The sequence below is a fragment of the Brachyhypopomus gauderio genome, chromosome 20, assembly GCF_052324685.1.
Source record: "Brachyhypopomus gauderio isolate BG-103 chromosome 20, BGAUD_0.2, whole genome shotgun sequence".
Taxonomy (NCBI): Eukaryota; Metazoa; Chordata; class Actinopteri; order Gymnotiformes; family Hypopomidae; genus Brachyhypopomus; species Brachyhypopomus gauderio.
The window spans coordinates 3,735,556-3,807,644 of NC_135230.1; the positions used below are offsets into that span (position 1 = coordinate 3,735,556).

At 44.0% G+C, this 72,089-nt stretch overlaps 2 protein-coding genes across 4 annotated transcripts; one reads left to right on the forward strand and one right to left on the reverse strand.

Moving 5' to 3' along the window:
* Positions 1-10,933: 10,933 nt before the first annotated feature.
* Positions 10,934-17,488, reverse strand: LOC143484176 (zinc finger BED domain-containing protein 4-like). Its single transcript, XM_076982792.1, has 2 exons — positions 12,334-17,488; positions 10,934-12,138 (listed from the first exon to the last, which is right to left on the reverse strand). Exons 1-2 carry the CDS (start codon positions 13,671-13,673, stop codon positions 11,607-11,609), a joined length of 1,872 nt encoding a protein of 623 aa, XP_076838907.1. The 5' UTR covers positions 13,674-17,488; the 3' UTR covers positions 10,934-11,606.
* Positions 17,489-33,044: 15,556 nt separating this feature from the next.
* Positions 33,045-53,309, forward strand: LOC143484161 (uncharacterized). 3 transcript variants are annotated; one of them, XM_076982756.1, is made up of 12 exons: positions 33,045-33,190; positions 33,654-33,753; positions 41,286-41,345; positions 42,312-42,356; positions 43,364-43,487; positions 44,475-44,677; positions 47,659-47,703; positions 48,712-48,835; positions 49,659-49,783; positions 50,018-50,085; positions 50,216-50,406; positions 50,753-53,308. In XM_076982756.1, exons 3-12 carry the CDS (start codon positions 41,328-41,330, stop codon positions 52,171-52,173), a joined length of 2,364 nt encoding a protein of 787 aa, XP_076838871.1. In that variant the 5' UTR covers positions 33,045-33,190; positions 33,654-33,753; positions 41,286-41,327; the 3' UTR covers positions 52,174-53,308. The 3 variants fall into 3 exon arrangements, with proteins under 3 accessions (XP_076838871.1, XP_076838872.1, XP_076838873.1); XM_076982757.1 differs by lacking the exons at positions 33,045-33,190; positions 33,654-33,753 and adding an exon at positions 39,877-39,984 and having other exon boundaries at positions 50,753-53,309; XM_076982758.1 differs by lacking the exons at positions 33,045-33,190; positions 33,654-33,753; positions 41,286-41,345 and adding an exon at positions 39,877-39,984 and having other exon boundaries at positions 50,753-53,309.
* The last annotated feature ends 18,780 nt before the right edge of the window (positions 53,310-72,089 follow it).

The window sequence follows — 72,089 nt, forward strand, 5'->3', positions numbered from 1 at the left end:
TGCAAAACATGAGGAGCACCATAACGACACACCCATTCTGCAGTGAGCACATCAGCCACCGTTACAGCCTGGTCATTCGGCAAAGCGTATGCTTCCACAGTTTTTGTGAAATAATCTTGCACAACCAAGATATAGCGGTTATATCTCTCTGTCTCATTCATCGGGCCCATCAAATCAATAGCAATTCTCTCCATGGGTGCCCCAACACGAACAGTACCCATAGGTGCTTTGGGTGCTTTTGGGGGACGAGCCTTAGCGGCACAATTAGTACAAGTGCGGCACCAGAGCATGACATCCTCCTTCATTTGATACCAGTAGTACCGGGTTTGCAGACGGGTCAGGGTCCTCTCTACTCCAAAATGGCCCCCAACAGGTCCATCGTGCATCTGCCTAATTACGTCGTGACGATAGGCCCGTGGTAGTAGGACTTGTAGATGATATGCAGGGCTCTCAGAGTTGTAAAACCGTCTGAATATGATGTTTCCTCTGAAGTTCAATCTGTCCCACTGACTCCAATATGCTTTTGTGGCTGGACTGCAAGATGATATTTCTTTCCAGAGGGGGCGCTGGTTCCCCTCCTCTAACCACCTCCACACTGGTGCGATGTCAGGATCAGTTTTCTGTGCATCGCACAGCTGCTCTGCAGTCCAACCTGGAAAAGGACTTATCTCACTTGTCCCTATGCAGTGGACTTTTTCCATCAGATGGACAGCCTCTTCCCCCCTTCTGCTGTGATTTCCCACCTCTTGGGATTGTGTTGTCTTGAGTGATTTGTCTACCCCCACTGGCATGAACTCAGCCGAAGAAACAAGACAGTCCCCTTTTTCACTGCTGCTTAAGTCGCACTGTACTGCTCGGTCACTGAAATGCTCGCTGCTCAAGGATGGATCTGGAACCATACAGGGGCAGGATCTCGGACATGGACGCCTGGACATTGCATCAGCATTACAGTGTTGAATGCCTGGCCGATGGATGACGTTGTATTCATATTCCCCAAGTTTTTCCAGCCATCTGGCCAGCTGGCCTTCAGGTTCCTTCATACGCATGAGCCAACGCAAGCTACTGTGGTCGGTTCGTACCGTGAAGGTTCTGCCCAGGAGGTACTGGCGAAAGTGAGAGGTGAATTCTACAACGGCCAAGAGTTCCCGCCTGGTAGTGCAATAATTTTGCTCAGTCTTAGACAGTCTGCGGCTCCCGTAGGCCAAGACACGTTCTTCGTTATTCTGCACTTGAGATAGGACGGCACCAATTCCGAAGTCACTGGCATCCGTGTCCAGAATAATGCTACCAGTGTCAAGGGGATAGCCTAGGACCGGGGCAGAGGTAAGCCTACTTTTTAATTCCTCAAATGCCTCTTGGCACTCTGCTGTCCACTGAAAACGGGCATACTTTCTGGTGAGTGCGTGAAGGGGTTGCGCCACTGCTGCAAAGTCTTTCACAAATCGTCGGTTATATGAAGCAAGCCCAACAAACTGACGAACTTCTGAGATATTGCAAGGCGGTGGCCACTCCAGCACTTTTGAAATCTTTTGCGGATCAGTGGAAATGCCGTGTTCAGACACAATATGTCCAAGGTATGCTACCTGTCGGCGGAAGAGACAACATTTGGCTGGCTTCAGCTTGAGGTTTGCTTGGCGGAGTCTCTCAAACACCTGTCCAAGGCGTTCTAGCATCTCTGAAGCATCTTTGCCCAGGATTATTATGTCATCCAAGTATACCAGACAGGTCTCCCACTGCATGCCGGCCAGAACACGATCCATCAAGCGTTGGAACGTCGCTGGTGCATTACATAAACCGAAGGGCATGACATTCCATGTGAATAGGCCCTTCCTACTGCAGAAAGCTGCGGCTTGGCGGGCCCTGGGGGTGAGTTCCACCTGCCAATACCCGGCAGCCAAGTCTAACGTACTAAACCACCGGGCATTAGATAAGGTGTCTAGCGTGTCCTGAATGCGGGGTAAGGGGTACGCATCTTTGACAGTGCGTTCATTCAAGGATCGGTAGTCAACACAAAGTCTATAGGATTGGTCTTTCTTGCGTACCATGACAATTGGCGATGCCCAGCTGCTATGACTCCGACATGCAAGTCCTGACTCAAGGCTTTGTTCTATCTGTTGATCAGCATTAAGTTGTTTTTCCCAGGCCATGCGACGTGGAGGTTGCTTTATTGGGGCACCAGGCAGGGTTTGGATGTCATGCTGCACCAGTGTGGTGCGGCCTAAGTCTCCAGGTCCGGTGGAAAAGACATCTCCATATTCCTGAAGTAGCCGGGCTAGCTTTGCTTTATCATCTGGGCTTAAAACAGATGCGCCTTCAGTATACAGATCTTGTAGATGGTTTGGAACAGCAGCCAAGCAAGAACAATCTGGTCTGGACCCTGTGGGCACAGTAGAATGGCCTTGGACTACTTCTGCAGTTTGGAGGACCCCTGCCACTGCACCCCTCTTTATGGTGACAGCTGAAGCTCCAGGGTTGTACATTCGGATGGGAATATGAATAGCTGACTGAGCATTCACAACAACTCTTGCCACAAGCACTCCGTGCTTCTCCATGAACCCCCTGGTTGGGCTCAACACCACCTCCCCCTTCTCAGGCCCGCGGAAGTGGGCATTACCAGGCACGATGTACTCACACCCAGACTCCAATGTGGCTGTACGTGCTACTCTGACAATGTGGGCCCTAGGTCTGTGGTTTGGGTCGAAGTAGGGAATCTGCTCCCCGAACAGCATGATTTTTTTGTTTCCAAAATCAAGACGTGCTCTAGACTGCTCTAGGAATGGGTGGCCCAAGATCATTTCAGTGTCCTTTGCTACATCACCCACCAAAAAGTTGACACTCACCACGTGGCCACCGATTTGGATGGGCAGATGAACTTCTCCCAGCACAGCAATGTTCATGGGCCCGATGCCCTGTAGGAATTGCACAGTAGACTGCTGCAGTGAGGGCTTAACATCTGGGTGGATCTCGTTAAAGTAGTGAAGAGGCAGGACATTTCTCCGAGCGCCACTATCTAGTAGTGCGCAGACCTCCCTGTCATGTATTAACACGTGGATGCACATTTCTGGGCCGTTTTTCACAGTGAGCACGGCTGGAGTATTGTGATGTGTATGCGGGTTATTTACTTCTGGAGCTGGAGTGGGCTTAACTAGTTTTCTGGGCGATGGACAGGCCTGTTTCATGTGCCCTATTCCAGAACAATTGTGACATCTGATTTCAGCCCAGTTGATATTTTTCCATTTCCCACCTTTAAATCCACCTCTGGCTGGTGAGAGGCTGCTGTCTTTGTGTCTCCATTCGGCAGGCATTCCTATCATGCTGTCTTTGTCATCCCTCTGTCTCAAAGCGTTGCCATCTTGCACTATAGCTGTCTTGCTTTTCCGCTCAAGGTTTTTATATGTGTTTGTGGCCATAAGTTGCGTGACACTTGTGGCTGCACGTCTTGTGGTCTCATACCTGTGTGCAATTTCATAAGCCTTAGCCAGTGTGCGTGGTCTGTTTTCCAGCAGCTTTTGTATAATGTCGGCATCCCCAAGCGCGTTAGTGAACACCTCCACAGCAATGCTATCTTGTTCAGTTTCTGATCGGTCTGAATATACAATGGACACTTTTTCATAAATGTCGTCCCTGAGAGTATGCAAGGCCTCACCTGACTTGCGAATGCGCTGTCTCAGTTCAATTGCCACTGCAGCTGCATGCTCTGATGCTGGCCCGTAAGCCGCCTCGACCTGCTGAACCATCTGTCTGTAGCCCCACTGTGCAGATCTCGGGTTTTTATGAACGACAGCTCCAGCAGCACCTACTAGACAAAACTTGAGCTGGATGGCCTTAGTATTCTCAGTCCAGTTGTTAGCCTCCGCACAGCTCTCAAAACGATACAGGAATTCTTTCCATGACGATGAACCATCAAACTGCCCTGGGCGTAGTACAGGAACCCTCTCTCTTTGGCTGCTATATTCATCACCGCTGTAGTTGGGGGAATAATCGTCTTGTGTGTAAATAGGTGGTTTGTTACATGAGGAGCGGCAAACGCAATTATGAGGGGTGCATTTATATCTGACCTGTGCGTTATTACATACTTGAGGTGGGTGACCTTGACATTTTGGACAATGTCCATCAGGTTGCAGTACACGCTGATTTTGCACACCACATACCTCGCATGTACACAGCAGACTTAGGGAATCTTGACCTGGCACATCAGGACAAACAATGCGTGTGCTTTCTGCATTGTATTTGTGCATCGGGGGAGTGAAGGGGTTAACACCGGTAGCGCACGGCATTTTCGGTAGCTCGGAGCGCTCATATATTGAATACACTACTCTGCCACCGGGACTTTGAGTACTCTGTAGTCCGGTTAAACAATCGTTTTCATTCGCGCCGTCTGTAGCGGTTCCCATATTAACAAGGAACGGATTAGTGCACAGCGAGCGCGCGGGAAAAACTCCGTCGGTCAGGAAAGGTTCAGGCCTCGCTCTGTGCGCGTGCATGCGCGCGGGAGAAAGTAGCTCTGTGCTTTTAATAAACGGATTGCTGTTGTGTTTTAATGAAGCGTTTCCATAGTCAAAATGACTCTGTCCCTCGTGATTCTCATTTATAGTTATCAGAGACATGAATGGGTTGCTATAGTTTGTGAAATTTGCGCTGAGGCTTTCTTCTGCGGTGGGACTTTCCCTCTGCTCCGCCATATTCCGCCTTGGTATCGTTAGCTAAGATATTTTCTCTAGCTTATTTCGCCACTTCGTTATGATCAGTTGCATGTGACTCACCACTGAAAGCCGGATTAATCCTCGGACGAGCCCCCAGTGTCACCTTTTTTCTCCCTGGTTGACGTTACTCCTGACCGTAGACAGAAGCCAGTGGAGCTTACAGTTCCTTGGGCTAGAGCTAACTGGCTAGAGCTAACTCTAGGGTGATACCCGCGTTTACTTCACTTATATTTTTCTTTCAGAGTGAGTCGCAGGAGTCCAAGTCGAGTTTCCAACGCATCTCTCCTTTATTGACAGCGATAAATCACATAGGGATAAATGGCCTAGCACTGAAACATGGGAGAGTGAGCCGTAGATGTTAACAGAGTTATGCGAGGCGAAAAACTGAACTAACATCAACTGCACTTTTACTAAAGTCTCTTAAAGGGACATGAACCTCAATATTGTAACACATCTCTCACGCATTGAGCGTGAGACACACGCATTTGACTGTCTTCACATGCTCTCACGCAACACATCCCATTTCTCACGCCGAAAAAAAATAGTTTATTTACCTCTGATCCATATGATTCAATGAGTTACTAGTCACTCTGGCGCCAACCACTGACAATCGATCGATCGCGATATAATACTTGTGTCCATTTTACACCCTGCCCGGTAACAATTTACGTTCGCCACACGTTCGTTTTTAAAGAACACTTCAACTTCTAGTCAAGTCAGTTTTTTGATAGAGTACTTGTACTTTTACTCAAGTATGGGTCTCTTAATATTTTATACAACACTGTTTACTTACATTGATGTGTTTCTTCAAGTTCGAAGGTGAATTTTTGAAGGCCAATATTTCACCCTCTTTAAGGAGGCAGAGATGGCTATGGAAGAAAATCTGTCTCACCAGACTTTGAATTTGTATTTGAAGCACTGAATTTGTTTGCCCTTGAATTTGAAGCTCTGAATTTTTTTTGCACCGAAATTATGCATCTGAATTTTGTTGCTTTTGAATTTAATGCTTGAACTTTTATTATTCATGGTTAATAAAATACAATGAAAAAAAATTCAAGCGTTAAAAAATTCAAAAGATATTTTTTCAAGTTGCTCGAATTCGATTGGACAAATTTGGCTCACAAAATACGCGTGCAAAATTTCGCGTGCTAAAATACGAGGTCAAAAATATTCAGAGTAAACATCCGGGACACAAAGGATGAGCAATCGATTCAAGTCTCCAATCGAACCAACATCCAACCAATCACATTACGCTCCACTGGTCACGGCGGTGTTTGAAGCCACAGGCGGACAGAGGGAGAGGTATGTCGGCGCACGGGATCGGTTCCTCTTCGGTGAGTGTATTTACTCATTTATTTGTCTTTTGTGGTGTTTTAAGATACAGTAAACGACGTGTTGCACATCAGAGGTTTGTGCTGGACTGATCTTTTTTTGAACTCGCTCTGAACTCGCTATGTAGTCAACGTAGCTGCGTATGTGTGTGTCTGTCCGTCAGTCTACACTGTGCTTTATGATATTATATTTATCATAAAATCATTACATTCATTTATTACTTCCTTACCAGTCAAGTAGTTTTCTTTTTGAGCTGTCTTCATTAAGCAGGGTAATCATGTTGTTTTAGAACTGTCTCCAGTTCTGTGTGGCTCCGCCCGTGCGCGAGGGCCTCGCGTGCTGTCGATTCGCGAGGTCGTGCACCTCTCGAATTTTGTAACTTCGCGCGCGCCGCGCTTCAGTGCGATCGACAAAGTTATGTTTGCAGGGTTCATACACCTAAACAAGGTGGAATTAAAGCACTTGTACGGCACTTTCAAGGTCCATTTCAATATTTTCCAGCACGATAAACATAATTAAGTTAAATATTAATACATATACTCGAAATAATTTGCTTTTTATCACATAATTTAATGGTTGTTTATTTTCAAAATGCCCAATCTTAACGTCTTCACGTTCTCTCATGTTTCGTCCTGGAATTACAAGAGGCTCGTATTTGTTAACGTAATTTCAACATTTTAATGTACTTTAGCCTAACTTCCAGCACTTTTCAAACCTGAAACACAAAGCAACATCAAAATGCATCAGGTAAATGTTCATTCCCCTTTTTTTGAGGGGTGTTTCTTTATACTACCACATATCGTTTCGGACAACATTGCAAAGCCATATTTATGTTTGATGCCTGGTGTATATATACGGTCTCTGGTCAGGTAAAAATGTTCTTTCCCCGGTTTTGCAGAGGTTTTTTATTCTCCACTGCCACCTATTGCCACCTATCGTTTCGGAGAACACTGCAGCGACGCTTGCGACGTTCGCGAAAGTATAAACGCCTACACCGCTCGCGCGAGGTGGGCGGAGTCGCGCGCTACGGTCGCTCGCGAAAGTATAAACCAGGCTTTACGGCGTAAGGCAGACCTGGGCAAACTACGGCCCGCGGGCCACATCCGGCCCGTTGTGCGTCCCTGTCCGGCCGCGAGAGGCCAATCATAAATTAAACAAATATCTACGTCGTGCATGCAATACAACTGTGACGCTTTTATTTTGAAATCGCTACATTTGTGTTAATTCCGTGTGGACACGTGCGCGTGTGTGAGCTGTGTGAGAAACGACAAATTAACTTTCGCGAATGAACGTAGCGCGTGAACCTCCGCGAACGGCGGAACATTTACGTGACGAATTTTAATGTTGCATTGTGTTCCAGGTTTGAAATGTGCTGGAATTTAGGCTAAAGTACTTGAAAATGCTTGACATTGTGACTGTATTTCGATTCACAACAAATAGCTGACTGAACAGGGGGGTAATTCCAGAAAACGGATGTAATGACGAAACCGGGTAAGTAAACTCAGAGTTAATGAAAACTCAGGGTTTTCTGTTCCAGAAACCGAGCTTAGAGAGAACCTGAGTCAGCTGGAAAATATTGAAATGGACCTTGAAAGTGCCGTAGAAGTGATTTAAAGGTAGGTTTAAGCCTGGTCCATTTCAAGGTCCAATTCAATATTTCCCAGCATGTTAAACTTAATTAAGTTAAATATTTATACATATACTCGAAATAATTCACTTTTAATCACATTATTTAATGGTGGATTATTTTCAAAATGCGCAATCTTAACGTCTTCACGTTCTCTCATGTTTCATCCTGGAATTACAAGAGGCTCGTATTTGTTAACGTACATACAAGAGAACTGTTCAGTCAGACAGATATTTGTTGTGAAACGAAGTAGTTACAATTTCAAGTATTTATCCTAAATTCCAGCACTTTTCAAATCTGAAACAAAAGCAACATTAAAATTGGTCAGGTAAATGTTCCTTCCCCTGTTTTTGAGGGGTGTTTCTTTACACTAACACATATCGTTTCAGACAACACTGCACAGAATGTGATGCGGCAAGTATAAACGCCTCCGCCGGTCACGGAAGTTCGCGCGAGGTGGGCGGAGCCACCGCGATGACGTCATTTTCGTTTGTGTGGCCCTCTGACACAATTCAGGTTTCTCATGTGGCCCCTTGTAAAAATTAATTGCCCACCCCTGGCGTAAGGTGTAATACATAAACAAAAGCACAAAATGTATGTCCTAATAAACCAACACAAAATATTTATTAAATTTATTAAATTTTATATATAAAAACTAACTATAATCATAATACTTGTAATTCTTTTAAACTTTATTTGCATAATTTCTTTGAGTTGTCTGGTATCCTATAATTTACTAACAGTAATGAATAAATTTATTCATAAATTATACATTTATTAAATTTATGTTTTTAACATATTGTGTCTAATCTAAATCTTTAGGTTACAGCATTTTCTCAGAATATTATTTATTATCTTATTTATTATTAATTAATTAATTTAAAGATTAATTATAAAATATTCTAAATATGGTACACTAACACTCCACCCCCCCCCCCCCCCCCCCCCCCGCTCAGAAAAAGTTCAGGCTCAGGAATTTTTCCCACCACTATCACCCCTGTAATTAAGGATTGTGATTTTTTTTAAAAGAAACAACACATATTCTGTGTAGCTAACTGCACCTTTTACATTGGGAAATTCATAGTTAGATAGCTATCTAGGTTAAATGTCTGAGCTAAAAGTTGGTGTCAGTTGTAGCTAGCTAGCTTAGCAGTATCAAATAACAGCAGGCAAGGGAAAAGCACAGGCATACAAACACTTATTTAGCGGAGTACTGTGTGTTTTATTGTTTAATTAAATTATTTATCCAACTTAAGTAATTCATCATTCTTCCACTTGATTCAATTAATTGATTTGAGTGTTCGTTTGATTCAGTTCATTCGACCCCAGGTGAAATAACGTGTAGTTCATATCTGAGGGAGAAGTGAGGTGTATAGTCACAGAAAAAAAAGTGCGCCATGCTCCGTTCCACCTTAAATAGTGCATCGTTTAGATGCCCGTAACCCTGCGTGCACACCGCAAGCGATAAAATCGCTCTGCGCCGCCAAACCAACCGACAGCAAGTCTCTTTTTCGGTGTATCCAACACCACGCCGGCAGGTAAGCACGCTTGACTTCAATTGAAAATGAATGACTTCTGGCCGCTGTGTCGCTCTCGTCGCTTGCCGTGTGCACACTGGGTTACTGCTTCGCACCGGGAATACATTACGTAGGCGGTAGGATGGAAAGTTTTAATTTATCGAAATCTTGTCTGCTATAAGTACACAACTGAATTGGAAATGTATTACTTCAAGTGCAAATGGTGTTAATACAGAGCCGATTTATGGAGAGCCTGGGGTGCTAACAAACATTCACTGATTCTATAGTCATTCATACCAGTTTGTTAATAGCATCTGTAGTTAAGGCCAGTAAAATACTGAATTAGATTTACCATCATTTAAATTCCTGTATTTTAGGTGTTTTAGTATTTACTAAAGTGGTGAGTTGTGTATTCACATGGTACCCGCGGGTCCTTAAAAAGTCTTAAAAAGTCTTAAATTTAGTTTTCCATATTCAAGGCCTAAAAATGTCTTAAAATGTCTGGAATTTTATGAGGGGAGGCATTAAATTATTATAAGTGTGTGTTCAGTTGTTCTGGTGCGATGTGAACTTTGCCGAATCTAGCGCTAGGACCATGCAGAAAATAACCGCTCGAGGGTCCTAGTGCTAGATTCCTATCGCTGGAGTAGGCCTCAACAACGTCAACAATTTTCGTTCGCCAACCCCCCCCCCCCCCCCCCCCCCGTCAACGATGTGGAACACACCTGCATCCCCAGTAATAGTATTATTTTTCCTTGTGAGAGGTATTAAAAAGGTCTTAAAAGTCATTGAATTTGAGATTTAAAAATGTGCAGATACCCTGATTCAAATTATTTTACCTGTTTAAATTAAATGTTAATTGCTTATTAACAGTTAATATATCCATTAAGAAGCAGACATTAACATAAAGTTTGAGCAAAACAACCTAGGGCATCGAATTTATACTTTAGAAAGTTAGGGAATAAACGTTTTCTTTTCCATTTAACAGGGGCTGTACGGAAGAACCAGCTGACTCAGAATGTAACCAGTAATGACATTGAGAAGCTGGCTATTCGATGCTTTGAATCAGCATCAGACCGAGGTGGTGGTCGCAAGGCACACGCAGTTGCTGCCAGTCAAGCCCAGTCAAATGAAGTAATCTAAGTAACTCAGCATACAGTGTTGTTATTAAAAGTAAATGTATCTGTAAAATGTTAGCTTTATGGGGATAAAGGGTAAAAATTGTTCAGATGATGTAATTTAATTGATTTAATTAATAATTGATCTTCATGATGCACATTTTTACTTTTTATATGTAGACATGGTCAGTTCAGAGCTTTTGATATGTTCTGATATACTGTGTTATATGTTCATTTGTCTCTGTTATGAAGTTATACACACCTGGTTAAAGTAGATGTTTATCGCTTTTGTACATTTATACAAACTATTAACTGAATTCTGAACTACCGAATTAACTGTCCTGAAAAAGTAAAACAAAATGTGGAGTTTAGTTATGCCACATTAAATGATATTTGTGTAATTTAACATATTGGGGGTGGGTGAATAAAGTTTAATAACATTTAAATGAAATCTTGTCTTTTTATATTCATTTGTTTAAGTCAGAATGTGTATGCTAAGTGTGTTTTGAGTGGTTGTTGGAAGGTAACAAAACCAATACATCTTAAAATGTAGCCTTTATTAGAAAATGTTTACAAGCAAGTATACAAACCTTGAACCAAATCTGTGATCATGTATGTTTTACAGAGTATGTGGGGTGGAGCTGGTCCAGTGTCGTTCTAATAACTAGAGATGCACCGATCCAGCTTTTTTAGTCCCGATACCAATACCGATATAATGGCTTTAAGTATCGGTCAATACCCGATATCAACCGATACCAAATTTTACATTACTTTCTTAAATGAATATGAACACATCAAACTAATATGAATATGATATATTATTTATTATTAAAGCCATGCAACAGCATAAACATTCTGTTCAAATATAAAAATCTTAATTAGTCAAAATTTTGTCAGAAAATACAAAAATATACCAGCTGCACCAAGTGCAGATAAACTATTGATAAACTATTAATCCACAGATAAAGTACTGTAAACAGATATTGCACTGTAATATAACACAGAGCAGCATTTGGTTGAGGATATATTGATAACTTAAATATTCCTATAAATACACACCAAACCTCCAAATAGTGTAAACAGGTAATAGTGCAATATAACACAGAGCAGCATTAGATGAGGTAACTTAAATATTCCTAAAAACACAATCAAATCTTCAGGTAGTAGTGCAATATAAGAAGAAGCAGATCCAAAAAATAAAGTAACATGGAGTGAGGATCTATTGGAAACTTAAATATTCATAGCAAACATACTTTCAAATACCGTAAACTATTTAACGCAGTAACATATACCAAATAGTTCTAGCCCCTCACTCAAGCCCTTGGAGCAGGTTCTTGCTCAAGAAAGCAAGCATCTCTACTCTGTCTGCAGTTAATCTATTTCTCTTCTCATCCATGATGTTTGAGACTGTGCTAAATAGTCTCTCGCTTTCAACACTGGTGCATGGGGCACACAAGTATTTTGTGGCAACAGCAGCAAGGGCAGGGAACCTCTGTCTGTTGACTCCCCAGTATTGGTATGGGTCATCTGATGCAGGAACGGTTTTCTCTGAGTAATAGGTCTGCACTTGGACAGCGATGCTAGAAGTGCTTGCTGCACCAGGTTCCTCACACTCCACAAGAATTTGCTCAAACTCTTGCATAAAGCTGCTTTTACTTGAAGGTGCTGCTGCTGCTGGTGGTGGTGCCAGTGTTGTTGCTGCTGCCTCCACATGAGGCACTTTTTCAGGTGGCTCTGCCTCATCTGTTGCATCAGATGTGGTGCTTCTCAGTTCTTCTTCCTCCAACTCTTTGATTAATGCATCTTTAGCTTTCTTTGCAAAATCAGCCCCTGTAAAATATCTGAAACAAAAAACTTAATAGGTTATTATGCATTTGCAATGCAATGCATTTTTATGCATTGTGGCAAAAATAATTAAAACAACTATCATTTTGTTTACTCTGGTAGTTTAGAGTAAGAATGTACCTTTATCTGTGCATTCCTTATATTAATACTAATTTAATTTTTAATTTACATCACATGAACAGTTATCATACCTGTCTTTGTATCGTGGGTCCAGCAAGGTGGCAAGGGCATAGAGGGGCTCATCTTCCACAGCACTGAAGCGGTTGTTCACAGCTTGTAGCAGGGTTGTTTTCATAGTTTTGATCCCAGAGTCACAATCACTTTCTTTACCCAAAATACGCTTGAGAACAGTGACAGCTGGAATTACATCAGCAGCAGAAGCTGTGGATGAACTCACTTTCCTTGTCAGTTCTTCAAATGGAGCCAGGACAATCATTGCTCTCTCCAGCAAGGCCCACTGAAGGGAAGTCAATGTTGCAGGCAGGTCATGATCTGCAACATAGGCACTCAGAGCTCTCTTTTGCTCCAGAAGGCTTTGCATCATATAGTAAGTGCTGTTCCATCTGGTTTTTATATCTTGCTGAAGACGTTTTGGCTGCATTTGCATTTCAATCTGGATGTCGTGTAGCCGTGAATATGACAACTGAGAATGTTTGAAATGCCCAATAATCTGCCTGCACTTTGTCAGCGCATCATTTAGGCTCCTTTGAGACAGCAAACCCTCGTTGACAATTAGCTGTAATGTGTGCGCAAAGCAGCCCAAGTTGCACACTTTCATACTGCCCATCGCCTTCTTCATGTTTGCAGCGTTGTCGCTCAACATTACATGCACTTTATCGAACGGGATTTCCCACTCATCGATCATGGTTGTCAGCGCTGTCGCAATAGCGTCACTTGTGTGTGAGCCGCGGAAGTTTTTTGCTCCGAGCATTGCACTGCGGTGCTCACAGGTGGGGTTGAGCCAGTGCACTGTGAGGCTTAGCAGAGACATGGGGCTCACATCAGATGTCCAAATATCTGTTGTAAAGCTGAGAACTTTTGCACATTTTAGCTCACCTGATATTTGCTTGCGGACTTTACTGTAGAGCTCGGGCAACGCTGTTTCCGAAACATATTTTCTTGACGGCACAATGTATCTTGGTTCCAAGTAGTCCATTAGACGACGAAATCCTACATTTTCCACTATATTCAGTGGTTGTAGTCCTAAAACAATAAACTCCATCACCCTCGCAGTAATTTTCTGGGCTCTTATGCTGTTTGTTGGGAGTTTTTCCTGTCTTAGAAGAGTGTCCGCCAAAGTTGCCTGTTTAGTTGTACTTTTTCCTTTCGAGTTGGTTAGTTGGACAAACTCTGCGTGCTCTTTAGCGTGGTGCTTTTGTAGGTGCCTGATAAGGTTAGTAGTATTGTACCTCGTAACGTTATCACCGCCCCTCGACACTTGTCTTTTGCATATGTTACACAAAGCTGTTGGACTTGTTGGTGAGGCGAGTGTGAAAAACCTCCACACGGCTGATTCTTTGGATCGCTCCATTGTTGCTACTCGTGTTTAACCATGCGGGAGCCGTGAAGCATTACGCACGAGACGTCATGACGCTCTGCGTCAGTGGCACTCAGTAAATGCATACAATGGCAGGAATAAATGGAGCAAAAGATCGGTCATTTGGATCGGCTTCTTTTCACGTTTTCCTATCCAGAAAATTTTTCTGGATCGGACCCGATATCCGATACCAATATCGGATCGGTGCATCCCTACTAATAACTATAATTGAGTCTGTGCCATATTTGGACCAGACATGAAAATGAGTCATAAATCTGAGCTAAATGTAAATTAAATTCACCAGTGCTGTGCCAGTTCTGGCCCAAATTCAGACCAGAGGTGCAAAACGTATCTGTGCCGGTTTGGGCCCGTTGTGCAAAAATAAGCCGGGCCAAATCAGTTTGCCAGATTCGTTACAGATGTTGTGATTGGTCTGGGCCAGGTTAGGACCTGCGTCTGTGTAATACGCTTGGTTCATTGTCTCCCGAAATCTCAGCTCCAAATGATGTTTTCAATGCAATTATACCCTTGAAGATTGACTCTTAGACACATACGTATAAGTGGTTGAAACCTGTGCAACAGTTCAGCAATTTTGACTCAACTTTAAAGGAACTCTGGCTTGCTTCGAGCAGATAGCGAAATATCAAAGCATCAAAATGGAGCGCTCTAAAGCTAGCAGTGTAAAGAGGAAGGATAAAGCACCGAACACGCCAAACCACAAGGCTCTCATAAAAGAGCGTGCGTATGCGGAGAACACCAATGAACCTTCCTGTGAAGGTATGGAAGAGGGTGAAGAGGTGGTCCTGCAAACTTTACCTTACTCTCCACTAGTGTTGTCACGATACTAAGAATTACAACTTCGATACGATACTTTAAAAAGTATTGAAATTCGATACCATTTTCGATACCAAAGTCAGATACTGTGCTAATTTCTGTTTTAAAGGCTTTTTATTAATTTTTTTTATAAACAAACAAATGAATATTGTATTTGTCACGGTGAGGCGGCCCCCTACCGGCCGCCTCTGTCCACAGCGGCTGTGTTGTTGTTGTTTTGTGACGTCGTGAACGCCCCTCAGGTGGGCGGAGCCCGTGATCCGTTCCCACCTGATGGTCGTTTGTCTGTCTATATATGTCTTGTCTTTGTACCAGTTGACCGCTGGTCATTGTATCCTTGATTTGGATCTATTGCACGGGTTTTAGGTTTGCACACTTTATATTAAACCACCCTTTTTCCCTGAGACTTGGCGTGATCGCTTCCTTTTTGTTGCTCACACCTGCCCGTCACAGAATGACCAGCCCCTCTTCGGAAGCCGCCGAGTCTCTTTTTCTTTCTCCTTCGTTCGTGGTCATGTCTCGTGGTAAGTGTTTGTCTGCGTGGTGTCTGATTGAAGAGATCCGCCGTGCTTTTGTGTTGTTTGTGGCACGGCGAGGGACAGGGCTCTCGCCCTGGAAATACTCTTCGTGTTTGTTGTTTGTTTGTTTGTGTGAAGAGATCCGCTGTGCCCATGTGTTGTGTTAGTGGCACGGCGAGGGACAGGACTGTCGTCCTGGAAATACTCTTCTTGTGTGGTGTTAGTGTGTCCAGGTGAACGGACGTGAGGATCTGTGTGCGTGCACGTTTGTTATATGTTAAGTGTTTTGTGTGTGTGACGCGGTCGCCGCTCGTCACTGTCGCCTCGCTCCCCGTGTGTCATGTGTTTTATGTGGGGAGCGACTGCGACTCTGAGCGGCGCGTCACCGTCGTTTATGTGTAGTGCACGCAAGTATCGGTCCCGTTCGTTCAGTGTCTGCGCACTAAGTTCTGTTTGTCGAGTCTTTGTGTGCATGCTTTGTCCTAGCGTGTTGTCTATTGTTAAGTGTAATTCCACGCTTGCTCCTCCCCTTAAATGTGTGTTTGGGAGGGGGGCGGTTGTGGTCCCGTGCCACTGGGTATGGCACGGAGGGCGTCTGAGGCGCGTTTGTGTTCTATGTCGGTGTTGGGGTGTGTGTGTGTGTGTGTGTGTGTGTGAGTACTGTTTCTGTGCAGGTGCTTCCCCCTGGCGGTGTCGTGGTGTTCCTGGACCTTGTGGGGGTCTCCACCTGGCAGGAGCCCCCTTGTGTTGTGGGGTGACCGGAGCCTGGTCATGAAGAGCCCCTCCCTAGAGGGCTGGGGCCCCCGGATGTTTGGGGACCATGGGGCTCCGGTCTGAAAAGCTCCTGCTGAGGGAGGAGATCCTCCCTCCTGCCCGGGGTGACCAGGAGGCCCTTGGGGCTGCTCCCTAGCCCGCGTCGGGGGTGCTCTGGGCCTCGGTCTCTGGCGCTCCTGGGTTGGGTGGAGGAGTCCACCTTGTGATGAGGGACCCCGGGAGGGGTTGGCTCCCCCAGGAGGCTGGGGTGACCCCTAGCAGAAGGCAGGGGTCAGCTCTGGGAGGAGGTAGGTCCAGGAGGTGAAGAGGCCACGCCTCGGGGAGGTAACCTGCACACACACATACGCTAAGGACGACACAGGAGCCATAGCTCCTCGTCCTCACACCTGTGGGGCTCACCGGCCAAGGGCCGGTTAGGGCGCGAAGGCCCTGTGACCGACCGGGGCGTGGTTATGTGTTGTTAACGGCCCAGTCGGTCCAGGGTCCCGCCCAGGGAGGTGAGCTGACTAACGTTATGTGTTTTGTGTTTCAGCTCGTGGACTGCAGGAGATGTGTCCCTGCCTGTCCTTGCCTTCCTGCCCCTTCGTGTTGTTGTGCAGCCGCTGTGTGCCACACACCCAGTGGAGGGGAGTGCGGCTTGGTGGGGGGGGTCTGTCACGGTGAGGCGGCCCCCTACCGGCCGCCTCTGTCCACAGCGGCTGTGTTGTTGTTGTTTTGTGACGTCGTGTACGCCCCTCAGGTGGGCGGAGCCCGTGATCCGTTCCCACCTGATGGTCGTTTGTCTGTCTATATATGTCTTGTCTTTGTACCAGTTGACCGCTGGTCATTGTATCCTTGATTTGGATCTATTGCACGGGTTTTAGGTTTGCACACTTTATATTAAACCACCCTTTTTCCCTGAGACTTGGCGTGATCGCTTCCTTTTTGTTGCTCACACCTGCCCGTCACAGTATTTTGTTTCACAAATGTCAAATAAATATAAGATGTAGTCCCTACCACATTAAAACAGAAAAATAAATAATTGCACATTAATATAAATTAACATAAATAATAGTAGTGCACTCTGGAATTCACATTTAGAAGCTAAAAAGGCTAGTGCAAAAAGTGTATTTTAAGTATACTTTAAACAACTTTAAGTAACTAAAACTTCAGAATTAGAGTAGAGTTCAGTATTCATAGATGATTGATCCGTTGCGGTACGATCACTCTTTTTTTTCTCCCTGTATGCTGTCGCACTTACGGCTCTTAAACCAACAATATGATAAACATTTGCTAGGATACCATAATCGGACACATAATTTTGTATGCCATAATACTAGAATTGGGAATAATCACCAACTTCTTGGAATGTTTTGTACAACCTTCAGGTGTTTGGCCAGATTCGTTGTGTTAAGCTAGGTTTATACTTTCGCGAGTGACCGTAGCGTGCGCGACCCTGCTCGAACGCTGGAGGTGTTTATCACATTCTGTGCAGTGTTGTCCGAAACGATATGTGGTAGTATACAGAAACACCCCTCAAAAACGGGAAGAAAAATTTACCTGACGAATTTTAATGTTGCTTTGTTTCAGGTTTGAAAAGTGCTGGAATTTAGATTAAAGCGCTTGAAATTGCTTGAAACAAATATCTATCTGACTGAACAGTTCTCTTGTATTACGTTAGCCTCTTGTAATTCCAGGAGGAAATATGAGAGAACGTGAAGACGTTAAGATCAGGCGTTTTGAAAATAAACAACCATTAAATAATGTAATAAAAAGCGAATAATTTCGAGTATATGTATAAATATTTAACTAAATTTAACGTGCTGGGAAATATTGAAATGGACCTTGAAAGTGACGTACAAGTGCTTTAATTCCACCTTGTTAAGGTGTATGAACCCAGCGTTAATTGCGCTGCGGCGCGCACTAAGTTATAAAATTTTAAAGGTGCACGACCTCGCGAGTTGACAGCGCGATTACATCATTTCCGCCGTGTGGACCCTCGCGCTGCTTGCGGCGCGTCAATAAACCAGGCTTTAGCCCCCTTCGTTGAAATGTTCCGAAAGCACCGCCTGCAAACTGGCTTGTTCATGTCCTTCGGTTTTCCATCTGTATCTGCTTCGAATCCAAAGTATTTCCACACAGCACTTCTGCTGCTTTCCTTGCTTATTAAGACGGGCTGCGAACACACTGCGTTTGCTTTAGCTGCCATTTTAGCATTACAAACTGTTCTGTGCATTATGGCAGCTTGGGTGGGTCAAACGAAAGCGCATTTTATGTAAAAATAATCGATTGGCTCCTTTGGTTGGTACAGCTTTAAAGCACCGTTTGCAGACCGGTTTTGATGTGTCCACGGGGTTGCCATGACTGTCTGAAATGTATGCAAAATAATTCCATATTTCGCTTTGTGCTTGTAGTTTTTCAACAAGCTGAACAGTCCGCAATATATTGCTTGGCTGTGTTCGAAATAGATTACTACATACTGGATACTGCATACTGGACTCAGTATATACTGGATACTGCCTACTGGTCCTCGTAGTAGTATGCAGTAGTTTCCAGTATGCGACAAAAGCAAAGCATACTACGGGGTCATGTGATCGTAGCGTTGCATGATGGGATGCAGTACACCACGAGGATAGCTCTGTTTGTGTACTGGAATATTTTGCGGAAATAGTAGGTCATCCGGGTATGTTTCACGTACTGGAAAATTTCATTTTGGTCACATACTGCATACGGCATACTGATTTGGTGCTCGATCAGTACGCCTGTAGTATGTAGTAGGCTATTTCGAACACAGCCCTTGTATTAGCAGCCATCCTACGCAGAGAGGAGGCAAGCGCTGCACTGCTGTACGCGCGCGCACACTGCCCCCGTGTGGCACTCTTTGGAAATACTGCTCTTTGAAAAAAAAAAACGCACTCAGTCCTATATAGGCTGTAAGGTGAACCCCGTTTTTGGTTCTGATCCGCTCCGCGCTCTCCGAACTACATGCCCGTTAGCTGATAAAAATGATCAGGTTATATTGCACTTACCAAAAAAGTTTCGCGTCACAGAATCCTGTACTTTGTTTGAACCGAGACGTTTTCTGAAGAACTATTTTCCTCACGCTGAATGACGATTTTGACGTCACATGACACCACGTGACAGCGCTAAACCAATCACTTAACCGATTTACGACAACAAACTGAAAAAAATGACAACCTGCCTAGTGCTGTCAAATATAACCTACAGAAAGAAATCTCCCAAAATATAAATTTATAGTGGGCATAAAATAATTATCAACAATATTGTTGAATATTATTTTATGCCCACTTTATATACCATAACGCACTATTTAGTATTTATTTGGCCCTCAGAAATACATGAATGAGCATTATCATAATCCTCATTCATGTATTTCTGAATTGGGCCAAATTAATACTAAATAGTGCTTTATTTACAGCACAAATTATGCAATTATGCAAGTGACCTTTCATGTTGTCAGTTGATCAATTAAAGTAAATAATTCCAATAATTATTGATAGCCATCCATGTGTTTGTAACAGGGGCTAAATGAATTCCAAGCAGTGCTTTATTTATAGAACAAACAACTATTGTGCAAGTGGATGATAAGGTTACCTTTTCATGTTGTCATTTTTATAAATAAATGGAAATAATTGTAATTATCAATAATGATCAACAAGGACCCTTCAGGTATTCATTTATTCACTAACAACACATAAAAAAAACTATCAAAACAATGAGGGCATATACATCAACTGGCATAAACTTATATACGTATATACATAACCATAATAAAAGGAATGACAATGACACAAATAGAATAGACACACACACACACACACTCAGGGGCTGGATTTCTTGTAATCATGTCACTTGAAGGTTTCCATCTTCCAGTCTCTGTCCTTGATGTGAATGAGGATGCTCTGGTCATCCTTCACTTCAGCAGCTTGCTGCAACTTGCCTTGCCTTGTACAAAAGAAAAGAACAAAGGATGAATAAATAGGCAGGCAAAAAAATGAAGACTTCATTTTTCCTGGTGGTGTGGTGTTGTAAAATGGTGCTAGGTGTTGCACCCAAAAAAAGGATTTCTTGTGCACACAGATGTACAGCACAGCCAGGACACACCTCTAGAGACAAGTCTGGTTGCTGGGGCCGCCCAGCAACACACAGGGACAGTCCCAAGTGTACAAGTGTGAGAGAGGGGCAGTGGGGGGGTTGGGGGAATGGACCGGGGGAGGGGCTTGCTGCTGTAAAGCAGTGTGTTGACCAGACAGGGCATCAGGCTGAGGAGCCACAATTCTAAACAGGTATTCAGTGGCATATTAACATCAGGCATGCTATGACATTTATACAAACATACTCAGTACCCCATTAAAGTCAAAGTGTGCTTCATTCTATATCAAAGATCTAAAACATTGGAGGGGGGGAGAGGGCATATTATAGGCATGGGGATGTTATGTATTGGAAAGTAATTTCACACCCACACACATCACATTATGGCAATTCAGACATACATTGATATTAGAATTAGACAAATACAAGGATTGGGTAGCGGTGTAGGCTACATGGTCATTCAACTTCTCCCAACATCTGTGTGTGTGTGTGTGTGTGTGTGTGTGTGTGTGTGTGTGTGTGTGTGTGTGTGTGTGTGTGTGTGTTCGGCGATGGGATGCATTTGCATAGACTACCTACTGTGTTGAGGGGGAGAGGGTGATACACAGTCTTACCTGCAGTTAAAGTCTGTGTTTTTGTCAAAGCTTCTTTATGGCGTCTGCCACCCGCGACGACAAATTTGCAGCCTTTCTTGCAAATGATGCAGATGGCAGGAAGAACGGGGCCAAAGCTCGAGATGGGCAGGTGTTGCACACTTAAATGAAAAAGGTCCTCAAGTGTGTTTAATTTCAAAGGGTTCGTCGTTTTATTTTCATTTCTCACTCAGCAAAATCCAGCTACATCGTTACCACCGCTACCTCTCCCTCGTCACGTCTCTCTTCGTTCGTTCTTCTTCTTTTTACCTGTAACCCGCTACTAGCTACTCGGATCTTAATCTGGTCTTTTACTGCCATCTTCTGGCGATAAAGTGCAACAGCACGATTAAGCTAGATACACATCAACTCATGACATAACGACTGTCAAAACAAAGAACAAGAATGAGGGGATAACAAAAAGACCACCGTGGGGGGGGGGGGGGGGGTCCACTACACTCTCCCCTGCTAAAATTAAATGGCGTCCCGACATTTCCCACTTCAGTTCATACTGTTTTCAACAGTTTGATTGCTTGCAGGTTCGAGTCCCATAGCTAAGACACGTATCTCACAACAGATATCACATAACATTTATCTCAAATTCAATCTCATGTGTCAAATGGAGGAAGTCATTGTGCATTACGACCACCATCCATTTCTCCGCAGTGTCCACGGGTAATCTGCCTTAGCTGGGAAAAGGATGACCTTTGACCTAGAGCAAATCAGATCTTAGAATCTCACACTTCACACATCCAAAGTACTGAACATCTTATCCCCTCTACTTGCTTATGTAAGAGTCTGTTCACAGTGACAGTAATTATACTTATTTGTTACTTTCTCCTACCAGGGCTAATCCTTCTTCAATAAAGCCGCAGTGTGATTCTAAGTGAACTGTCTCATCCCTTATTGAATTATTCTCTCTATGTTAAATTTTACTTAATATCTTTGTATAAACATCAACTAACAAATAACTACACTCCTCTTAAAACTAGAGTGCATGAACATAACTTGAAGGCCAATAGTTCTAAGGATTTCTCACTGATGTGAACTAAGTGTAGGCAGTCCTAGTGTGTCATATGTAAGCGTTCTAGGTGCATATCTTATTCTGGAGGGGTACTGTCTTGCAGGCGGGGAGGATGGTGGCGACACCGCTTCCTCTCTCTCTGGATCGGTCATCACCGTCTCTACCTCCTCTCGCTCACCCACGGCTTGTTCTTCCACCTCACCCGCTGGTTCTGCCATGCCACCCTCTTCCACAGGTCCTGGTTCCTCGATTGACTGATGTGGGTGGAACTCCATGGCCTCCGCTCGCAAGTTGCTCGGTTGTTCTGCAGGCTCCTCTTCTGGCCAGCCAGTGATGCCTCTCCAGTCCTCCTCCTCATAGTCTGATGAAGACTCTGGTTCTGTGTGGTGTGTGGTCCTTGTTCTTGTCTTATTGGTGTGTCCTTTCTCAACTCGTCTCTTGTCAGGTTTCTGTGTCTCGACCGGCAAGAAGTCGCAGGGAAGCAGTAGGTTCAGATGAAGCAATCGAGTGCGACCCTGGCCCTCTTCTGGTTTCACTTCATAAACTGGACTTTCTGGATGTTTTCTCTTCACAACTACATGAACTCTCTCTTCCCAGAACGATCTCAGTTTTCCCGGCCCACCTCTTTCTGTGAGGTTTCGGATCAGGACTCGGTTGCCAGGATGTAGTTCTGCTCCCTGAATCTTTCTATCGTAGAGTTCTTTTCCTCTTTTCCCACTAGCCTGTGCTGCCTTGTTGGCCAGCTGGTATGCCTCCTCCATTCTAATTTTCCAGTTCCCTGCATACTCCTCATGAGACACACTACCATCACTGTGTGGAATGCCGAACATACTGTCGATGGGCAATCTCGGATTACGACCAAAGAGCAGGAAGTAGGGGGCATATCCAGTGGACTCGTTTCGGGTGACATTGTATGCGTGAACTACTTTGTCAAGAGAACTTTTCCAGTCGGCTTTGGCTTCATCATCCAGGTTACGCAGCATGGCCAATAGGGTGCGATTAAAGCGTTCTACTTGACCATTCCCCTGGGGGTGGTAGGGGGTTGTGTGTGAGCCTGAGATTCCACAGTACTTTTGGAGTTCAGCAAACAGTTTGTTTTCGAATTCTCTCCCCTGATCATGGTGTAATCTAGTGGGAAAGCCGAATTTAAGGACAAAGTCTCCAAAGATTTTTTCAGCTGCTGTTCGAGCGCTATTGTTTTTGCAGGCATACGCTTGTGCAAAGCGCGTAAAATGGTCCATGACCACTAAGATGTAATCGTATCCTCCTTTGCACTTTTCTAGATGGAGGAAGTCAATTGAGACCAACTCAAAGGGGTACGTTGTCGTGATACTAGTGAGTGGTGCCCGGATTGCTCTCTGGGGTCTTTTACGCTTCACACAACTGCACACGTTGTTAATGTGGTGCTCTACGTCTCTCTGCATGTGTGGCCAGAAAAAGCGCTCACGGACTAGATGGAGTGTCCGTTCAACACCTAAGTGACCCATCTCCTCATGTAACTGGTTTAGGATTAGCGGCCGAAACTTCGATGGCATCACTAGTTGTGTCCGTGTAGATGTTTGGCGCCGGAGAACGCCGTCCGTGTCACACAACAGTTTCGTCTTCTCTCTCGCAAACACTGACAGCTCACCGTGTGTGTCTCTGAACTTGGGCCACCGCTGCTGGATGATACACTGCTTCACCTGCTGCAGCAGGGGATCCTCCTCTTGTGCTGCCCTCAACTCCTCGGGGGAGATCTGCTCGGCTGGGTCATTCTGCGCTTCACTGCTCGCCACCGCGATTGCTGTTGTGATGGCCAGTGGACACAGGAGCGGTTCTCTTTCTTCCTGCTGGACGGACAGACCTTTGGAGAAACTGGACAAAATTTCAGGCTGGATCTGCTGGGAACAGGTAAGCAGGTAGTTCTCAATGTCAAGAGGCATTCTGGATAGTCCATCTGCATCAGCATTAGATTTCCCCGGGCGGTACTTAATTGTAAATCTGAAATCTGCTAACTCTGCCACTGTTACGCCCCTCCCTGGTTTTAGGCTCTCGTCTAGGCTACAGGGGAGGAACAGCAACCATGGCCGGATCTAGGTGGCGAAATATTAGGCATGATACTGGAGAGAACCTCTTAAACCTGGTTTATTTACAACACTACAATGCACAACCACACTTCCACCAGACACAACCCACAACAAAACTCTATGTACAACTCATAAATTATATACACACACACCAACCTCTCACTGGTGCCACACAGGTATGGGAACGGAGGAGGCCGCCCAAGAAAAGAAATAAAAACAAAAACTCTAACTAAATCCCTAACTACTCCCACACATATATACACATACCGCTTTCTTAGTCCTACTAAAAGTACAGGGGTGGCGACCTCCGCTTACCTGATGTTTCTATACAGAGGTAACCTACGTGTTGCACGATGTAAATGCGCGCACGTACTTCCCTGTTCCCCAAACCTAGCGGCACCGCTCTCCCTCTCAAGTGTGGGAAAGGTGTTTAAATACGCCCGTGTCAGGCGTAACACATGGGACTGAACGTCAACAACGTACGTAGCATAACCGCCACACGTAATACACAAACACAGAGTCCTGCTCTTCCTCCTTGGTGAGCGCTCTCTCTCTCTCTCCCTCTCGGTTCTCTCTCATCCGCGCTCTCGCGAGCAGCGCGCAACCCGCATATATATTCGTAGCTCCGCCCCATGCTCCCGCGGTGCAGAAGACAGCATCCAATAGGAACCTGGAGAAACACATGAAAACACCCCCACACGCAGACACACACAGAACTCGAAGAAAACCAAGTTGGGCACGTAACACGCCCACCCCTAAAGAGCAAACCTGTTTTGCGAACTCACAACACACACACGCCCCCCAACTCACGTATATACTCGAGAGAGTGCGTCCGCAATGACATTCTCAGAACCTTTTTTATGGCGGATCTCCAGGTTATAGTCCTGTAACAAGAGAGACCATCTCATCAGCCTCTGGTTGTGATTGTACATTCGATGTAAAAACACCAAAGGGTTATGATCCGTATATACCACCACGGGCAGGGAACTCGATCCAACATAAACATCGAAATGGGTCAAGGCCAACAACAAAGCCAAAGCTTCCTGTTCAATTGTTGAATAGTTCACCTGTTGTTTATTGAATTTTTTTGAATAATAACAGACAGGATGATCAATACCTGCGCTATCCACCTGTAGTAAAACAGCACCCGCGCCTACCTTACTTGCGTCTACCTCCAGCTTAAAGGGTTTCGTGAAATCTGGCGCAACCAGCACCGGCGAAGCACACAACAAACCCTTAGCGTTCTCAAAAGACGCCTGGCACTCAGGAGACCAAACAAACTCTCTTGAGGGGCTCAACAAAGAAGTCAACAGTGCTACCACAGCCGAAAAGTTCTTACAGAACCCGCGGTAATAGCCTGCCATACCCAGGAATCTGTGTAACTCGCGGCGAGTGGTGGGCACGGGGAAAGCCTGTATTGCAGTGACTTTCTCTTTTACTGGGTGCACCTGACCTTGGCCCACTTTCTTTCCTAAATATGTCACTGTGCCTTGTGCAAATTCACACTTAGCGAGATTAAGCGTTAAAGACGCTCCCTGCAGCTTGCTAAACACGGTGCGTAAAGTCTCCATATGTGATGTCCAATCGGTGGAATAAATCACTAGATCATCCAAGTACGCCGAACAATCAGGGACCCCAGCGAGCACCTTATTGACGAGCCTCTAAAATGTTGCAGGAGCATTTCTGAACCCAAAAGGCATTACCGTATATTGAAACAACGCGTCGGGGGTAATAAAAGCAGAAATCTCTGATGCTCATGAAGTAAGCGGCACTTGCCAGTAACCCTTGAGGAGATCTAATTTGGAAACGAACTTGGCCGGGCCAAGTTGATCTATGCAATCTTCCATTCTAGGAAGGGGGTATGAGTCTGGTACTGTTACCGCGTTAACCTTTCTGAAATCCGTACACAGTCTAAAACTGCCATCCGGTTTCGGTACAAGTAAACAGGGAGAACTCCATGCACTATGGCTATGTCTCGCGAGGCCGTGCTTAAGAAGGTAATCCACCTCACGACGCAAAGCAGCCCTTTTCTCAGCGTTCACCCTATAAGCATGTTGCCGAATAGGCCGAGACGTGGTGACCTCTACGTCATGCTCCAAAACCGTGGTTTGCGTTGGTACGTCACCAAAGATTAAAGGGAACTCAGCAATGAGGCGGACTAAGTTGGCTTTCTTAGTCTCGGATAAGTGAGACAGGGCATCGGGCAACTGGCGGATCATTTCCGAGTTTGACAATCTGCATGTTACAGCTGGTGTGAAGTCCCTTAGAGACGTTTCGCTCTCTGTTGATGGTACCTGACCGGGACAGGAAACCAGGACAGGTGTCTGTACTGCCTGCGGCTCCTCAGAAACGACTGAGGAGTCCAAACGCGGATGATACGCCTTCAGCATATTAATGTGGCAGACCCTACTTTTACGCCTCCTCTTAGGGGTGTCAATAACGTAATCCGTTTCACTCAGCTTCCTTTTTACGTTGTATGGGCCGGAAAACCGAGCTGTTAACGACGAACCAGGCATGGGCAAAAGTACTAACACCTTGTCCCCTGCCTTCAACTCTCTATACACAGCTTTCTTGTCGAACGTCTGTTTCATTCGACTCTGGGACCGATCGAACGTCGTTCGGGCCGTGTCATAAGCCTTATGTATCCTTTCCCGAAATGCGCTGACATATTCCAACACGTTTTTCTGAGTGCTTTCCGACAATAACATATCTTTTAGTAATTTCAGTGGGCCACGGACTGAATGGGCAAATACTAACTGTGCAGGGCTAAAACCGAGCGATTCCTGCACAGCCTCCCGTACAGCGAATAACACAAAGGGAACACCATCGTCCCAATCACACTCAGTTTCAAAACAATACTTACGCAGCATTGATTTCAGCGTTTGATGAAACCGCTCCAGGGCTCCCTGTGATTCCGGATGATACGGACTAGCGGTTTGGGGACGTATGCCCAGTGTGTGCATTACCTGTTTAAACAACGTGGATGTGAAATTCGTCCCTTGGTCTGACTGTACTACCTTCGGCAAACCAAACGTGGTAAAGAACTTTATCATCGCTTTCACCACGGCGGAGGCAGTTATTCTCCGCAGGGGAATGGCCTCAGGGAATCTAGTGGCAGCACACATCAAGGTGAGCAGGTACTGGTTACCTGTTCTCGTTTTTGGTAGTGGTCCGACACAATCGATGATAACGTGCTCAAAAGGTTCCCCAATAACAGGAATCTGCCTCAGCGGAGCAGGAGGGATGACCTGGTTCGGCTTACCCGCACACTGACACGTATGACACGATCTACAATAACGCGTGACATCTGCTCTGAGCGCGGGCCAAAAGAAGTGCCTTAAAACACGCGTATAGGTTTTAGACACACCCAAATGGCCAGACCATGGACTATCGTGTGCGGCCTCAAGAATCAGCGGTCGGTAACGTGTAGGAACAACTATCTGGGACACTCCAGCATGGTCGTCCGTGCTGTGTGAGGGAAACCAAGTACGCATTAACACACCGTTTTGTAGCCCATAACGCACCTGTTTTCTCCTCCTAGCGTCGTCTGGCAACGCAGCCTCAGCCTCAGAGCCTGTTACGCCCCTCCCTGGTTTTAGGCTCTCGTCTAGGCTACAGGGGAGGAACAGCAACCATGGCCGGATCTAGGTGGCGAAATATTAGGCATGATACTGGAGAGAACCTCTTAAACCTGGTTTATTTACAACACTACAATGCACAACCACACTTCCACCAGACACAACCCACAACAAAACTCTATGTACAACTCATAAATTATATACACACACACCAACCTCTCACTGGTGCCACACAGGTATGGGAACGGAGGAGGCCGCCCAAGAAAAGAAATAAAAACAAAAACTCTAACTAAATCCCTAACTACTCCCACACATATATACACATACCGCTTTCTTAGTCCTACTAAAAGTACAGGGGTGGCGACCTCCGCTTACCTGATGTTTCTATACAGAGGTAACCTACGTGTTGCACGATGTAAATGCGCGCACGTACTTCCCTGTTCCCCAAACCTAGCGGCACCGCTCTCCCTCTCAAGTGTGGGAAAGGTGATTAAATACGCCCGTGTCAGGCGTAACAGCATCCAATAGGAACCTGGAGAAACACAAGAAAACACCCCCACACGCAGACACACACAGAACTCGAAGAAAACCAAGTTGGGCACGTAACACGTAACAGCCACCCATCTCAGCAGTGTTGCACTCAGTTTGGCAGTGGTAAGCACATACGTTAGAGGATTATTATCAGTATATACTACAAAATTTGGAGCATAATACAGATAATCTCTAAATCGCTCACAGATGGCCCATTTCATTGCTAAAAATTCTAGTTTACCAGAGTGTAGATGGTAATTCTTCTCTGGAGTAGAGAGAGTGCTGGAGCCATAAGCAATGACCCTCAGCTTCCCTTCTTGTCTTTGATACAGCACTGCCCCGAGTCCGTCGCAGTGGAGTACGAACGGCTCTTCGAAGTTGGGGTAGCCCAGTACAGGGGGGCTAGACAGGTGATCTATCAGCTGACCAAGAACAATACTATGCTCCTCTGTCCACTTGATACGCTGATGTGAGGGCACCTGGGTTCGCTTGTTCTTTTGTGACACTGCTGTTCGCTTCTTGTGGTCAGCCCTGGCGTCCTGGCTTGACGTGTCAGAGCACAACAGGGCATACAGAGGCTTAGCAATGCGAGAGAAATTTGGGACGTATGCTCTGTAGTATGAGATGAAGCCAAGTAGTTTCCTCAACTCGCCCACGGTAGCTGGTTTTTGTTCCTTCATATCTTGCACTGGGGCCACCTCTGCTGGATCCATGGTGTAGCCGTCTTTTGTCACTATCTTTCCCAGGAATCTGACCTTGTCCTTGAACAGCTCACACTTCTTGGCAGTCAGTTTCACTCCACGTTGCTGATAACGTTGAAGCACTTTCCTCACATCATTCAGGTGGTTTTCAAAGGTTCGACTGTGACACAAGTTGTCATCTAAGTAGGGCTCACATACCTCATCTCGAAGGCCAACCAGGCATTCCTCCATGCTGCGTTGGAATTCAGACGGGGCTGACGACAAGCCGTATGGGATTCTTACCCACTCGTAGAGTCCCCAGGGTGTTATAAAGGCGGTGTGGGGCCTGCTACTCTCCTCCATGAAGCCCTGATGATAGGCCTTGCCTTGGTCCAACACTGAGAACCAGGAACTACCATGCAAGCTGTCCAGCATGTCTTGGATGCGCGGAATGGGATGGCGATCAGGCAGCGACTTTTGGTTGAGCTCCCTATTATCGCAGCACAGACGGAGAGTCCCATCTTTCTTCCGCACACAGACAATAGGTGACGAGTAGTGTGATCGTGATTTCTGAATCCAGCCCCTGTTCAGTAGGTCCTCCAAGTACTGCTTGACGTCTCTGTGTAGGGGTTTAGGGACAGACACATAAGTACGCCGTACTGGTGTTTGGTCAGTGAGTCTGATTTTGAGTTGCAGAGAAGGGATGCAACCCACATCATTTTCATCTTTCGCGAAGGCTTGACACTCTTCCCTCAACATCTGTTTCACCTTGTGCCGCTGAACGAAGGGGAGGTGAGTGAGATCAATTGGTGGATCATACCTGTCTCTGTCATCCAGCTCCATTTTAGCAGGCTGGAGTTCCTCACTGCTGACTTTTGGGGGCGCCACAAGAGAGACTGGGGAGACCACAACTGGCTGGCTTCTGCAGGATAAACAGCTTTGACAAACTGGACTTGCCCCAGTACTGAGCGTGGGCTCAGGGCGATGTCGTGGCATATTTTATTGGCGATAGGCAGGGCTAGGCGGGAGTATGTCCCTTTACTAAGTGATATCACATTCTCGGCCATACTGAGACCATCTGGCCAGGGGGCATGTTCGTAAGGCATGAAAATCGCTTCCTTACTGGCTATCAGGGGCCCTGTCCTCACAGAGCACCTCACCCTTTTCACTTGGCCAGCCAGTATCACCTCCCTCTGCCTTCCCATTCTCACCACACCATCGCTGCACTCAGGGTCACTGGCTTTTATTATTTTTACAAACATTTCAGTCTTTTTGCAGTCAAAAGAGAAAGCTGTGCTTACAGCCTGTGTTATTACCTCCTGTTATTACCACCCCACTCTTCAACAGCTGTTCGATGACGTTGTAGCCAAAGATTGGCTCCTCAGCTGCACCCTTCTCACTGGTCACCAGCATAGGCACTTGAAGCATGAACTGCGGGGCTTGCGCTGGCTCAAGTTGGAACTCCACTTCCACCCAGCCCCGAAACGGGATGTCTGTCTGGTTGACGGCTTTTCCTACTAAAGTGCCAGGGCCAAGTAGCTCTTCAGTGTCGCGAACTCTAACCTTTGGGATGTACTTCTTCCTCCAGGCTTCACTGATGAGGCACACTTGCGACCCCGTGTCCCATAATGCTTGAGTCCTGACGCCATTGAAGCAGCAGTTCACCATGCACTTCTTCCCAATGAGACGTAGCAGCTGAGATTGATATCGTGGAGAGATATGGCTGACGTACACTGATCCCGCAAAACGCTCACCTGGTCCATCTGCTGCTTGCAGTCTCTCTTCTAACTGTGGAATGCTGTCCCTCAGGGTCACCTGCGTGTCACGTGACTCATTGAGCGGTTCCTGAATGGCAGGGGCTACGTTTCCTATGCTTTGGCCAGAAATGTTCACAGTGTCACCGTTACCTCTATAACTCCGCTGACCCCTACAGCCTCGAGAGAGGTGTCCAGCTAGGCCACATTTGAAACAGTGGTCACATTGTTCCTCACTACCTCTCTCCTGACATCCCCTGCATGCCCGTCTGGTTCTGGGTTGGAGATGGTTCGGTGGCCGTGGTGACTGGTGAACATTCTTCCTCAGCTCCGCTACTTCCTCCCTCAGTTGCTTAACAGCCTCCATCAGTTCCATTTCCATTTTACTTTTTGCAGCAGTGACCTTTTGACTTTTGACATTGGCCCTGGCTGAGGCGTTCTGTCCGAATAACTCAACGGTGTCTGCTTGTGACTGATCCAGGGCTGTCTCTGCCAATAACTCGTTTACTCTGGCGGGTTTGACTGGGAGACTCCTTTTCATTTTCTGTTCTCTTTCCAAATCAACAGCGGCCGCATCATTCATTTTTTCTATCAGAGTCTCATCAGTCACGCTCTGGTCATCCATGTAACATTTTAGTTGTAGCTTGATATTGTCACTTAATAGCCCGGTGCTAAGTGACCTGAGAAATTTCTTCTGGATTAGGTTGGGGCTATACTGTACATCAGCACTAGAATCAGAAGCAGCTACCATCAATCTTTCTTTGAGTTCAATTGCACGAAATAGAAAGTTCTGAGGTGATTCTTTTGTATCTTGAGTGATATTCACAAGTCTGTGAAACATATCTGTCGTGCTATTTTCTTTGAAGTGAGCTTTCAGAATTATCTTTAAATGTGCCAGTGTCAAATGACTCTTGCTTTCCAGCATATCTCTTAAACTCAGTCCTGGGGAAGCAGCTTTCACTACCGCTTCCACAATTTCTGCATCACTGTGGCCTTTACGTTTTCCCGTATCAATTTGATGCATGAGACTGGTGTATGATAGCTTATCCTTCTGTCCCAGCTCACCTATTTGGCCGCTAATTCTGAATTCACGTCTGATGACCACTTCGGGAGCTCGGGGAGGGGGAGATTGAGGGTCAGTGGGCGAGCTAGTTGGCTTACTTATTTCCTCTCTTAGCTGATTCAATTCTTCCCCGATCATTTTTGTTGACTCTTGGAAGCGTATCTGTATTTTGGCATACCGTTTCTGTAACTCCTGTAGCTCACGCACGCTGGCACCTTTTTCCCCATCCCCTTCCGGTCCACTCTGCCTCAACATTTTAGTGGTATTTATCAATTCTCGGATAAATCGTTCTGCCGCATTTTCATCTTCATTTTCAATTGCTCTCTCCACCGTTTCATTTATTGTACGGATCAACGCATGCCTCTTTGTTGTGTCTGACGAAACTTTAGCTTGGCTACACACCTGATTTAACTGCTCCAATGTCAGCGGGCACAGTAGCTCCGTTAGCTGATCTTGCAGCTGCTCCAGCTCCATCTCGTGTGTTCAAACTTTGTTCCCTCAGACGGCTTTCGTCACGTTGATCCGCCCCACGTTGGGCGCCAAATTTTGTTGCACACTTAAATGAAAAAGGTCCTCAAGTGTGTTTAATTTCAAAGGGTTCGTCGTTTTATTTTCATTTCTCACTCAGCAAAATCCAGTTACATCGTTACCACCGCTACCTCTCCCTCGTCACGTCTCTCTTCGTTCGTTCTTCTTCTTTTTACCCGTAACCCGCTACTAGCTACTCGGATCTTAATCTGGTCTTTTACTGCCATCTTCTGGCGATAAAGTGCAACAGCACGATTAAGCTAGATACACATCAACTCATGACATAGCGACTGTCAAAACAAAGAACAAGAATGAGGGGATAACAAAAAGACCACCGTGGGGGGGTTGGGGTCCCACTACACTGGCTTGATCTGGACCGACGTTTCCTGGTCGGAGTAGTCCCAGTAGTTGAAGCTGGGATAGCCTGTTGGTCATCTCCCCTCTCTGTTTCTCGCACGAGACGCCGTTTAGTTCTGTCGATCTCTCGCTGGTCAATAATCCTCCGGTACCGTGTTGGATGGAAAGCCGCATCATCGGGAATTTCATCAAATCCAGTTCAAGAGTGTTTGAAACTTTCTGCTACATCTCTGCACTCACCCCTCAACTCTAGCCACTGCCGAAGACTATTTCGATAAGTATTCCACCTTGTGGTGGTGAAATTCTGTATTTCCTCATGCTTAACAGACGATATATGCATGTAACAAATCTTACGTTTCGAAGATTTCTTTTTTTGAACACTTTCGGACGAGATTTCCTCTTCTTCGGTACTGCTGGATGAACGCGCTGCTACTACGTCTGCTTGTGTTTACTAGCTCAGCTGACATACCAGCGATCCGATTGGTCCATTCTGATGACGTCTCAACCGTGGCACCTCTCAAGAGCCAAAGTGTTATTACGCCTACCAGGCACTAGTCCTTCCATTAAATGCTGCGAACAAAAAAAGTACTGTATTTTGAGCGGCGAAACCTCAACATAACTCGTTCTTTTTTATGAGCTGAAGCGTGTTTGGTTCGGATAGCGCGGAGCGGAATTTCTTTTCTGAAGGACTTTTCGATGTTCACCTTACGGCCTAATAGCACCGATACTAAGCAAATTGGGTATAGTACCGTTTTTAATGATGAGGTATTGTGATACTACTCTAGTATTGGTATACCGTGCAACACTATTTCCTATGTCTGCTGCCAGTAAGTATAAAATTGATTTAATAAGGATGGCAGTTAGGTTTAAGTTTGAATGGTCTTATGACAAATATTCTAATTTACGTTCCAGAGTTTCAGAAGTGCGTGCTGACAAAACTTGTTGACTTGCTGGAAGAAATCAGACGGCTTGGACGAGCAGAACCTCATGACACTATCACATCAGCAGAATGGAAAAGGAGGAGGACTTCAACCAGTTAGAGGCTCAGCTTCAAAATTCTGACAAAACCGCAATCTTATGGTAAAACACCTTTGGCCATTTAAATTGGCACTTTACATTTCAATTCAAAACATAATACATCAATTATTTTATTTAGGTTTGAAAATTAAGTAATTATTTACTTCACAAAAAGTGGGGATCGAGTAGGCATCGATACCCATACTGGTATCAGGTATAATGATAGTTGTTGATCATTTTAAATATTCTTCCTTGATATATTCCCATTGCCTAGTTTCAGTGCACAAGTTAGCGAAGCTGTTGTAGCCCAGTTTCTTGTGTGCAGTGTGTTTTGAATTAAACAGCTTTTCTGATAAGACAGAGCTAATTATACAATAATACTGCGTCTCACTGACATGTAACAAGTCTCTACATTGTAAGTATATAAATTGTAGACTTTGTACATGATGATCTTTACAGACTTAGATGGAGTCACCATGTAAGATTTCAGCTGTTATTTTGATCATCTGCTGTGCTTGATTTTCAGGCTCTTCACAGACTAATGGCAACATTTAACTTAAAGGGCCGCTCCAGAGGGTGTTCAAAAAGGTCATTTGAAGAAACTGCTTTGTACAACATTGTGATTGGTATGTATCACCATGACATGTATCATCTTGGTTAGAATGAACAAACTATTTAAAGGTATACATAGGCATGTGCGATATTCACAAAAATTATATCTTGAAATTTTCTGTAATAAAAAATATTTTGCTTTATTTAAAAATGTGTTTGTAAAAGTATTATATTTTACAAACTTGTACTTCTTAAAGGACATTAATATCCATCCATCCATCATATTCCTTTTATCCTGCTAGTCGGGGAGGAACGTGAAGGGGGGAACCACCCGTTCAATCACTAACACTCATAAATCTCATAAACCACAAAGCCCAAAATATACTCCCCAAAAAATGTCTCTAATTCCTGTTTTCCATTCTTCCTGTAGCCTTGAAACTAAATTTATTGTTCAACTACGTAAGTGTTACAGCACAACTGATCCGTATCTTTTTATGGTTCAGCTGCTGTCAAGAAATGGGATGGCAAGGCCACAGATTTTGAAATCCGCAGAGCTGTGGGAGACCACCTAAAACAGGGGTCACCAACGTGGTGCCCTGGCTTGTTTTAGAGCTGCATCGTTTATGTTTTTGCTACTATTATAGATTGTCCGCGGTTGCTAGCAGTCTTCCTGCTTAGCAATTGACACTCGCACCCCCCCCCGCTGAACAACTTTTCGTTAGATTGATGTGAATTCATCTGGTAGCACTCCGCAATAATTGGTCTCCAAGAAATAGCTCCCAGTTTCAAAAAGGTTGGTGACCCCTGACCTAAAACATGCTCCTGGCAGGGCGGGAAGTGAGGGCTACCAGACCACAACACCCTAATTTTACCCTAATTTATTTCTCTTAAGTGTGTTTGGTTGTGCTTTCATGTTAGTTTGTTTCAGTGTTAGTGTTATCGCGTGTTATCTCCTGTTGTTCAGTGTCATATGGTATTGTTGTGTTTTCGCCAATAAATATTATTATGTTGGCTTGCGAAGCAGCCAACATACTGTTCTCTCTATTCTTCTTATTATTATTATTCTATTCGAGTTTTCGGTAACTTTCACAGGTCGCAGTTTTTGAGCTAGAGCCTTGAAAATTGGCAGGATCACAGATCCCATATGGAAGAAGTGTGCTTGTGCTTTTGGGACATGTCGGACATACGGTGTCCTCAGGACAAGTCCTCAAAGTTGACTTTTTCCCATAGAGAATGAATGGCGGAATGTTCAGAACTGAACATTCCGTAAGGGAGATCCCCACAGGCTCACACAACACACGCACGGAACCTCTTCTCTCCCTCAGTCCCTGCAGCAGTATTAACTGTATAACTGAACAACAACTCAATTTTAACTAACCCACAACCAATTACCCCTCAACAGTAATTGCCCCATAACAGTAATTGCCCCACCACAAATAAATACCCCCTCAAAAAAAAACAAAAAAAAAACACAACATCTAAACAAGCTTTTACCAGGAACTACACAATAATCTTAATACCCATCAACAACAATAACCCCAACAGGTCAATAACCCCTCAATATCAACTACCCCACAGCCAATTACCCCTCAGTAATAATTACCCCAAACAGCTAAATCACCTCTTAACATTAACAACACCATTAAACTAATAGCCTTTAACAATAACAAATACATCTGCATTAACTACACCAATGGCAATAGCCCCTCAACAGTAATTGCCCCACCACAGGTAATTGCCCCTCAACAACAAATACAACATCTAAACAAGCTTTTAACAGGAACTACACAGAAATCTTTAAAGCTATCAACAGCAATAACCCCAACAGGTCAATAACCCCTCAATGTCAACTACCCCACAGCCAATTGCCCCTCAACAATAATTGCCCCACCACAGGTAAATACCCCCTCAACAAAACATTCCACATCTAAACAAGCTCTTCACAGGAACCACACAGTAATCTTAATACCCATCAACAACAATAACCCCAACAGGTCAATAATCCCTCAATATCAACTACCCCACAGCCAATTACCCCTCAGCAGTAATTGCCCCAAACAGCTATATTACCTATTAACCGAAACAACACCATTAAACTAATAGCCTTCAACAATAACAAATACATCTGCATTAACTACCCCAATGGCAATAGCCCCTCAACAGTAATTGCCCCACCACAGGTAAATACCCCCTCAACAAAACATTCCACATCTAAACAAGCTTTTAACAGGAACTACACAGTAATCTTAATAGCCATCAACAACAATAACCCCAACAGGTCAATAACCCCTCAATATCAACTACCCCACAGCCAATTACCCCTCAGCAGTAATTGCCACAAACAGCTATATTACCTATTAACCACAACAACACCATTAAACTAATAGCCTTCAACAATATCAAATACATCTGCATTAACTACCCCAATGGCAATAGCCCCTCAACAGTAATTGCCCCACCACAGGTAATTGCCCCTCAACAACAAATACAACATCTAAACAAGCTTTTAACAGGAACTACACAGTAATCTTAATAGCCATCAACAACAATAACCCCAACAGGTCAATAACCCCTCAATGTAAAATACCCCACAGCCAATTACCCCTCAACAGTAATTGCCCCACCACAGGTAAATACCCCCTCAACAAAACATTCCACATCTAAACAAGCTTTTAACAGGAACTACACAGTAATCTTAATAGCCATCAACAACAATAACCCCAACAGGTGAATAACCCCTCAATATCAACTACCCCACAGCCAATTACCCCTCAGCAATAATTACCCCAACAGCTAAACTACCCCTCAACTGCAACTACCCCTTTAGCCAAATACATCAGCATCAACCACACCAGTCAATTTAGTAGCTGATGCCTAGTGCTACACTGATCATATTGATGCCATTTGTCTATCCTCCCGTTCTTTCATTTCATTCATCCCTCCATCCTCCCATAGGAATGCATTGATTTCATCAATCTCTTAATTTTCAGGATATAGTAATCAAACTTGGTAAAATGACTCAGGAGCTGATGCGTAGCACTGCACTGAATATCATATTGATGCCATTTGTCTATCCTCCCCTTCTATCATTTCATTCATCCCTCCATCTTCCCATAGGAATGCATTGATTTCATCAATCCCTTAATTTGCAAGATATATTGATCAAACTTGGTAAAATCACTTAGGAGCTGATCCCTAACACTACACTGAATAACATATTGATGCCATTTGTCTATCCTCCCGTTCTATCATTTCATTCATCTCTCCATCCTCCCATATGGACCCATTGATTTCATAACTCCGTTAATTTTCAAGACTTAATGATCAGACTTGGTGAACTGACTCAATAGCTGATCCCTAGCACTGCACTGAATATCATATTGACGCCATTTGTCTATCCTCCCCTTCTATCATTTCATTCATCCTTCCATCCTCCCATAAGAATGCATTGACTTAATCACTCCCTTAATTTTCAAGATATAGTGATCAAACTTGGTAAAATGACTCAGAAGCTGATCCCTAACACTACACTGAATATCATATTGATGTCATTTATCTATGCTCCCCTTCTATCATTTCATTCATCCCTCCATCTTCCTATAGTAATGCATTGATTTCATAACTCCCTTAATTTTCAAGATATAGTGATCAAACTTTGTAAAATGACTCAGGAGCTGATGCCTTGCACTGCACTGAATATCATATTGATGCCATTTGTCTATCCTCCCGTTCTATCATTTCATTCATCCCCCCATCTCATAGAAATGCATTGATTTAATCAATCCCTTAATTTTCAAGATATAGTGATCAAACTTTGTAAAATGACTCAGGAGCTGATCCCTAACACTATACTGAATATCATATTGATGCCATTTGTCTATCCTCCCATTCTATCATTTTATTCATCCCTCCATCCTCCCCTACACTGAATATCATTTAACAGTGATAACATTGAAACAACCTTTAACATCATTTAGCAGGTTGTCAACATTTAAACAGCCTTCAACATCATTTAGCAGGATATCAACATTAAAACAACCTTTAACATTAGGAGGTCAACAACATTCAAAACAACGTTTCAGCTGCTTTGCAAGCCAACATAAAGTTTGTTCACAAACTTTGCCTATCTAGTTTAAACTTGCAGTTGTCATGCCCTCCCTTTTCCGAAGTGTTACAGCCTTGATTCTATGCCCTTGTTGTATTTCTTAGTATTGAAAAAGACGCCTTTTCACCTGTTGCTTTCAACCAAAAATGTACGTAGAATATACGTTCTCACGTCAACGTCTTTTCAACCACTTGAAAAAGACGTCTTTTCACCTTTCACTTTCTACCAAAAATGTACATAGAATATACATTCTCACATCAAAGTCTTTTCAACCACTTGAAAAAGACGTCTTTTCACCTTTCATTTTCTACCAAAATAGAATGTAGTTTCAACGTATAGCATTGACGTTTTTTCAACGTCTTTTCAATGACATGTTGCTGGGTGGGTACTGTGTAAATTTGAAGAATGGAATTTCTATATGGCAGAGTGGGGTACAAGATGATATCAAATGTGTGCCGGATTACCATATTAGAAAGTTTAGAGTCCTTAAAATAACAGTTTGCAATCAATAACTGTGGTAAACTGGGGACAATGGGTGAATAAGTGAGAGCACCAACAATTAGACATAAAACAGATTTAGGAATGGAATTAACGATGGACTTAAATATTTTTTGGTTCGATTTTAAATTATATTGCTGACATAGAGCATTGTAGGATAACAGACAGCCATTACTATCTACTAAGTGCAGCACTGACCAGATACCTTTTTCCATCCAGTCCTCATTAAACAACAATTTGTTCTTAACTGTGATGTAGTGATTATTCCAAATTGGTGAGTTATGTGGAGTAAAGTTATGACTGTATATAAGTTTCCAATATAACAACACCTGCTGGTGAAAATTTGAAAGTTTGACAGGAAGACGTTGAACACTGAAGTCACAGCTTAGGAGAAAGTTAATCCCTCCCAGTTTTTTGAACAGACTTTGGGGAATGTGAAACCACAAGTTGATAGAATTAAGGCATAATTTTAACCAATTCAATTTAAGAGTTCCGTTCATAAAATCAAAGTCAATAGTTTGTAGACCCCCATCCTCATAATATTTAGTCATATCTGTTTTTTCAGGCATCCCAAATTGCAAAAGTTGAATTCAGGGAGGTAACCTCCCCGGAGGTTAAGTTGTTGAGCGGGGGTGGGGGGGGGGGGGGGGTGGCGGCGAATATAAGTAATTAGTTTGCGTGGAGAACAGGCCAATCAGAACCCCTCTCTCTCCTTCCCACTCGCGATTAGAGAAGAAAAGTCTGTCACCTGTGTGGGTCACTCGTTCTGAATTCCGGGAGATTATATGTGACTCGCGGGTATCAGGGAGACACTACCGAAATGCGGGAGACTACCGCAGCTTCCGGGAGACTTGGGATGTCTGGTTTTTTTTATGTAATGTACCTTTTTCTTCCATATAAAGTCATAATTAATCTGATTGATTTTTTAACAGCTTTGTTTGGAATGGCTAAGGAGTATGATGGACAAATACGTCTAGATATTGATTCCAATTTAACTAGAAAAACTCTGCCAAACACACTATTGTCCCTCAACAACCACAGTATCTACTTACACTTGTAAATTGCTGGCTCGCTGCTTTCCGCCATTTAGTTTTTCCTAACTTCGAACGTCTCAACTCCTCCGCTGCTCCAGTTGAATCATGGGATAGGACAGTGTGTTGCAATCACATACTTAAAAATGGCTGCCGATGCAATACGTCATCCGGGTACGTTTCGAGTACTGGTTTAATGCATGCTGTGTATTCGGACGTACTAGGTTGCTCGCGTACTGCTTCTCGCGCACTATATAGTAGTGTAGTAGATTTCGGACGGGACTTCTGACTGTGACGCGGCGAGATTAGTCAACTTTGAGTTCCGGTTCCGCTTCGTGGAATACCCCCCGGGTTTATTTGTTCCTCTCGCGAGATCTGGAGCAACGTCCCGAATCTCCCGCATGCGCATTTAGCCCAACGGATCTAGAGCTGTTTTATCTGTGTTGGTTTTGGGAAGCAGCATCAACGCTGATCAGTCAGAGTTGAACATTTGGTTCACTGTTGGGTTCATACGCGAGTGTGAACGCTAAACCAACCCGGACTAAAACGCAAACGGTGTTTAATGTGCTGCTTTGGTCCGGAGGGAACCGAACTGCGAATATAAACGCACCTTAAATCTCGCCGCCAGCACCAGTCACCTCAGTTTTCCTGACCAAGATTTAGCGGACCTGGTAGGTAGCTAGTTAGATAATTCAGCTCATCTACCTGGCTAGCCGTCTTTACACAACACTGTTCTGAAAGGATGTTCAAACAGACATGAGCGGAGTATCAGGAACTAGTCGTGTTTTGTTGGAGATGGGTTCTGCTTAAAGCACCAAGAACATTAATCTGAAGTTAGCGAGCTGGCTCTCCTAGCGCGGTTAGCCGAGTCACAGCTGTTGTGTCAGTAGCTGCAGTTTCCTCAGAACAATAATGGAAGTTGAGTTTCTAATTTGATTCAGCAGATACTGGACTGTCGAGTTCATTCACTAACAGTTGACTACATAACTAAACTATCTTTTCTTTTACCTTAGATGTTAAACGTTTTCTTTAGGATTCTGCCTTATTTGTACGGTATACGTTAATGGTGAACGAACTAGCGAGATACTGAATAAATGTCACTAGTTACGCTAACTGAACTGCTGATTGACAACATGTATTGGTTATACAGTTATACGTTATGATTATAACGAAATCATTTAACATGAAATCATTTAACATGGTTATCATACATCGTTTACATCGTTATCATACATCGTTTATCTGTACAGTAATAATAACATTACATAACAGTAATAATAATGCACAGCTGCTCCAGAGTCTACCACATCCATTTTCTTGATGGATATTTTCAGTAAAAAGTACATGATTGGTCTTTCTATAGATCCTACGAGCAGATCTCTTTGAACATTTATTGGTCATCCAGACCTCAACATTTCCTCTGTTGTTCCATATTTACTGACATTTCTTAATCATATTAGGATCTGAGTGATCTCCTGCTGTGTGGCCATCAGTTATTTTAAAGTTAAAAGCTCTGTGCAGCTGTCTAAAGGACTACTCATTTTTGGGAAAGGGTGTGTGGAGTCAAAGTTTTTATAAAGCTATGAAATTTAAATCTTTTGACCTTTCTTAACAATTACCGACCAAGCCATAGTCTTAACAAGCTATTTAACCTATTGGTGAAATTATTTATTTTAAATCTCTTGGCCTGTCCTAACTTGAAAATGTTTCACTTTGAAATTATACAGAACAATAATACAGTAATATTGTTGAAATGCGTTTTAGAGATCTACTCCTCTTATGATCACTTAACCATGGAAAATAACAGGAATTGTGACCAGTGGAGTCCAGATCTTTGCATGCCGCTATGTTTGTTCATTGTATGAAGTACTATGTTAATGAAATATGAGCTTGAAATAGAATGTATGTGTTGGTTCTGCATGATGTATTTTGAAATTATTTGTATATTTGATTTATCTATAATAATTTTCAGTTCCAAATAACCTTGGATAAAGAAGGTGGCTTACTTGTGAAGATGAGCTCTTGTGAAGAGGTGAGTTAGTAGATAAAGGAGTCAGTGTGTGTTGATGGGTTTATCAGTATAAAATATCACCCAACCTCCATTCTGCTATCATATATGCCTGTTTGTACGCCTTGGGGTCCAGATATTACTCTTTATAGAAGGCGTTTGGATATTAGATAGTAAACACATGTAAACATGGCATGTGGATTTTTAAGTTTTCAGGTTGGTCCATTTTTCCATTACATCATTGTGGCCATATATGACCTATATTACTATAACTCATAAACCATGTAGCCTAAGTGATCAACTCCTAATCTGAAACACTTTTAGAGATTGAGGTTCTTGTGAGGTATGGCGGGGGGCGCTACAGTATACAAAAACCTCTAAAATCATCAAAACTCGTGCTGCAATCCTGTTATGCACAATTCAAACAAGTATTGGATTTTGTAGGATGCCTAACGTAAGTTGTTGGGGGGGGGGGGGGGGGGGTGGCGAACGTAAGTTGTTGAGCGGGGGTGGCAAACGTAACACTCATGACGGAGTGTTTTTTCAATAGCCCTGAAATAAATGCTCCGGTTTTTTTTTTTTGGTCCGTATCCAGTTAATCAGGAATGAGATTGGGTCCGGACAGGACTGCGTTCGGATCCGCCAGTTGAGTACCCCTGATCTAGATCAATGATATGAATCATTTTGCCAATACAATTTCTTTTGGTCTTTTGGGCCTTTCGTGCCTCATAAGTAAGCTTGACATTAAAAAGAACAGTTCATGCATTCATATCAAAGGTCAATCATTTGCTCAAAACTACTTATTGGTCTTCTTGGGCTGCTTAGGCCTGTAGGGACTATTCCTGCGCGAACTCGCAATCACCGCTTGCGTCTATATTTTTGAGTGTTGTTTTTAATAAGTAGAGATGGCATTCATTTTATGGGACTTTACCAACTGGAATCACTGAAACAATTAATTATTTATTAATTTATTTATTTTATCTTCTGCAGGTTCATGTTGACTTCTGCCAACAGTTTCCACAACAGTTAACTGAGGTAAAGGAACAGTCTTTGTCAGTTTTTGTACACATTTGTAGCGACAAACCATTGCTGTCTGGAAGTATAGCCTTCTTTATCAACTCTATTGTAATGAACAATAGTTTGGGCTTTTTAGGTCAGAATGATGCCAATTATGTATTACGTATCACTAGATCATTAAATGGAGTGGAAATGCAAGTTATGTTCTGTGTCTTTAGATGCCAGGGCAAAATTGTCTATTCAATATTATTTGCAGCATAATCATTATTCAAGAGTTAATCCTCTTCCATGTATGTATGATTGTAATTTTCAGTCACTTAATTAATTGAAAACTATTAACACACGTTTTCAACATTCACTGTGCATTATGTCAGTTTTGTTTACCACGTAGGGGCACTTTGTAGTTGCACAATTACACACTGTCCCCCTTTCAGCCATTCAGTACCTCAACAGGACCAGCACAGAGCAGCTGGTGAACATGTTGGTCACCTTGTAGTTATAGTCAGAGAGGATGGCTCGTCTGTTGCTGTACAGTATGTGTTGGTCACTCTGGACTGCATGTTTTTGGGTGGTGAACTTCTCTCAGTCCATCTGTAACACAGCTGCACTGCTATCTGATCCACTCACACCAGCATCACATACACTAATACATCACCACCATGTTAATGTCGCTGAAGTGATGAGAATGATCCGCCACCCAAATAATACCTGTCTGTGGTGGTCCTTAGGGTGTCCTGACTATTGAAGAAATGAGGTGAAATGAGGATGAAGTATGTAGAGAAACAAATGGCTACAGTGTTTAATCATAGAACTACAAAGAGCTCTTACATGGTAAACAAACAATAAAATGAACAGTATGTGTAGATTAAAAAGGTGGTCATGAAATGTTATTTAATGTATTTGTTTTATTGATTTATTTTACAAGTTTTCAGAGCTTATTGGGTTTTACAGCGTGCAAACAGCATAATTCAACTCCCTCTGAGTTTGTTTCATGAGTTTTGTTCCTTGATCATTACGTTTATAAGGATGTGAAGACAGAGGCCTGTACCACTGCAGATGAGGGAGGGACATCAGTCTCTGTGCACCTCAGCACCCCTATGGACCACCAGAATGGAACTGTCCAGAAGATGCCCAGATCCCATACGTCAGGTTAGCATATAAATGTGGCGGGTGTGAGTATTGAATCTTTGTGTGTATAGTGTTAATCCAATCTTGGGCTCTGTTGTACTCTCACTGATGAGTGTATATTGCAAGAGGTATCTTATGGAACTGTCTTCTCTCTGTCTCTCTCTCTCACACACACACACACACACACACACACACACACACACACATCCAGTTATACATGCTGAAGTTCAGTGGACTGATCAATCTTCCACTAGTTCTGAGCGATAAGTTGTACATTCATCGTGATCTGAACAAGCATGATAAACACGTTGCAAGACTCGAGGAATAAGAAAATATCACGTGTCCATTTTCTTTCTTATTTGACCTATGAAATGAAATGTTCACCCTATTTATCCAATCATATTAAGTCCCGATTGGTCGTTCGCTGCCCTCTGATTGGTCTACTCTTCATAGGCCATTTTAGAATTATTATCATCACTGAATGTTACGTGGCCATCTTACACTCTTTTGTTTTTCTTCATTTCTTGTACAGTAGTTTCATAATTTCAGTTTGACTATGAAAATAAAATATCTGCTTCAGTTTGTGCATTTTAAATCTGATGCATCAAATATCAAAAAGTGTTTGAGGGTGTAACTCTTCCTCACTAAAGGAGTGGTGCACCAAAGCAGACATTTCCATCTCATTCTCCTGTATGATGACTTGCACTGAAAACTGTTTGACAAATGCATTTTTTTGTCCAAATTCATCAGACTTTTGTTCTCTTGAGTCATGTACGATTTTCCAATTATTGTTAGCACATCATATTTTCAGTTTAACTGTACTGTTATTGTGTATTGTAGTGCCCTAATGTTGAAGCTTTAGCGGTCTATCTGTTATAGTTGTAAATGAGGTCTCTTTTGGTTATCAGTTCTTTTCTTTCTTGTCTCCTGCTATTCCAGACTCTCAGGAGCCGAGATCTTTTTTCAATGATACATGTGAAGTTCACGGTTCACCTGTCATCTTCCCAGGTACAACTGTTCCTGTGGGGGTCACAGATCCAGCCAGAGAGACACTTCCCTCTGGTCTGGAGGTTCGGAAGTCCAGTTTTCCTGATGCCGGATTGGGAGTGTTTAACAAGGGTCAGACGATTGCGGTCGGTACACACTTTGGGCCCTACCAGAGAGAACTGACGGACAAAGAGGAGGCCATGAACAGTGGATTCTCCAGCATGGTGAGTCTCTTTCATAATATTATGTATTAATTATGTAGTTAATAATTAATACTAATTATTATTAGTAATAATTAATTAATCAGCAATGTATTTGAAATATGTCAGTTAGCATATAACATAGAAACAGCTATGTCATCAGAGCTCCTTTTTAAATGCCTAATATCTGCTGAGTTTCATGTAAATGCTGCAAGCTTGTTATGTTGTAACCAACACATTTTAGTGCTGTTGTCATGGCAAGAGACAGGCAGTTGACTTTGTCATACTGTAGTAGTATAATATTCACACTGAATAAAGTGTGTGTTCTTATACAGTACAATATTCACACTGAAAAGGTGTGTGTTCTTATACAATACAAAATTCACACTGAATAAAGTGTGTTCTTATACAGTACAATATTCACACTGAATAAAGTGTGTTCTTATACAGTACAATATTCACACTGAATAAAGTGTGTGTTCTTAAGCCTGGTTTATACTTTCGCGAGTGACTGTAGCGCGCGGCTCCGCCCGCCTCGCGCGACCCTGCGCGAGCGGTGTAGGCGTTTATACTTTCGCGAACGTCGCGAGCGTCGCTGCAGTGTTCTCCGAAACGATAGGTGGCGATAGGTGGCAGTGGAGAATAAAAAACCTCTGCAAAACCGGCGAAAGAACATTTTACCTGACCAGAGACCGTATATATACACCAGGCATCAAACATAAATATGACTTTGCAATGTTGTCCGAAACTATATGTTGTAGTATAAAGAAACATCCCTCAAAAAAAAAGGGAATGAACATTTACCTGACGCATTTTAATGTTGCTTTGTGTTTCAGGTTTGAAAAGTGCTGGAATTTAGGCTAAAGTACATTAAAATGTTGAAATTACGTTAACAAATACGAGCCTCTTGTAATTCCAGGACGAAACATGAGAGAACGTGAAGACGTTAAGATTGGGCGTTTTGAAAATAAACAACCATTAAATAATGTGATAAAAAAGCGAATTATTTCGATTGATTTCGAGTATATGTATAAATATTTAACTTAATTAAGTTTAACGTGCTGGGAAATATTGAAATGGACCTTTAAAGTGACGTACAAGTGCTTTAATTCCACCTTGTATAGGTGTATGAACCCGGCAAACATGACTTTGTCCATCGCGCTGAAGCGCGGCGCGCGCGCGAAGTTACAAAATTCGAGAGGTGCACGACCTCGCGCCGCGACAGCGCGCGAGGCCCTCGCGCACGGGCGGAGCCACAGCGATTACGTCATTTTCGCCGCGCGGACCCTCGCGCCGCTCGCGGCGCGTCAAGTATAAACCAGGCTTTATACAGTACAATATTCACACTGAAAAAGTGTGTGTTCTTATACAATACAAAATTCACACTGAGTAAAGTGTGTTCTTATACAGTACAATATTCACACTGAGTAAAGTGTGTTCTCTTATACAGTACAATTTTCACACTGAATAAAGTGTGTTCTCTTATACAGTACAATTTTCACACTGAATAAAGTGTGTTCTTATACAGTACAATATTCACACTGAATAAAGTGTGTTCTTATACAGTACAATATTCACACTGAGTAAAGTGTGTTCTTATACAGTACAATATTCACACTGAATAAAGTGTGTTCTTATACAGTACAATATTCACACTGAATAAAGTGTGTTCTTATACAGTACAATATTCACACTGAATAAAGTGTGTGTTCTTATACAGTACAATATTCACACTGAATAAAGTGTGTGTTCTTATACAGTACAGTATTCACACTGAATAAAGTGTGTTCTTATACAGTACAATATTCACACTGAATAAAGTGTGTTCTTATACAGTACAATATTCACACTGAATAAAGTGTGTTTTCTTATACAGTACAATATTCACACTGAATAAAGTGTGTTCTTATGTAGCTCCTTTAATTCCCAGACCTATTTCATGCTGTTTTCCTATAGCTTCTGCTCTTCTTTGTTCCTGTAGGACTTCTTGGACTCTGCATGTCTAACCTTGAGTTCCCCCTGTATATGCCTGAACTCTGTACTAGCTCTGTCTCTGAACACCCTCTTCTTTTGGTTGAGGATCTTCTTGACATCGCTAGTAATCCACGGCTTGTTGTTCGAAGAGCAATATACAGTTTTTGTAGGAACAGTATCCTCCATGCAGAAGTTTTAGTAGTCTGTTATGTAGTTTGTCATATGTATTTTGAGATATATAGTTTGTCATGCCATATATGACCTATATTACTATAACTCATAAACCATGTAAGTGATCAAATCTTAATCTGAAACACTTTTAGAGATTGAGGATTTTGTGAGGTATGCCAAGTTTGGTCCAAATCGACCTGGCAGGGGCGCTAAAGTACACAAAAACCTCTAAAATCATCAAAACACGCGCTTCAGTCCTGTTATGAAGAATTGACAAGTAATGGGTCTTGTTTGATTCAGAACAATGAGCTAAATAACTTTGTAATTGCATCTTATATCAAAACATAGACTGCCTGACCAGAAATTAACCTTTTAATTCTCTAAGATGTCTTATTTTATTCATGTAATATCGGTATGATGGTACTTGGACTCAATCTACTGACCAAAGACTGGAAATGACTGAAAAGTATTGCTTACATAAAGCACTACACAAACCCAAAAATACACACAAAGCTAATCTCAGCATGTGATCTAGTTCAATGATCTGAATCATTTTGCCAATACAATTTCTTTTGGTCTTTTGGGCCTTTAGTGCCTCATAAGTAAGCTTGACATTAAAAAGAATAGTTCATGCATTCATATCAAAGGTCAATCATTTGCTCAAAAAAACTTATTGGTCCTCTTGGGCTGCTTAGGCCTGTAGGGCCTATTCCTGCATGAACTCGCAATCACCGCTTGCGTCTATATTTTTGAGTGTTGTTTTTAATAAGTAGAGATGGCATTCATTTTATGGGACGTTACCAACTGGAATCACTGAAACAATTAATTATTTATTAATTTATTTATTTTATCTTCTGCAGGTTCATGTTGACTTCTGCCAACAGTTTCCACAACAGTTAACTGAGGTAAAGGAACAGTCTTTGTCAGTTTTTGTACACATTTGTAGCGACAAATCATTGCTGTCTGGAAGTATAGCCTTCTTTATCAACTCTATTGTAATGAACAATAGTTTGGGCTTTTTAGGTCAGAATGATGCCAATTATGTATTACGTATCACTAGATCATTAAATGGAGTGGAAATGTAAGTTATGTTCTGTGTCTTTAGATGCCAGGGCAAAATTGTCTATACAATATTATTTGCAGCATAGTCATTATTCAAGAGTTAATCCTCTTCCATGTATGTATGATTGTAATTTTCAGTCACTTAATTAATTGAAAACTATTAACACACGTGATTTCAACATTCACTGTGCATTATGTCAGTTTTGTTTACCACGTAGGGGCACTTTGTAGTTGCACAATTACACACTGTCCCCCTTTCAGCCATTCAGTACCTCAACAGGACCAGCACAGAGCAGCTGGTGAACATGTTGGTCACCTTGTAGTTATAGTCAGAGATGATGGCTCGTCTGTTGCTGTACAGTATGTGTTGGTCACTCTGGACTGCATGTTTTTGGGTGGTGAACTTCTCTCAGTCCATCTGTAACACAGCTGCACTGCTATCTGATCCACTCACACCAGCATCACATACACTAATACATCACCACCATGTTAATGTCGCTGAAGTGATGAGAATGATCCGCCACCCAAATAATACCTGTCTGTGGTGGTCCTAGTGTGTCCTGACTATTGAAGAAATGAGGTGAAATGAGGATGAAGTATGTAGAGAAACAAATGGCTACAGTGTTTAATCATAGAACTACAAAGAGCTCTTACATGGCAAACAAACAATAAAATGAACAGTATGTGTAGATTAAGAAGGTGGTCATGAAATGTTATTTAATGTATTTGTTTTATTTATTTATTTTACAAGTTTTCAGAGCTTATTGGGTTTTACAGTGTGCAAACAGCATAATTCAACTCCCTCTGAGTTTGTTTCATGAGTTTTGTTCCTTGATCATTACGTCTATAAGGATGTGAAGACAGAGGCCTGTACCACTGCAGATGAGGGAGGGACATCAGTCTCTGTGCACCTCAGCACCCCTATGGACCACCAGAATGGAACTGTCCAGAAGATGCCCAGATCCCATACGTCAGGTTAGCATATAGAAATGTAGCGGGTGTGAGTATTGAATCTTTGTGTGTATAGTGTAAATCCAATCTTGGGCTCTGTTGTACTCTCACTGATGAGTGTATATTGCAAGAGGTATCTAATGGAACCGTCTTCTCTCTCTCTCTCTCTCTCACACACACACACACACAAACGCATCCAGTTATACATGCTGAAGTTCAGTGGACTGATCAATCTTCCACTAGTTCTGAGCGATAAGTTGTACATTCATCGTGATATGAACAAGCACGGTAAACACATTGCAAGACTCGAGGAATAAGAAAACATCACATGTCCATTTTCTTTCTTATTTGATCTATGAAATGAAATGTTCACCCCATTTGTCCAATCATATTAAGTCCTGATTGGTCGTTCGCTGCTCTCTGATTGGACTATGAAAATAAAATATCTGCTTCAGTTTGTGCATTTTAAATCTGATGCATCAAATATCAAAAAGTGTTTGAGGGTGTAACTCTTCCTCACTAAAGGAGTGGTGCAAAAGAGCAGACATTTCCATCTCATTCTCCTGTATGATGTCCTGTCCAAATTCAATAGACTTTTGTTCTCTTGACGTATGATTTTCCAATTAATGTTGGAACATCACATTTTCAGTTTAACTGTACTGTTATTGTGTATTGTAGTGCCATAATGTTAAAGCTTTAGCAGTCTACCTGTTATAGTTGTAAATGAGGTCTCTTTTGGTTATCAGTTCTTTTCTTTCTTTTCTCCTGCTATTCCAGACTCTCAGGAGCAGAGATCTTTTTTCAATGATACATGTGAGGTTAACGGGTTTACCTGTCATCTTCCCAGGTACAACTGTTCCTGTGGGGGTCACAGATCCAGCCAGAGAGACACTTCCCTCTGGTCTGGAGGTTCAGAAGTCCAGTATTCCTGATGCTGGATTGGGAGTGTTTAACAAGGGTCAGACTATTGCGGTCAGTACCCACTCAAAAACGTTTATTTGAAAAATATCCGTTACCATGTCACACATGGAACCACGAACCAGCTAGTATAAAATTCACTCTGAATAAAGTCTGATCTTATGTAGTACAACGCTGAATAAAGTGTGTGTTTTGAGATCCTTTAATGTGAGTGCATCAGTTGCCAATGATTTATTTTGCTTTTACAAATGTTTTGTGAGCCACATGAATTAAAATTTGTTTTTGCAGATATCCAAGATCAACCAGTGTGATGAGTACATAGATGTGAAGAGAGAGACTCACTCTAATTGGATGAGGTAGAGGATGCCGTACTGAAGTCTGCAGTTCATTGGCTGATGATTGTCTGTTATAAATATCTGACTTGGTTATAAATCCTCCTGCAATCTTATGCATCCCTCTCATCATGGTGTTTTTGTTTTCTCTCAGATATGTGAATTGTGCTCGTAATGATGATGAGCAGAATCTGGCAGCCTTTCAGTATTATGGAGAGATTTTCTACCGTTGTTGTCGACCCATTGAATCAGGACAGGAGCTCCTGGTGTGGTACGGAGACAAGAACGCTGAAGATATCAACTTCACATTTGACTTCCTCTGGAACAAACAGTGTTCTACAGAAGGTTGTGATTTTGTTTTGCTCATTTTATCTTAAATGTATGATATCAGGTGAGAGTTTGCCCTACTTCAGCACATTTGATTTAGCTCAACATTCTTAATTCAGATATCAAGCTCAAAATGTGAGTTTGGGGCCTTTGACCTACAGAAACTGTCTAGGTCATTGTGTTATCAGGATAAACATGACTGAAAATTTGCTGAGGTTAAGACATTTACAGGAAGTTTTGAGTTTTTGTTTCATTATTGCACTTAAATTTTATTTGACATAAAATAGTATAAATATTGATCATTCCACTCCTAAAATTTGTCATAATTATAATACCTTTCACACTGATGTCTTTTTCTCTCTAGAAATGAATGGCGTCCATTCGCAGCTCTTCTCCTGCCCTGTGTGTCCATTTTCCTACACAGCTCAAGTTTACCTCCATAAGCACATCAGGAATTGCCACCATGAGGATTATGTCAGAATGTGGAAATCAGGAGAAATTAAAATTGAAAAGGACAGATTTCAATGCTCAGAGTGTGGGAAGCGTTTCAGTAAACAGAGTTATTTCCGAATTCACCAGCGCACTCACACAGGAGAGAAGAAGCCGTATTGTTGCTCAGAGTGTGAGAAGAGTTTTTCTAAACAGAGTACTTTAAAAGAACATCAGCGAATTCACACAGGAGAGAAGCCGTATCACTGCTTAGAGTGTGGGAAGAGTTTTTCGGCGCAACACAGTCTTTACCAACACCAGCGCATTCACACAGGAGAGAAGCCGTATTGTTGCTCAGAATGTGGGAAGAGTTTTTCTAAACAGAGTACTTTAAAAGAACATCAGCGCATTCACACAGGAGAGAAGAAGCCGTATTGTTGCTCAGAGTGTGGAAAGAGTTTTTCTAAACAGAGTACTTTAAAAGAACATCAGCGAATTCACACAGGAGAGAAGCCGTATCACTGCTTAGAGTGTGGGAAGAGTTTTTCGGCGCAACACAGTCTTTACCAACACCAGCGCATTCACACAGGAGAGAAGCCGTATTGTTGCTCAGAGTGTGGAAAGAGTTTTTCTAAACAGAGTACTTTAAAAGAACATCAGCGAATTCACACAGGAGAGAAGCCGTATCACTGCTTAGAGTGTGGGAAGAGTTTTTCGGCGCAACACAGTCTTTACCAACACCAGCGCATTCACACAGGAGAGAAGCCGTATTGTTGCTCAGAATGTGGGAAGAGTTTTTCTAAACAGAGTACTTTAAAAGAACATCAGCGAATTCACACAGGAGAGAAGCCGTATCACTGCTTAGAGTGTGGGAAGAGTTTTTCGGCGCAACACAACCTTTACCAACACCAGCGCATTCACACAGGAGAGAAGCCGTATCACTGTTTAGAGTGTGGTACAAGTTTCAGGCAACGGAGTCATCTCTGCCGTCACCAGCGCATTCACTCACAAGAGAAGCCGTATCATTGCTCAGATTGTGGGAAGAGCTTTACTGAACAGAGAAGTTTCAAACAACATCAGCGCATTCACACAGGAGAGAAGCCGTATCAGTGCTCAGAGTGTGGGAAGTGTTTCACTCAAGAGGGTATTCTCCGCCATCACCTGCGTGTTCACACAGGAGAGAAGCCGTATCACTGCTTAGAGTGTGGGAAGAGTTTTTCGGCGCAATACAAACTTTACCGACACCAGCGCATTCATACAAGAGAAAAGCCGTATCTCTGCAAACAGTGTGGTAAGACTTTTACTCTGCAGAGAATTTTACAAAGACACCAGCGCATTCATATGGGACCCAAATAGGTAGCAGTCAAAACCACATCCCATGAAGAACTTCAAACCACACGACCTGAAGAGCTTTTAGCCACACCACATTTTTTTTGTCTGCTGAAGTTTTAATGTCTTTTGCACTATGAAATTGTAAAGCATTGGTGAAAAATGTGAAGTAGTCAATAATAAATTTGTTTTTAGTTACTGTTTAACATGGGTAAACATATCTATGTATCACTGCCACAGAAAGTGATGTCTATGACGTAAAAATTAAATATTGTCATTGTAATTGGGGTTTGAAGGATAGTGGTCTATATGATGTAAACTAAGCAGTGTTGTATAAAGTATTAGAGACCCATACTTGAATAAAAGTACAAGTACACTATCAAAAAACTGACTTGAGTAGAAGTTGAAGTGTTCTAAGTATTGCAAGTAGTTTATTCTAAAATGTATTACTCAAGTACTGAAAGTAAAAAGTACAAGTATTGTGTTTTGAATTTATAAAAGAAAGCTGTCAAATTTGATTATCAATTGTTTTTATATATCACAATTGTTTTTTGTGTCAAAGACCACAAATACAAGTGTTCTGTAGGCCTATGTACAAACAAGTAGCAACTTAAAAAGGTCTGAACGCCACTTAAAAAGTTTTTGCAACGTCTTTTTAAAACGTCTTTTGAACGTCCATTATTGACGTCAACTGAATGTCAGTAATAGACGTTCAAAAGACGTTTAAAAAAAGACGTTGCAAAAATTTTCATTCTGGCTTTCCAGTGGACGTCTTTTAAACGTCTGACGAAGACGTTTAATTGACGTCTTTTGGACGTGTCTTTGCTCAGTGGGCTAGAGCTGTTTTATCTGTGTTGGTGTTGGGAAGCAGCATCAACGCTGATCAGTCAGAGTTGAACATTTGGTTCACTGTTGGGTTCATACGCGAGTGTTAGTGATGGCAAACCGAAGCTTTGTGAAGCACTGAAGCTTTCGAAATGATTTGAAAAAAGTATCCTTACTCGAAGCTTCATGACACAGTGCACAGTACCGGCATCTGGTGGCCAAAACCATGAAGTGCTTCATGTATCTTGTGGTTTGAAGACAAGGGAACAGTTTTTTTTTTACAGCATTAACTGTTTAAATGCATTAAAATTTTGACATTTGTTGTTTCAATAAAGGCAACTGATAAAACTACATTGTTTGTTGTGCATGTATTCCAAATCTAACTGCTGGGTTGAGCAGAATGCTGAGAAAAAGGAGTGATGGCTGAATAATAAAAATCCGTGATTTTAAAATTATGAAAGAGAACATTTGATAATGGTGCACATCTTGGTATCCAAAACAATTAAAAATGTTTGTGATTTGATGACATGAAACACTACACACAAATATGATGGATTTTATACATTTAAAATATAATTCATAATTGGTGCACAGCCTTTAACCACTAACTCTAACTAATTAACCAATGCACACCTCTCACAACACCAACTTAAAACCCACCAAGGTTCCGCAAGGCTCAAACTAGAGTCCTGCACCGGGTCGGGTAGCCTACGGGTACAGGCAAATAGATGCTGAAACGGGTGGGTTTTACACGCACCGCAATTTAACGGGTGGGTATGCGGGCGGGTAAGTTAAATACGGGCCATCTAAGGACGAATCGTTCGATGTTCTTTTGTGGTGGAAAGTACACCAAGACGATTTCCCCAACCTGGCAACAACTGCCCGAAGTGTCCTCTCCATCCCCGCATCCAGCGCTGCGAGTGAGAGATTTTTCCTCCGCTGGTTTTGTGATCCAAGAGCGCAGAACGCAGCTCAAACCTGCGACTGTGGACGATATACTGTTCCTGCACAGTAACCTAGGATAGATTTGTGAACCTATACGATTTTATTTAGTTGTTATACTGGCATTTGTTCCCTCCCGTTTTGCATTATGTTATGTGTGTAAAGAATCCTTAATTTAGGAAAAAGGGGCGGGGTCTGGGTTTTAAAAGGAAGTGATTTCGGAGAACGGGGACCCTTGGTATTGGACCGGCTGTGGGTGTCGCGACAGAGAGAAGACGGAGGCTGATGGGTTGCGAACTAATTATGCTGCCTGGCGTTTGAAGAGACGCGCTTAACCGGGAAATGACTGGTTGCACCCGGGGGCGAGGACTTCCCAAACCAAGCCGGGTCAGTTGATCCTTGGTTAGACTTTTTATGGAGATATACTCCCGTGATGATAACCTGGGGTTGGGTTTCAATGTGTGTTTCTCATAGCGGATTTCCCGGATGTTTAGTCTCTGTGTCTGATTTTATTTTATAAATGCCGAGTGACTGCTAGTGTTAACTATGATTCTATGCATCTCCCAGGCATCTTATAGCTGTGTAGGAAGGCTGAGCTAGGGCTAGGCAACACATATTATATGATAGTGTGCTCCATATTCAGTGGGTGTGGTGTTGTGTAAGTGGGTGGTTGATCGTAAAGTGGGGGGGGTTACTTTGTGGTGGTCATTAAAATGACGTGCAGTGTTGATGTGTGGGTTATGCATTGAAGTGTGTGTGTGTATTACATAGATTCTTAGCCCAAATAGATCCTTAGCAGTCATCCGATAGTGGGTAAGACAACCGGGGATGTGATGGAACTTTTTACTGTGGTATTATAATAAACTGTGTATTTTTATAGTATTAAGGTCCCTTTGAATTATTGTTGAATTATCCTGGCCAGACCTTCCTGGCTTATCAAAGGTGGTGGCAGCGGTTAAACAATTAGATAATTGATACACAGGCAAAACCACTACATTTGGTGGCAGCGGTGGGATAGTTTTTATTAAGTCCTTTTTTTAGAAGGTTACCCTCCCCCCAGTGAAACGTAGAGATGGACTCTTCCAGTAATTCTAATTCTACTATGGGTGTTTCTCGGCCCGCATTTATGCCAGAAGTGTTTGATGGTGTTTCCTGTACGTGGCCTGACTGGCTTGGGCAGTTTGAGTTAGCTTCTGAATTGAATGGTTGGGATGATAATTTAAGGGTGAAGTTTATGACCTTATTACTGAAAGGAAAGGCTCGGGAAGTCTTCTTGGGTTTACCAGCTGAGGCCAGAACTGATTATAGGCAGCTGAAGACTCATCTAGAGAAATACTTAACCCCACCTGCTAATGAGGAAGTTGAGCGGCTCAATTTTCAAAGCTGTAGACGTGAGGGTCGGGAATCAGCTTGTGAGTTTGGGAATAAAGTAAGGAGATTGGCCCAGAGAGCTTATCCCGGGGTGGAAGGTAAGGTCGTAGATATGTTGGCAAAGGACCATTTTATCAGTCAGGTGGGAAGGGGTGATATAAGGGTGCAGTTGAGGGCAGCCAAACTGAAGAGCTTGGAGGAAGCCATTACCTTAGCTACAGAGCTGGAAGTGCTACGGGATTTAGAGAGGGAAGACTATGTGCCAGAGGAATCTAAGGTCCGGAGTGTTCAGGCACGTTGTGAGAAGGGGGATGCTGGCGCTCTTACTGAGGTTCTGAAAGCTATTGACTATTTAACTCAGGAGGTTCGGAAGTTAAAGGAGGAAAGAGCCCACTCACCAAATTTTAATGTGGGGAATAGGGGGTCTAGGTTTAGGAGTGATTCAGACCCATCTAGTCGGCGGTGTTGGTGTTGTGGTGACCTTGGTCATATAAGCAGGAACTGTAGAACGGGTGGGTGTTCCGGGCTGCTCACCCACCCACCCGGATTTGTCCAGTCAGCCCCTATTGTGCTTGGAAAGTGCTGGTATGGGATTTTATATCCATGGGAAGGTATTAGAACAGCCTGCCAATTGCCTTATAGATACAGGGGCACAAGTGTCTCTCTTGAGCAGCACATTCCTTTCTGATTTGCAGGTTAATGCCCAAGCAGAATTACAGACTTATAAGGGGAAGGTGCGGGCGGCTAATGGGGCGCTGTTGGACATTCTTGGGATTTGGGAGGGCCCTTGTGTTTTCGACGTGTTACAGGTGAAGCACCAATTCCTAGTTTGTAGAGATATTAACCAATCAGTTTTGTTGGGTACTGATTTCCTGTCCAAGTTTGGGGCCATCATCAATTTAAAATCAAATACCTGTTCACTCTTAGGAAAGAGTCTGCCGTTGCTCGGGGCATTTGGGAGAGGGGAGGTTGGGAAGGTTGTGGTTAAGGAAAGTATAGTCGTTCCCCCCCCGGTCAGAAGTAGTGATACCTGGGTTGGTGCCAGGGGTACAGTTGGGTGAGGTTTATGGTCTAGTGGAGCCCAGTGAGATGCTCTTAGAAAGATATGACCTGCTCGTTGCTCGTTCTGTTGGTCAAGTAATTCAGGGGGAGATTCCTGTTAGAATCATGAATATCTCTACCGAACCGATAGAGTTGAAGACAGCCATGTCATTAGGGGTTTTCACGTCAGATATAGAACTTTGTCAATCCCTGGATGCTGCTGGAATAACCCCTGATGACCAAGTAGATAACATCATGAGTAACTTGGGGCTGTCTAATAGAGGCTTCAGCAGGGAGCAGCTAGAGGCCGTTAAAGAACTGGTACAGTCAAATTTGTCTGTTTTCAGTATGGGTCCCCATGACCTTGGTAGAACCCCCCTATGTTCGCATCGGATCGACACTAAAGATGCCCCACCCATTAGAATGGCCCCGAGGAGAGTGCCTATTCATTTCCAGGATGAGATGAACCGAGAAGTCCATGCCATGCTGACTAATGGTATTATCAGTCCCTCCTGTAGTCCTTGGGCAGCGCCAGTGGTGTTGGTGAGAAAGAAGGATGGGACACTGCGCTTCTGCGTTGATTACCGGAAGCTAAATGAGGTTACTGTAAAAGATGCTTACCCCCTTCCACGTATTGATGATGCCTTGGACTCTCTTGCTTCTGCCCAGTGGTTTTCCACTTTGGATTTAGCCAGTGGTTATTGGCAGGTGGAAGTGGATGAAAGGGACAAGGATAAAACTGCTTTCGTGACCAGGACGGGTCTGTACCATTTTAATGTCCTTCCCTTTGGATTGTGTAATGCGCCTAGCACTTTCCAGCGCCTCATGGAGTTGACCCTGGCGGATTTGCAATGGACCTCCTGCCTTATTTACCTTGATGATATCATTATTTTTGGTAGGTCTTTTGAGGAACATCTTAGTCGGTTGCAGACCGTTTTGGGGAGGCTGAGTCAAGCCAACCTCAAGGTTAAGCCCAGCAAGTGCCAGTTATTTGCGAGGCAAGTAAAGTACCTGGGACATGTGATCTCCAAGGATGGGGTCCAGACGGATCCAGAGAAGGTGGCTGCAGTCCAACAGTGGCCTGTTCCAAAGAGCCCCACAGAGGTCAGGAGTTTTCTGGGGTTGGCCTCATATTATAGACGATTCATTAAGGACTTTGCTAAAATAGCTAGGCCATTGCACCGACTCACAGAGCAGGGAGCCAAGATGAGGTGGACGGGCGAGTGTCAAGAGGCTTTTGATGAGCTTAAGAGACTGTTGACAATGGCACCTGTTCTGGCTTTCCCAGACCCAGAGGCGGTTTTCCTGCTGGACACGGATGCAAGTGATACAGGTATTGGAGGAGTCTTGTCGCAAAAGGTTGGAGGAAAAGAACGTGTTATAGCATACGCAAGTCGCTCTATGAGTCGGACAGAGAGGAACTATGCTACTACAAAGAAGGAACTGCTGGCTGTTGTGACTTTTATGAAACAGTTCAGACACTACCTGATGGGGAAGAAGTTCACGCTGAGAACAGATCATAACTCCCTACGGTGGCTTCATAGCTTCGACTGCCCTGAGGGTCAAGTTGCAAGGTGGTTGGAACAGCTGGCATCGTTCGAGTATGACATTGTCCACCGCCCTGGAGTTTCCCATCGAAATGCCGACGCTCTGTCTCGACTACCGGTTGCTGAAGTAGAGCAAGTCTGCGTGATGGAAGAATGTGAACCTCCAACTTGGGACTGGAAGGTGGAACAAGATAAAGACGAGATCCTTCGTAAAGTGAAAGCCTGGGTGGAGCAAAGTAGGCACAAGCCTCCCGTAGAAGTGAAGCAAGATCCTCAGCTGCGGGGCTATTGGAATATGTGGAATACCTTGAGTCTGGAAGATGGAGTCTTAAAGAGCACCCAGAGGGGTCTTCAGGGAGTCGATCCATGCGAGCGAGTTGTGGTTCCAAAAGTGTTAGTCCCAGAGGTGTTAGAAAAACTGCATAATACAAAAACAGGGGGACACTTGGGAATTAATAAGGTAAAGGAAAAGGTGAGGATTAGGTTCTTTTGGCCAGGATGGAGTAATGATGTTGCAGAGTGGTGTACGAAATGTGAGCTTTGTGCTGTATATAAATCTAGTGGGCCAGAGCCCCGTGCCCCCCTTCATCCCATGCAAGCTACCTACCCATTTGAGAGGGTGGGGATAGACATTGTAGGCCCCTTGCCTACCACGATCCAGGAGAACCGGTATATACTGGTAATTGCTGATTATTTTAGCAAGTGGTGTGAAGCATTTGCTTTAAAAAATCAAGAAGCTGATACTGTGGCTAGGGTAGTGGTCGAACAGTTCATTCTTAGGTGGGGCACACCAAAGAGTATTCATACAGACCAGGGAAAGAACTTTGAATCTGCTTTATTTAGAGAGATTTGTGATCTCTTGGAGGTCCAGAAAACTAGGACTACTCCCTATCATCCTCAATCAGATGGGTTGGTAGAACGATTAAATCGTACTCTGACAACAATGCTTTCCATGTTTGTACATTCAAATCAGAGGAATTGGGATGAGCTCCTTCCATATGTAATGATGGCTTATCGGAGTAGCACTCAAGCTAGTACAAAGTTCTCTCCCTATCATGTACTTTTTGGTAGGGAAATGGTTATGCCCTCGGATTTACTGTTCAATGTGGAGGTGAACAAACCATATACATCAGTAGGAGGCTATGTCCAGGAGGTGTAGAGCAGGTTGCGGTCGGTGCATGAGGCAATTTGTAGACACCAACAAGAAGCCTCACTGAGACAAAAGCAATTTTATGATTTACGGGTGCGTGGGCCAAAATATGAGGTTGGGGATCGAGTGTGGCTTCGGGACAAGGCCAGGAAAAGGGGCCGGTGTCCCAAGTTTCAGGGACATTATACGGGGCCGTATACAATTAAAGAAAAGTTGTCTGAGGAGCTCTTTAAATTGTCTTCCCAGGGTAGACCCTTATTTGTTGCGCATTACAATCGCCTTAAGCTCTGTACGATTCCTTCTCTTCCAAGGGGACGGCGGAACGGCCATCGGGAACCGACTGGCAGGATCCCTGGAGAGAGACTGGATTCCCGTTGGAGAACTGCAGGGGTGGAGGACAATTCTATTGCTCCTGCCTGGGGAATCCGGTACCGGGCCCAAGGACATGCTGGGCCTTTGGAGACTGCTGGGGAAGAAGTTGCAAGTTCCCCCACCACTATAAGGGAGGGGATAGCCGATACAGTAGTAGACCAGCGGCCTTCAGGAGTTTCGGACCCAGATGAACCTTTGGCGCGCATGGAAGGATCAAGCGGGAATCGCGCTGGACCTCAAGGGCCAAGTACTTCAGAAACTGTTGGACAGAACACCTCGGGGGCAGCCGAATCTGATGTTCCTCAGCCACCTTCATCTAGACGGGCTAGAGTCCTTAGGGCTCCAGTGTGGCAAAAGGACTATGTGATTGATTTATGAATGACGTGGGGACACGTCTAGAGGCAAAGTGGGGGTAGTGTAAAGAATCCTTAATTTAGGAAAAAGGGGCGGGGTCTGGGTTTTAAAAGGAAGTGATTTCGGAGAACGGGGACTCCTGGTATTGGACCGGCTGTGGGTGTCGCGACAGAGAGAAGACGGAGGCTGATGGGTTGCGAACTAATTATGCTGCCTGGCGTTTGAAGAGACGCGCTTAACCGGGAAATGACTGGTTGCACCCGGGGGCGAGGACTTCCCAAACCAAGCCGGGTCAGTTGATCCTTGGTTAGACTTTTTATGGAGATATACTCCCGTGATGATAACCTGGGGTTGGGTTTCAATGTGTGTTTCTCATAGCGGATTTCCCGGATGTTTAGTCTCCGTGTCTGATTTTATTTTATAAATGCCGAGTGACTGCTAGTGTTAACTATGATTCTATGCATCTCCCAGGCATCTTATAGCTGTATAGGAAGGCTGAGCTAGGGCTAGGCAACACATATTATATGATAGTGTGCTCCATATTCAGTGGGTGTGGTGTTGTGTAAGTGGGTGGTTGATCGTAAAGTGGGGGGGGTTACTTTGTGGTGGTCATTAAAATAACGTGCAGTGTTGATGTGTGGGTTATGCATTGAAGTGTGTGTGTGTGTGTGTATTACATAGATTCTTAGCCCAAATAGATCCTTAGCAGTCATCCGATAGTGGGTAAGACAACCGGGGATGTGATGGAACTTTTTACTGTGGTATTATAATAAACTGTGTATTTTTATAGTATTAAGGTCCCTTTGAATTATTGTTGAATTATCCTGGCCAGACCTTCCTGGCTTATCAAAGGTGGTGGCAGCGGTTAAACAATTAGATAATTGATACACAGGCAAAACCACTACATGTGTTATGGCACCGGTTGGCTACATACATTTTCTTGTGTTTTACCAGTTGCTACTTTTAGATAGGAATACTGTTCCTGCACAGCAACCTTAGATTTTATTTTGTGTTGTACTGACGTTTTTCAGGGCCGGCGCTAGAACATATACAGTGAGGGGGCATCAGAAAATTTCGGGGGGGCGAACGTAAAGCCCCCCGCACACAGCGAGCAACTAGCTGAGCAAACGGGCATGCGTGCCCGTTTGCTCAGCTAGTTGCTCGCCGTGTGCGGACGCTTGAGACAGAATTCTCTGCCTCTTGAGCCTGTGAGACATTTATCTACGTGTTTGATATTTTCTGGCACGCGTGCCCGAAATCTCACCGTGTGCGCTGGCTCGCCTGAGCAATTTGGCTCAGCAACTTTTCGTCACCAGCCAATTGGAAGCTCGCTTGGAGTCACATGACACTTCGGCGTTAACGCCGATAACGGCCATCACTAATCAAAAGTAAAGAAAGAAGTTGAACAAATAATAAATAACAACCATGAGATATAAGATAGTTATCATGGCTTATTACATCGAGTTTGGCGATAGAACAAGAAAAAAATAATTTAATAAATTCAGTGTCGTGAAACATGTCTTTATGAAACACATAGCAGCATTTTCATTTGGTTGAGACACCATATACTGACGACACCGAATTAGGGTTACCACCTGTCTGACAAAACAGACATACTGACACGGGGTGGTGGGTGGCGAGTGTAAAATGTTGACAGGGGGTGGCGAACGTAAAATGTTACCGGGGGGTGTAAAATGCGAGAAAAAAGACCGATTTAAAGTGTGCAGAAACAGTCTAAATAGTCGTTTGAACTAACCTAGTGAAAAACAGGACATTAAATTAATTTTTTTTTGCCGGGACCGAATATTAAAAAGAAGGAAAACCGGGACAGTCACGTGAAAACCGGGACAGGTGGCAACCCTACACCGAATTGATTAAAGTATTATTATTTTATTCTATCGCCGAATTCGATGTAATAAGCCATGTTAACTATCTTATATCTCATGGTTGTTGTCTCCTCTTGTATCTCATTTATTATCTGTTCAACTTCTTTCTTTACTTTTGATTACTACTTTTGATGTATATTTGATATATATATTTTTGCATGTAGCTGTATTCTACCCAGTTAACTACTTACCAGGGGCTATGCTCTTCTTCAACTCGACTTGGATTTAGCAAAAAACAACACAGAAATTGTATAAATGTATTTATTAGAAAAATTATAATTTTTAAAAATTATTTTTTTCTTGTTCTATCGCCAAACTCGATGTAATAAGCCATGATAACTATCTTTTATCTCATGGTTGTTATTTATTATTTGTTCAACTTCTTTCTTTACTTTTGATTAGTGATGGCCGTTATCGGCGTTAACGCCGAAGTGTCATGTGACTCCAAGCGAGCTTCCAATTGGCTGGTGACGAAAAGTTGCTGAGCCAAATTGCTCAGGCGAGCGCACACGATTTCGGGCACGCGTGCCAGAAAATATCAAACACGTTAGATAAATATCTCACAGGCTCAAGAGGCAGAGAATTCTGTCTCAAGCGTCCGCACACGGCGAGGAACTAGCTGAGCAAACGGGCACGCGTAGTTGCTCGCCAGTGATGTCAGTAACGCGTTACTTAGTAACGCGTTACTCTAATCTTACCACTTTTTTCGGTAACGAGTAATATAACGTGCTACTATTTCCAGTCCAGTAATCAGATTAAAGTTACTTATCCAAATAACTGTGCGTTACTATTTATATTTTCCCTAGTAAAATATATATTTTTGCTTTCTTCTTGGCTCAGTTCTACTTTTGCGTCTGACCGTAGCGCTCGACTCCGCACGCTGCGCGCGACCCTGTGAGAGCGCGAGCACGTTTTACAAGTCATTCTTTGCTGTGTCCTCCCGTAACGATATGTAGTAGTATAAAGAAACACCCCTCAAAAACAGGGGAAGGAACATTTACCTGATGAATTTTAATGTTGCTTTGTGTTCCACGTTTGAAAAGTGCTGGAATTTTGACTAACGTGCTTGAAATTGTAATGGTATTTCGTTTCACAAGCTGTCTGACTGAACTGGGGTGGGTTTCCCGAAACGTTCGTAGCTTCATACGAGGTTACGAAGTACTTGGCGCTACGAACGTTTCGGGAAACCCACCCCAGTTCGCTTGTATTAGGTTTACAAATAAATTTACAAATAATACAGATACTGTAGCGACTCCTACTCCTCACGGCGAGTCTTGCCCTTTAAGTGACACTGGGGGGCGGAGCCTGCGCGCGCCAGGGTTGCGCTATCAATAAAGTTTCCCTCCTCGGGATTTTTGGATTAAGCAGTTTCTGCCTCGGTTACCGAACCTGCTTCAATACATTGTTACTGTTAAAAATGCACTTCCAATAAAGTGAGTATTGGAAAAATTTATTTTGCTGCTGAATGTAACTACTAAAGTAACTTGTAATCTAACGTAGTTACTTTTAAAATCAAGTAATATGTAATGTAACTAAGTTACTTTTAAAAGGAGTAATCAGTAATCAGTAATCGGATTACTTTCTCAAGGTAACTTAGCCATCACTGTTGCTCGCTGTGTGCGGGGGGCTTAAGTTGTTGAGCAGGGGGGGGGAGTGCGTGTAACGATTGTCGAGCGGCCGAGGGGGCACCATGTAGCGATTGTTGTAAAATAAATGGGTCTTATTTTTTACATTGAGGGGGCGGGACACCTCGCCTGAGGGGGCGACGCCCCCATTCGTCCCTCCGTGGCGCCGGCCCTGCGTTTTTTCAGAGGCGCATTGAAAAATAAAGTGCTCTATAGGAATACTTTCGATTTGTGTGATTTTTCACGGGCACGGGTGGGTAACGGGTAGAATATTAACAGGGTTGCCAACTCTCACGCATTGAGCGTGAGACACACGCATTTGACCGTTTTCACACGCTCTCACGCCACACTTCCGATATCTCACGCCGAAAAAAAATATCCAGTTTATTTACCTCAGATCCACATATATGATTCAATACGTTACTAGTTCGCTAGCTCTGGCGCCATCCACCGGCGATATAACACTGAATCTGTGTCCATTTTACGTTCGCCACCCCCCCTCCCCCCCTCAACAAAATACACTCGCCACCGGCTCCAGGTTAAAATCTCACTCCAAGCGAACGTCAAAAGTTGGCAACCCTGTATTAACGGGTCCGGCCGGGTACAGATTTAACTTTGAAATAGCCACGGGTTCGCGGGTGGGTGGGTGCTGTACTCTGCGGATATGGGTGAGTGCGGGTCTGTGGCTCAAACCCGCTTATGGAGCTATTATAGTGTCACCAGAACCTGAACCTGAAATCATTATTACTTGAAAAAACTGTAAAATCTGTAAAATCCTCGCAGGTATGCAAAAATTCGAGTTAAAATTCAGGTTCAGGTCGAAATTCAGGTTCGGGTCGCAATTCAGGTTCGGGTCGCAATTCAGGTTCGGGCCAGAATTCAGGTTCGGGTCGTAATTCAGGTTCGGGTCGAAATTCAGGTTCGGGTCGAAATTCAGGTTCGGGTTGTAATTCAGGTTCGGGTCGAAATTCAGGTTCGGGTTGAAATTCAGGTTCAGGTTGAAATGCGGTTCATCCGGGATACGTAGGATGAGCAAACAAACTCAGAGCTAATCGAACTGCATCTGGCCAATCACAAAACATATCAGAGGTCATTAAGAGGCGCGTCTTTCTGCTAAATTTCCTGTAAGAGTGCGGTCCCTGTTTGGCGTGTAAGTAGCATGTAAGCAGCACGAAAGTGACCACTGTGCCACCCAGAAATGGCACCTTGTGGCAGCTGCCACATAATCGTGGCACTTAGTGTGACCAGTGCTGCGTGACTGTGGTCTCCGTTGTCCAGAAACGCCGCCTGCCTCTGCTGACAGACATCTAAAGACTCTTGGGTGACTGCGTATCGGCCACTCGCTTAAAATCATCCCGACGAGCTCCGAATCGCCATTTGTTGAAATGAAGATGGTTCATAACTTTTGTTTAAAAATTATGTTGAGTGAAATACTAGCCGACATCCAGCTAGACAGCTCTATATTACTAGTTCAGAATACTGTTTAGCGATAACGTCGAATTAAGATTATAGGAGGTGAATCTACAGTGGTAGACCGTTAACGACAGCACTAAATTTAAAGGGTTTATTATTATAGATGTATGGTTATCAGTGAATGTTCCTACACGCCATCAGCGTCATTTAAACCTCTGCGAGCGAATGGCATCGCATTTAGTATTTGTGCAATTTGTAGTATATTTCGCTTTGTATTGGTTTATATTGTTAGTCTAGATTACGTCTGTTACGACCCCACGATGTCATGGGTCTAGGTTTGGGGTGTGGGGTAGTAGCATGTGCGTAGTGGACAAGATGAAATTAAAGAAGAACGCGAAAACCAGACGGATACGTAAGAAAACTCTTTACTGCAGAGTGGTAATGGGTAGAAGAGCCTTTTCTACGCAGCAAAACACTGAACAGACACGTACGTACAAAAATACACGATTGACCATAAACCAACCAAGGAAAGGAGCAGTAGACGGCACCAAAGAAAAGAAACAAACAAAATATACTACACTAAGTTAACAAAGCAAGACTCACACCTTACTAACATAAATAAAGAAAATATATCTACGACGATAATCTCAAACAAATATACATACACAGTGTCCGCCTCTATACTGGTGTTTCTTATAAAACATCCCTGCATGGGTGTCTATATAATTGTGCACAGGCTACTACGTTCTTACTCCATGGTGGCGATTTTCACACCGCTATTCATGACAATTCATGACAAAAGTTATCGCACAAACCCTCACCTCTCACATGAGAATCATGAGCTACAGTTTCTCAAAAGTCACACACAACCGTAAAGGCAATAAATGCTCGCGTCGCCTCCCGGCAACTTCCAGCAACTCCGTCATGCAGATTATGAAGCCGAATATCCTCCCCCTCATCCAAATCACGATCTTCGATTGGCCGACAGAATCCACCCGTACCGAGGCAATCCACCTGTTAAACCAAAATTAACCGAAAGAGAAAACAACCTCCCCAAAATCCACAGTTCACGTAACACCGCAGCATCAGCCATCAACCACCGAGCGGCTACTGCCACTCATTGTCTACCACTAATCTAAATTCGACATTATCGTTAAAGAGTATGTGTTCTGTATGAGAGTATGTGGTGTGTGCATGGGCAGTGGCGTGCACAGACATTTGGGGGGCAAGTGCTGGGGGGAAGGGGGGGGCACTTTTTAGCGCACGTGGAACAATTCATTATTAAAAAATTACAAGCGCATGTTGAATGAAATTTGACTTTTATTAGTAACGTGAGTTTTCAATGGAAAAAGTCACACCGCCAACTGATAAAATCCATATCCAATATTAACTATAGTCATTGTCCTTCAGTTAACTTCTGTTTACCCTCCACTGTCTGCAGGCATTGTTGCATATATTTTGCAATTAGTAAATCAATATAGGCCTACAATTAAGACAGTAAAAAGACCAAAAAGTACGAGAATGAGTTATAGGCTACTGACTGTTGTCATTACATGAATGCAGATGGACATTTTTCACAGGTAATGGGGAACTTCCCGTTTCTTCTTTCACAAACGAATGTGTTAATTTATGTTGCCTAACAAAACGTATACAACAGAAAACGTTCAGCTTAACACATAGATTTGCAAACTCTACCTTAATTATTTGTATGTGGTCGTCCTCACGTTATCTATCACTGATTTGGGCTAGTGCGACTAGTTTATCAGGTGACCATCGGCTAAAAATGCTTAGTAGTTTGGTGCTGTATGAGACATTTTACTGCACAACAAAATGATTTCACGTTGGGCTTAGAGGACAAACGGTACGATTTGACTTGATGTGTATGTGACCTGGCTGGTGGGGACGGGAGAAGAAGTCTATCTGTGAGCGTGTGTGCTGTGCTGAAGACGCTTCCTTCCACTCGCTGAACTGAACTGCTGCTGCAGCGCATCTGGTGTTAAAGGAATAGAGAGGTCGGGTGTGTGCGAGGTGGTGGCGCATTTCAGGGCATTGTTTTTAATCGCTCAGGTTTTCAAAAGATCATTTCAAACCGACCTCAGTAAAATGATAATAATAAAAAACGAAGTTTCAAAAGGGCACTTTCGTTGATAAAGGACAGAGTTGGGGTCTAATTGTGCACGCCACTGTGCATGGGTAAGGTTGAGTGTTTTCGTGTTTATCTGTACTCATTCTCTGGTATGTTCGCTTTAGTCATCCGTGTAGCGGACCACTTGGATTAATCACGCAAACAATGCTCGGAGCTTCGACTGGTGTATCTTTATTCTCTCCTCCTTTCGCCACCGACATTTGACACCGTGAAAACTACAAAATGTGGCAAAAAATAAAAAATAAACACAAATGCCCTAGCACCATACCTCACAGATAATGTGTAGAACAGGGTCCAAACTTTAAATACGTCACTCCTAGCAAACTTGCACATGAACTCAACTTTATGTTATGAGCCGCAGCTCTTACTGAAAACAAAACAACAATCACATCTCCCTTCGTTTTAAATTAAATAAATCACTCTTTGGATTAATACAATTTTTCTTCCTACCTCCTTCTGCTTCCAAGGGCGCTAAGTTTGAACTTTGTTTTACATTTGACATACAACAACACAAAAAAAACGAAGCCAACTACAGTAAAATATCTTCCACAAGTGTCAACAAGGAATATAACAAGTAATTCGTTTGTTCTTGTGTTTTTTCAAACTCTGGAGCAACGTACATGAACGCGCACAGAAGAACTCGCGCTGAAGAGCTCGCGCTGAAAGTCTCGTGCCGAAAGTTTAGTTCAGCGATAACAGGAGGTAGCAGAATAATCAAATATTCAATAATAAACAAATAAATAAATATATTTATATAATATAAATATATATCCGCGAATATAAATCCGTGTTGTGTCGCTGTAGTGGATTGTGGTGTCGTCTAGTTTAGTCATGCCTCATCATGATCGTGCTGTCCTTGTGTCTTCTATTATATTAACGTAGTTAAGTTAATGTTAAATGTGAAACCCCTTATATAAAATGCTCTTCTCAGCAAGTGTCCTCCCACTGATAACACTTCACCCCCACGTCACAACAGATTTATTACAGAATGTTCATCAGTGAACGTTCATCACGCCATCAGCGTCATTTAAACCACTGCGAGCGAGTAAGTAAGTAAGTAAAATACATTTATATAGCACTTTTCACAGGCACAAGCCACAAAGTGCTTTACAACGGAAAATAAAATAAAATAAATCAAAGACACAAAAACACACACTATAAAACAGAAATAAAATACAGTGTACAAGGTCAACGGCTGCAACCTCCACCACTAACTAAATGCCTGCGTAAAAAGGAAAGTCTTTAGCTGTTTTTTAAAAGTATTGTAACGTTCGTTAAAAACCAGAACAGTTTACTGTTTACAACTTGTCTATTTTATTTAAACACTAATACAAGCGAACTCACTCGAGGAAAAATAACTGAACTCTCTCTCTCACTCTCGCTCCTCGCGCACTTTTTCCACTCACACACACAACTTAACTTAAAGAAACAGTAACCCAATAATCCTTTAAGGATCATTACACTGCCCCCCCAACAAAAAGTTCCTCGTCCTCGAGGGAACAACACAATCTCTGAGGCGGGGAGGTAGTTTGTGTTGCCTCTTCGGCCTACCAGTGCTCTGAGGGGTTGTCGGAGCTGTAGGGCTTAGAGGAGGGGATGTTTCCTGTTGGGACCCCCCCTGTGCAGGGGTATGAGGGCTTTGTACCCGTCCCTCCCTGAAACGGGGAAGAGAATGTCCCCTATAGGGAGCCATTCTGTCTCTGTGTAGGACTACTTTCCTGCCTCCTGGGGGCAACTGCACCCTATACACCACTTCCCCGACCCGTTCCAGAACATTACAGGGCCCAACCCAGCTATTGTCCAGTTTAGGACACCGTCCTTTTCTCCTCTTTGGGCTAAAGACCCACACCAACTCTCCAGCCATGAAGTGCCTCCCTCTAGATGTGACATCATAGTTCCTCTTTTGGCGCAGTCCCGCCTTGGCTAACTGATCCCGGGCGTAGGAGTGTGCAGATTCCAGCCGGTCCTGCAGTTTCGTCGCATAATCTGGGCCTGATAGTGCCTCTAGTGCATCCTGTGGCTTCCCGAAAGCCAGTTCGGCAGGAGTCCTCAGCTCTCTTCCCAGCATGAGCAGGGCAGGTGTGCACTGTGTGGAATCCTGAACTGCTGACCTGTAGGCCATGAGGATGAGGGGAAGATGGGTGTCCCAATCCTGCTGGTGTTCTGATGTGAGGATAGCTAACTGCTGGACCAGTGTCCTGTTAAACCTCTCCACCAGGCCATCACTCTGTGGGTGGAGTGGGGTGGTCCGAGTCTTCTGGATCCCGAGACGTTCGCACATGGCAGCAAACACCCTGGATTCAAAGTTCCGACCCTGATCGCTGTGAAGGGTCTCCGCTGCCCCAAACCGGCTGAACATCCCCTCCACTAATGCATCAGCCACCGTCTCTGCCTCCTGGTCTGGGATGGCATATGCCTCCGGCCACTTAGTGAAATAATCCATGGCCGCGAGAACATAGCGGTTTCCCCTCACAGTGCGGGGAAACGGGCCCATGATGTCCACAGCCACCCGTTCCATTGGTGCTCCTGCCAGTTGCTGTTGAAGCTGAGCACGGGACTGATCCAGTGGTCCCTTGTGCGAGGAACAGGGGTCACAGCTGCGGCAGAAGTCCTCCACATCCCTCCGCTGCTGACCCCAGTAATAGCCTTGGCGGAGGCGGCGCAGGGTCTTGGAGACACCGAAGTGGCCAGAGCCCGCGCTTCCATGGCAGCCTTCTAGCACTGCTGACCTCAGTGACTTCGGCACCACAACCTGCCATCTCTCCTCCCCTGTGGCTGGGTCCTTCCACGCACGCTGTAACACCCCCTCGCTCATCCTCAGAGTATTAAACCTGGCCCACAGTGCCTTGGTGCTAACAGACAGCCCAGCAACCTCATCCCGGTGGGGACGCTGCTCACCCTCGAGCCATTGCAGAACCGGCATCAGGTCGGTGTCCTGCTCCTGCTGTGCCCTCCATTCTGCAGCATCTATCACCTGGAGCACCCTGCATGACAGTTGCACCCCACCGTCTGATGCTGTGAGCTCTCTTTCCCTCTCCTCTCTCTTCTCACAGTAGCGGCAACCAGCTGCGGCGCACGGGCGGCGAGACAGGGCATCAGCGTTGGAATGGCGTGTCCCTGCTCTGTGCTGCACGGTGAAGTTAAAGGCCTGGAGCTCCTCCAGCCAGCGAGCCACCTGCCCCTCCGGCTCCTTGAAAGACATCAGCCACTGGAGGGCAGCGTGGTCGGTCCTGACGACGAAGGGTGTGCCACACAGATAGTACTTAAAGTGTCTCACCGCCATCACCACAGCCAGGAGCTCCCGCCTCGTAACGCAATAGCGCCGCTCACTCCTATTCAGGACCCGGCTGAAATATGCCACCACTCTCTCTCCATCGGGCCTGACCTGGGACAGCACAGCTCCAAGTCCTACATTACTGGCGTCTGTGTCCAGGACAAATGGCAGATTGGGGTCTGGTGGGGCAAGGACCGGGGATTCTGTAAGGACTCTGCGGAGGGTACTGAATGCCTGCTGGCAATCCTGGGTCCAGCTGAAGTCACAGTCTTTCTGCAGCAGGCGGAACAGTGGCGCAGCTATGGAGGAGAAATCCTTCACAAATTTCCTATAGTAGGAGGCCAGCCCAAGGAAGCTCTTAAGCTGGACCTGGTCTATCGGAGTGGGCCAGACCTTAATGGTGTGAATTTTTTCCTCCAAAGTGCTAATGCCCTCGCGACCCAGCTTGTGGCCTAGGAACTCCACCTCATGCCTCATGAAGTGACACTTGCCCGGGTGTAGTTTCAGGCCTGCAGCAGTCACTCTCCCTAACACATGCCTCAGGGAGCTCAAAGCAGCGTCAAATGAGCTCCCGTGCACCAGGAGGTTGTCCAGATAAACCAAGCATTGCTGGCGTGGGACACCAGCCAGCACGCTGTCCATAAGCCTCTCGAAGGTGGCAGGGGCATTGCAAAGGCCGAAGCTTAGGACTCTGAACTGCCACAGTCCCCTGTTGGTGCAGAAGGCTGTCTTTGGTCTGGACTCTGGGGAGAGTGGTACCTGCCAGTATCCACTTCGCAGGTCCAGGGTGGAGAACCAGGAGGACCCTGCCACCAGGTCCAGAGACTCATCAATCCTAGGGAGGGGGTAAGAGTCTTTTTTTGTGACTTTATTGAGTGGCCTGTAGTCTACACAGAAGCGCATCCTTGAACTGTTTTTCTTAGGCACCATCACCACAGCAGAGGCCCACGGACTGTCAGATGGCTCTATGATGCCTGACTTGAGCATCTCGCTCAGTTCTCTCTCTGCAGCCTCCTGATGAGCTAATGGCAAGCGACGGGGACGTACTTTAATAGGTCGGGCATCCCCTGTGTCAATGATGTGCTCCACCATGTGTGTCAGACCTACTTCGCTCTCTTTAAGGGCAAAGGTGTCCTTAAACTCCAGTAGCACCTGCCATAAACTCTCCTGCTGCTGATGTGTTAGCCCCTCACAGTTCTTGGACCAGATGTCCCTCACAGCAGACAACCTCTCATCCTCTTCAACCTGCTGCACAGCTGATGGCAATTCAGGAGTCTCTGCAGCGCTAGCAGCTATTGCAGCAGGGGCTGCGCATACCGAGGGGGAAACCAGCTGTACTCTCTCCCCTGCAGGGAGTACTAGAACGCCCTTTCTCAGGTCTAATACACCACCAATGGCTCTTAGAAAGTCCAGCCCAAGGATGCAGGTGTCCTGCACATCCGCCACCCAAGCAGCGTAAGGCACGATGACATCTCCTACCTTAAACTGAAACACTCCCCTCCCTCTTATAGGGGCCAGGTCCCCAGTCACAGTCTTAAGCTGCACATCAGTTGCCTGCACAGCAGCTCCGGCTGGGATGACATCAGGTCGAACCAGTGTTGCGTTAGACCCCGTGTCCAAGAGTGCCGTACAGGGCACCCCGGAAACTGTAACAGGGATGTGGCAGAAGTCACCAACCTGGGTCCAGCCCACAGCAATGACTGTGCCTGGTGAAGATGGCAGAGGACCGGGTGTGTTGATCTTGCAGGCCCGTGCACTCCCACCTGCACGGGCCCTTACTCGTTTCCCTGCGCAGTTGGGAACCTGGGGCACTGTCTGATCAGGTGACCAGATTGTCCACATCCCCAGCAGCTCTGGGGTCGACGGCGTAGACCACCCCGAGACCCAGGTGACTGGAGGGCAGCTGCCTGAAACGCGACGAGTGGTCCCTCTGGCCTCCCCGGCTGTTCGACAGGGGCTGTCGTCACTCTCACTACCGGTGAGTCGTCGGTTCCCCC

Coding starts and splice junctions, on each gene's coding strand:
- LOC143484161 (XM_076982756.1), top strand. Junction 43,488..44,474: donor GCCCAGATCCCATACGTCAG/GTTAGCATATAA, acceptor TCATCTTCCCAG/GTACAACTGTTCCTGTGGGG. Junction 49,784..50,017: donor ACAAGGGTCAGACTATTGCG/GTCAGTACCCAC, acceptor TTGTTTTTGCAG/ATATCCAAGATCAACCAGTG.
- LOC143484176 (XM_076982792.1), bottom strand. CDS start 13,673: ATGGAGCGATCCAAAGAATCAGCCGTGTGGAGGTTTTTCACACTCGCC. Junction 12,139..12,333: donor GACCCACGATACAAAGACAG/GTATGATAACTG, acceptor TTTTTGTTTCAG/ATATTTTACAGGGGCTGATT.